This window comes from Eriocheir sinensis, chromosome 7, assembly GCF_024679095.1.
Source record: "Eriocheir sinensis breed Jianghai 21 chromosome 7, ASM2467909v1, whole genome shotgun sequence".
Taxonomy (NCBI): domain Eukaryota; kingdom Metazoa; phylum Arthropoda; class Malacostraca; order Decapoda; family Varunidae; genus Eriocheir; species Eriocheir sinensis.
This window is the reverse complement of record NC_066515.1, coordinates 12,754,725-12,826,813: the sequence shown is the minus strand read 5'-3', so window position 1 is coordinate 12,826,813 and position 72,089 is coordinate 12,754,725. Positions and strand designations below refer to the sequence as shown.

Below are 72,089 nucleotides of genomic sequence, written 5' to 3'. Positions count from 1 at the left end.
TGAATGACTGCCGAATACCCGCTGTCGTCGGCAATTGTGCTCAGAGTGCGAGCCAATTCTTGATGGAGTCAGGCCATGCCACAATTTTTTATTGCATGTACTAAAAATTTAGGGAACCTCTCGACATGACAGAACCACATCAAGACTAGGCGAGGTGTTGGCAAATTTATTCACCGAACGAGCCGAATGGCCATTATGAATTGGATCGTAGCGCATTCGCTGCCCTTCTTTGAGTTGCTGTGACAGAAGTTAACCTTTTCACTACAGCCAGGCGAAAACAGTGCCCTGCCCCATATCCAGTCTGGCCACACATGCGAAATTTGAAATGTCGCTACTGAATATAACAAGTTTTAACACTCTCGCGCACCGTAATTTACCAATAAGTTTCTGTTCCACTCACCATGCATTTCTCAGGCCCAACCGGCCTTTTTTTGCTGCCGCAATACTCTACATTCCCGGACGTATTTTACCCTCACAGATATATCGTACCCCAATAAATTTGGTATCAATGGCTTCATAAAGACTTGTACTAGAACATGCACAAATAAAAATAGAGGAAAATAAACAATAAAATACTCATTTCAAGTCTCTGTATAGAGCAGTGGTTCTTACCCTTTTTACTACCACGCCCCCTCTAGGAATTGGTCCTTCCCTCCATGCCCCCCTTGCATCTATGAATCAAATTTCCTCCCAGATTTTAAAGAAAAATGGAAAAAAAAAGGTGTTTTTAGTCTTTTATTGAGTACAGGTAACTCTCGATTTACGCGAGTTTGGTTTACGCATTTTTTAAATAACGCGGGGTCCAAAATCAAAATAAATGTTTAATTTACACGTTTTTTCACTTATATGCGATATTTTATGGAGTGGCCACCAGATGTCTCACGCAACTGGACTCACACGGCGCCGCGGCCACACAGCTGAGCTCAGTTCTTCCCGTGCGCCACTTGAACAACACAGTACCCACACTGCCACGCTACTCAACAACAACAACACCCTCGCTGCAGTGCTACCACGAGGGGAAGGGCAGCCAGAGGAGGATCCATGAGAGGGAGAGGAGTCAGAGTGATACAGTAAGCAATAAAGGTACAAACCTACCTCTTGTTTGATTTACATTGTTTTTGATTTATGCGACCTCTTCAAGGACACAATATTCGCGTAAATCGAGAGTTACCTGTATAAATTAGCTAGTCATTAGTGAGATACTTGACACTGCTTCTTAGCTGCTTGATCTTGAATGCGTGGTTGAATGCCAGAGAGTGCACAGCGTAAGTCCCCTTCAACGTTCAGTTTGTTTCTGTACTTGGTCTTGACAACGAGTGTGGAAGATGCAGATTCACAAAGATGCGTGGATCCGAGCATAGTTAGCATCCGAAGAGCCTGATGTGAGATCAGAGAAAACAGGAAGGTACTTGACCCAGAACATCTCAAGATCCAGTTCTTTGAAGCCCACCTTAGCTGTAGAGTTGAACTTTAACTCAAAAAATTCCTCCTGCACTTCATCCGAAACATCAGTTACTAAGCATTGAAATGGGTTCCTGATGAATTTCCAGGCGTCACGTTCCTCATCTATATCTGGGAAGTATCTGATGAATTCTCTTACCCACCCCCTGGGCCTTTCCATTGGTCGCGAGAGCATGATGAGTGGGATACGGGCAGCCAGGCGCATGTGTGCGAGCAGCTCCGACCGCGTGCAGGGTTTGAGCAGCTGACGGGCGGCTGATGATGGCGATGGTGATGATGAGCGTCGGCGGCATGGCCTTTGCATCGGCGCCACCTAAACTTTTTTTCTTTTCTTCCATGTGGAAAATAAGAATTGGCAAATTGAGAAGCCCAAACCCATAATAAACACAGCCACACACACATGAACGCCGATGCAAAGGCCACGCCGCCGACACTCATCACCACCATCACCATCATCAGCCGCCCGTCAGCTGTTCGGGCCCAGCACGCAGTCGGGGCTGTCTGCACACATGCACTTGGCCACCCATCTGGGTGGCCAAGTGCAAGATGTCGACAGTTTTCAATTTTCGCCATAAGAATAATGGTTCAAAGTTTGCGATTTCAACGTTTGCGACTCGCAACGTCGACCTATTTATCGCAAACTTGGAGACAGTGCTGTATATGTACATGATATACCGGAGGGAGTAAACAGTTACATGAGCCTGTTTGCAGACGATGCAAAACTGCTAAGACATATTAGAAACAGTAAAGACAATGAAATTCTGCAAGATGACATGAACAAGATTTGGAAATGGAGTATTAACCCCTATGGAACGGTGAGCGGTGATCGCCGCTCGGTTGACAGAGGACGGGTAGCGGTGATCGCCGCTCTGCTTGTAATATATACATTAGCGTGTATATATGAATGTATGACTGTATGTGTCAAAACACACAAGCTCAGTGTCACCACAGGATGTTATGGGACACGTCAGAGCTGATGGCCGTGAGAACAGATGTTTGGCTGACACTAAATCAGCAAATGATGACAAATCATCTCAAGTCATCAGCCGGAAGATCAACACTTCCGGGAAAAGAGCAATGCACATAAATACCATTTCGCCCGAGCTACCAGAGAGAGCAGACGGGTGACGGGTGGGAGCGTAGAACTCCTCCGTCCGCGTGCTGGGTGTGGCTTGCTCTCGTTTCGTGTGACCGCTCACATAAACTTTGTAACTATTGTGTAAAAATGTTAATACAGTACCCTCTCGAGTTTCGCGATCCTCGAGTTAAGCGCTTGGTCCTAAATTCTTACCATCACGACTTTCGCGCATTACCGCCACGAGTTTCGCGTTGCTTTGACATGTACGGGTCACGTCTACCTACCGTCGGCGTCATGCATGCTGTTTTAAAAGGCGGTGTCTAACCATTGGGGCTATGGGCAACCGCGGTTGCCCATAAGCCCAACCGGGAGCGAGATGTTGGTTGTCGGTATGAATGGCAAACGGTTTTGAGTACGACCATGGGTACGTGGGTACCGAACGGCTGCATGTAAACAAACAGACAACGGCAGTGGCTGAGGAGTGAGGAGCAGTGGAAGATGGTCCACCAATGGACTTGTAAATTGGACTGACAGAGCTGCTTTGCTTACTACTTGATTAACAAGATAAGAGAACACCCCATGCTGTGGAACCACAGTCCAAAAACCTTTTTCTCAAGTCTGAAAATTGTAGATCTCCCGGTGTTGTTTTCCTCTTCTTCTTCTTTTGACCTGTAATGCATGGCAGCGACGGTGAAAAGTAATAGTGAAAAATAGCAAAAGGGCATAGAAAAGCAAAATCAGGGAAAGAAAAGGACAGAAAAACACCTAAGTTCAGGGTGAAGAGTATAAGTGCGCACTGTTAAGTAACTATAAGGGCCGCTTTCACAGTCACTTTGTTTGTTTTGATCATTACCAATGGCGGCGATCGCCGCTCACCGTTGCCAGATTGTCGTACTCGGAGCATAGTATTTACCGGTTTCTGACGCCTAAAGCCCGAGTCACACATTCACGACTATGACTCCCGGCGCTCTCCCGACTCAGACCACACCTCCCACCGTCGGGCCGCACGCCGACAGTTTTGGACATTTTCAAAACAATCGGGGCCCTCCCCGATATCTTTCACCCGTCGCGAATAAGCTACGGCTGTCGGATGTTATCTCAACGACGTCGTAACAACGTCGTTTCGACATCGGCTATGGTCGGCACTCAAGGGGATGGACTTACGATGGTCGTTACGTACGTTTGGCAGCGCGACATTCCAAAACTGGCAGCGCGTGGTCTGATGTCTGGAGGGCGCCGGGAGTCATTGTCGTGAATGTGTGACTGGGGCTTAACTATTGCCAAGAAACATCAGGATCTAACTCATTTAACCCTTGGAGTACGGGTGGCGATATATTTCTCTGGATGGTGTGCACGGGGAAAATTTAGACATTTAAAAGAGGTGGAAATGGTGTCTTTCTTCTTTGCAATAATTGTATATTTATGTAGTATATACGGTGGTGTAATAAAACTTCTCTCCTAATAATAATAAAATAGTTATGACAGTCAAAAATATTGCGCATTTTCTCGTGGCCGTGACGCGTCGCGTTGAAGTACCCTACTCTCTCTCTCTCTCTCTCTCTCTCTCTCTCTCTCTCTCTCTCTCTCTCTACCTACTTGCTCCTCCCTCCTCTGTCAATGTCACTACCATAGCAGTCACCAGTCACTGTCACTTTGATTTGCCCGCGCTCTACTTCCGCCCGGAGCAGACAAACTGCTTGACGCGTCACAAGACATGACAGATGTTTTCCGAACAAAAGTGGAAAATGATCTGTGGCCTTCGGTAGGCCACGCGCTGAGACGAATGAGAGTGTGTACAGATGCCAGATGCCTCCACCATTCTCCTGAGTCGAGAACTGGCGGTATATTTGAAACGTAGGGAGCGTAGAGTGTGATGATTATATATATGATCCCTGTACGGGTGGGGCGTGTTATATATACGATCGCTGTAATCTAAGGGCTAACGATAACTATAAATGAGTTTTGTTATTGGAGCCCAGAAGACAGTCTTGGGATAAGATGTCGGGAAATATAATCGGCTGAGTACGACAATCTGGCAACGTTGTTGCTGCTTAGTATTTCACGTGAAACTGGCCGATGGGGTAGTGGCGGCTGCAGACGAAGCGAGAGATGTTGAGGTTGTGTGGTACGTGCGGGGCTAGGCTAACACCGCAGCCGCCACTACCCTATCGGCCAGTTTCACGTGGAAATGCTATAGCGGCGATCGCCGCCATTGGTAACGATCAAAGCAAACAAAATGACTGTGAAAGCGGCCCTAAGTGCATGTTGTGAAGTATAAAAGTGTGGAGAAGGAGGATCTAAGAAGCGATACAAAGCGTTACAGGTCAAAAGAAGAAGAAGAAGGTCCACACTGGCCGGTGTTGTGAGAAATGTCTCCCTGATGAAATTAGTCATTCTGCTGTCCAGCACGAATGCGCGCTGTGGATTGTAAGGCAGCTGCCTTCAACTGCGGCTTAAATACGACCTGTTCTCACTTCCAATTTTCTGCCTATTACCAAGGTACGTATTTTGATATAACAAGGGAGTAAAGTCGAAAAAATTGTGATAAGGAAGTAAAAAAAAAAAAAAAAGTCATTATTTTCCACTGGTCGGAACCAATAAGCGCTTTTACATGGATTTCAATACCTCGAGTTTCGCAATCCTCGAGTTTAGCGCCATACCTTCGGAATGAAGCAAGCGCGAAACTCGAAAGGGTATTGTATAGTTAAAACTCATCACACTTTTAATATACCAGTGAGAGAGTGAATTAAGTGAACTAAAGTGAACTTGTAACAGCTTCTGCTCGGCCGCAGATCAATTACCTCACTTAACTAAAAGGCTATTGTGTTATCTCACCTACTACAATGAATTTATGTTATCGTTTTTAAATGTTATTTTTAAAGGTGGCAAGTGTTAAGTGTTAATTTAAGGCACGTACTCTTATCTCACTCGTCACAGGGACGGCGTTACCGTTGTCCTGCTTCACAAGTTGATTGTAGTAGGTGAGATAACACAATAGCCTTTAGTTAAGTAAGGTAGTTGATGTGTGGCCGAGCGAAAGCCGTTATAAGTTCACTTTAGTTCACGTAATTCACTCTCTCACAGGTATATTAAAACTGCTACCAGCACGCGCAGGGGACGGTTTGGGGTGGAGCAGCGGGGTGACGTCACTTGAATCCAAATACCTGCCAGTTCACGGGTGACTAAAGCTGCAGCGGTGTGTGCACTTTGGATGTGGTCTCTCGTCTTCTTTCACCGCACGTTCAGGCAAGCCATTGACGAAAAATATATGCCTTTTTATTGAGCTATGCGTGACTATAATTCCAATGTCTACAAACGGCAGTGTGGGGTGTGACGGGGGGCATGTTGAAGTGATTGATTTAAATTAGTCCGCCTTTCTCCGTTTTCTATAAATCCCAGTTTCTACATTCTCTAGTTTGGCTCCAAGCAACGTCCTCCCACAAAGCTGTGTATGACTTGAGTTGGTATATATTTATACATATATATATATATATATATATATATATATATATATATATATATATATATATATATATATATATATATATATATATATATATATATATATATATATATATATATATATATATATATATATATATATATATATATATATATATATATATATATATATATATATATATATATATATATATATATATATATATATATATATATATATATATATATATATATATATATATATATATATATATATATATATATAGACTATGGAAAAGGCAGCCTTCTGCTCCCCTTACATCTTCACTACGTTTTTCTCCACCTGTATCTCCTCCAAGTTCCAGGAGGAGGATTGAGTTTGCATTATCCTCTTCCTATGGTGAATCTTTTCCTCCCAGAAGTGATGCAAGAGGCCATACACGAGGAAGAGCAGGCAGAAGAGGAATAAGAGGGAGGAGAGTGAGACAAACACAAGTTGGGAGGGGAAGGAGAGTGCGGGGTGATAACGTTATCACAGCTCTCGGTCACCAAATATTTGCAGTAATTACTCCTATTCAACACACTGTATCTCAATAACTACAGAATCTAGACACTTTGGGAAGATTCCGTTTGAAAGAGAAAGTTAATGATAGTCAGAATGCATATTTCATTCACCTCTTTCTCTAGTTAAAGAGTACTGATAAAGTGAATGTTGATGAAAATAAGAGATTGACGTGTGTTTGCCCGTATGGTGAGACAGGAAATTACAACCCATCCCGTCCCGTAGGGGTTAAATGGCAGATGGAATTCAGTGTGAAGAAAAGTCATGTAATGGAAATGGGAAAGAGTGAAGGGAGACCAAAATGGACATATAAAATGGGAGATGGAGAAATATTATAGAAAGTTTAAGAAGAGGGAGATCTGGGAGTGACAATACAAGATAATCTACAGCCTGAGTCATGTAAATAGGATATTCGGTGATACGTATAAAATGGTGAGAAATATAGGAGTAGCATTCCACTACATGGATAAGGATATGATGAAAAAGTAAAAAACCACAATGATCAGACCAAAATTGGAATATGCGGAGGCGGTGTGGTCTCCCCGTAAGAAGAAGCACATAAAAAAAATTAGAAAGAATACAAAGAATGGCAACAAAAATGGTTCCAGAACTGGAGGAATTGACATATGAAGAAAGATTAAAGGAAATGGACCCACCAACACTGGAACAAAGAAGAGAAAGGGGAGACCTTATACAAATTTATAAATTATTGAGCAAAATGGAAGAAGTAGATAATGAGGAGTTACTACTAAAAGAAGAAATAAAAACCAGGAACACAAGAGGACACAGTAAAAAAAATTGAGGAAAGGAAGATGCTTGAGAGACAAGGAAATATAGCTTCCTGCAACGAAATATAGAGGTTTGGAAAAGACTAAGTGAGGATGTAGTATCGGTAAAGAGTGTGCAAAGCTTTAAGGAAAAGTTGGACAAATACAGATACGGAGACGGGACCACACGAGCGTAAGCACAGGCCCTGTAAAATTACAACTTGGTAAATACACACATATAAACACACACACTGCTGTCAAGGCAACTCGTACACAAACACACACACACACACTGGCGTCAAGACAACTCATACACACACACACACACACACACACACACACACACACACAGACACACACACACACACACACACACACACACTACCATCAGGACAACTCGTACACACACACACACACACACACACTGCCATCAAGACAACTCGTACACACACACACACACACACACACACACACACACACACACTACCATCAGGACAACTCTTACACACACACACACACACACTGCCATCAAGACAACTCGTACACACACACACACACACACACACACACACACACACACACACACACTGCCATCAAGACAACTCGTACACACACACACACACACACACACACACACTGCCATCAAGACAACTCGTACACACACACACACACACACACACACACACACACACACACACACTGTCATCAAGACAACTCGTACACACACACACACACACACACACACACACACACACACTTATACTTGCACTTATCTACAATATTTTTCGCAAAATTCCTTTTTTCTTCTCTTCTTACTTTGACATAAGCATTCCTCTTCCTTTTGTACTCATTCCATAGATCTATCATCCTATTTTTTCCCCATTTGTTCCATGCCTTCTTATCCTGCTTGGTGTCTACACACTTCTATTATACCACTCTTCTCTTGATTTCTGGCCTTCTTTCATCCGTGGTACCCACTTTTCCACTCCTTTGTTGTAAATCCGTAGAAAGATAGCCCATTTTTCCTCCACATTTTCAGCCTCAAAAGAAGTATCCCATTGTGCTTCCTCAAAATGTTTCCCAAGTTGTTCAAAATTTGCCTTATTAAAGTTAAACCATTCTTTCCTGTAGTCCTCATTCCTGATTATTTTACCTCCTTCTCGTAATATGTACTCGATGAGTACGTGATCGCTCTTCCCTATAGGGCTCTTATAGTTCATCTCCTCTATGATATCTGGCTCCCTGGTGATTATCAAGTCCAATCTAGATGGCTCGTCTTCTCCTCTGAATCTTGTATTTTCCTTCACCCACCGTGTGAGGACGTTATCTATAACCAATTCCAAAATCTTGTTCCCCCATGAAGCTTCACTTCCTGCCATTGACCAGTTTTCCCATGACACTTCCTTACAGTTAAAATCCCCCATTATCAGAATCTTATCCTTCTCCAGCAATCTCCTTAGGCAATCCAATGTGTCATCCAGCTTCTTCTTGTACAATTCTTCTGTCCATGAATTGGTTTTTGGAGGGACATACACCACTACGATATTTCTGCAACCTCCCCTTTGCAGTCTTATTCCCACACTCAAGACCTCCACTTCCCCTTTGCCATAGGTGACCCCCCTCCACTGTCCATTCTTTTTTCAACAATAGCATCACTCCTCCTCCTTGTTTATTTTCTCTATTTCTCATCCATACATTATATTTACCATCCCCTATGTTAAATGCATCTATACTACCAGTCAATTTGGTTTCTGTAATCCCCATAACGTGTGTGTGTGTGTGTATTTACCTAGTTGTATGTACCTAGTTGTGACACAGGAAAAGAGCTACGCTCGCGCTGTCCTGTATCCATATCCACTCTTGTCCAACTTTTCCTTAAAATCATGAATGTTTCTTGCACAAAGCACCTCCTCCTCCAGCCTATTCCATAGCTCAATGCTTCTGTTTGGGAAGCTAAACTTTTTCACATCTCACCTACACGTGGTCGCCCTCAACTTCTTTCCATGTCCTCTCGTTTCTCTCTCGTTCCACACACACAGGTCCTCTCTGTCCAGATTCTCCACCCCACTCGCCACCCTGTACACCGCTATCAGGTCTCCTCTTTCTCTTCTTTTCTCCAGGGTTGTGAGCCCCATGCTATTGAGTCTCTCCTCATAAGTCTGATCTCTAAGTTCCGGTACTATCTTAGTTGCCACTCTCTGCACTCTTTCCAGCTTTCTTATGTTCTTCTTTTCTTGAGGAGACCAGACCACTGCTGCATACTCCAACCTTGGCCTTATCATTGTAACTATTATTTTCTTCATCATATCCTCGTCCAAATACACAAATGCCGTCCTTATGTTTCTCAGTAAATTCATAGTTTGTCCCGTTATCCTGTTGATGTGTTTGTCCAGTGACATGTTCTCCGAGACAGTCACTCCCAAATCTTTTTCTTCCACTCCTCGGTATATTATCTCACTTCCCATCTTATAATCATATTCACATCTTCTTCCACTCCTACCAAACTCTATTTTTTTACATTTCCTAAGGTTGAACTCCATCTGCCATGTACCACTCCACTCCCATATTTTATCCAGGTCCCTCTGCAATCCCTCACAGTCCTTCATATCATTCACTCGTCTCAATAGCTTTGCATCATCTGCAAACAAACTCACATAGCTGGTCACTCCGTCCACCATATCATTTATATAAACAGCAAACATTATTGGCACCAACACCAAACCTTGTGCGACCCCACTCATTACAGGGCACCAGTTGGAAACCTTGTCCCTGATTATCGTCCTCATTTCCCTGTTAGTTAGAAAGTCCTCCAGCCATTTAATCAATCCATCACCCACTCCACCCCTATTTTTAATTTTCCAAATTAGTCTTTTGTGCGGTACTTTGTCGAATGCCTTTTTCAAATCCAGGTACACTCCATCCCTCCAACCTTCTCTCTCTTGTATTAAATCTGTCACCCTTGAGTAATAACACAACAAGTTGGTGACACAAGATCTCCCTCTCCTGAATCCAAACTGGCAATCCGAGATAATTTTCTCACTTTCTAAGAAATCAGACCACCGGTTTTTGACCAGCCTCTCGCATATCTTCGCAACCACACTAGTGAGTGATACCGGTCTGTAATTTAATGGGTCCTCTCTCTTTCCTCCCTTAAAAATTAGTACTATGTTCACTCTCTTCCAATCTTGTGGTACCCTTCCTTCACTCAGGGAGGCGCTCATTATGGAGTGCAGTTTCTCTGCAAGTTGCTCACTACATTCTTTCACGATCCACCCTGATATTCCATCCGGCTCCGTTGCCTTTCTTACATCCAGCTTGTTCAAGCTTTCCTTAACCTCCTGCACCATTAACTGTATCTCCTACATAACCCTTCCTCTTTCCTGGTCCGGTGGTTATACAAATTCGTCTTCTTTTGTGAAAACTTTATGGAAGCTGTTGTTCATCACTTCTGCCATCTCTGCTGGGTCCTCATATGTAGTTCCATCCATTTTCAGTTTATCGATTGTTTCTCTATTCTTTAATTTGCCATTCACATGTCTATAGAATAGTTTGGGTTGGTCTTTGCACTTGTCGATTATATCTTTTACATATTTCCGTTTTTCTTCTTTTCTAATCTTTGTATATTCATCCGTTGCTTATTTGTAATCGTTCCATGAGTTGATTCTTCTTCGTCTCCTCCATCTCTTCCAAGCTTCCTCCTTTCTCTTTCTAGCTGCCTCGCATCTTTTGTTAAACCACTCCTTTTTACCAACATCCTTTTTGGTTACCTTAGGGACATATCTATTTTCGGCTTCCTTGTATAGTTTTAAAAACTCTTCCCACTTATCCTGTGTACTCTTGGCTTTGTACAGCCCACTCCAATTTGCATTTTCAAAAAAAGTTCTCATGCTAAGAAAGTCTGCCTTACAGTAGTTACTTCTCCCAATTTTGTGATCCTCTTTTCGGTCAATCATTCTCTTTTCTTTTACTTCAAATTCCACAACCGCATGGTAGCTCTTTGCTATTGGACAATCTACTTTAAGATTTTCCATTACTTTCAGCTCCTTGCTAAATACCAGGTCTAGTCTTGATGCCTCACCTTCTTTCCCAAATCTAGTATGTTCCTTAATCCATTGAGTCAGTACATGTTCTATTGCCAGTTGAAGGAGTCTTCCTCCCCATGACCCTTCTGTTCCCTGCATCTGCCAATCCTCCCATTCTACCTCCTTGCAATTAAAATCACCCATTATAATTATTCTCTCACACTCTCTCAACATTCCATCCAGGCAACTCACCATGTCTTGTATCATTTGTTTATATTCTCGGGCCTTCCATGCATTGGTTCTTGGTGGCACATACCCTACTATATACTGCCTTCTTCTTCCTTCAGCACCCACAATTTTCACTTTCAGTACCTCTGCCAAGCCTTCACCCTCAATCACCTCCTCCACCCTAATGCCTTTCCTTACCATCAACATCACACCTCCTCCCTGTTTTCTCTTTCTGTCTCTCCTCCATATATTGTATGCACCTTCTCCAATCCCCACCACCTCAATTGGGTCACAACTTAGTTTCCGTCAGCCCCACAATATCAGGTTCTCTGTCTCAAATAGTTGTTAAACTCTATCCACGATGACACTATTCCATTGATATTCGTATATGACACTTTCCATCCTTCCTCCTTTTCTGTTAGATTTTTTCTCTCCTTTCTCTCGTCACCATGAACCACTTCCTCACTTGCATATCCATTACTCTCCAAAAAACTCCTTCTCTTCTTCCGATCTCTTCTCATTTAAATCACGAACCTCACCTCTAAGTTCATTCAACTTGCCTCTCTCTCTTGTTTATTCAGATCCTTTCTCAGCCACATCATTTTGGTGTCTTCTTCTCCCGCCAGCTTCCAAGCTCCTGCCAGGGCCTCTTCTGCTTTGCTCTGTGCCTTAAATCGTATCCTAATTGGTCTATCTCTTTCTCCATTGTATTTTCCAATCCTATGACAGTTATCTATTTCTTTCACCAGGTCTCTTTCCTCTTCTTGTACCCTCTGTGTGTGTGTGTGTGTGTGTGTGTGTGTGTGTGTGTGTGTGTGTATATTTACCTAGTTGCAGTTTTACAGGGCCTGGGCTTTATGCTCATGTGGTCCCATCTCCATATCTACATTTATCCAACTTTTCCTTAAAGCTTTGCACACTCCTCGCCAATACTACATCCTCACTTAGTCTATTCCAAACCTTTATATTTCTTTGCGGGAAGCTACATTTCTTTATGTCTCTCAAGCATCTTCCCTTCCTCAGTTTTTTACTATGTCCTCTTGTGTTCCTGTTGGTAATTTCTTCTATTAGTAGTAACTCCTTGTTGTCTACTTCTTCCATTTTGCTCAATAATTTGTAGATTTGTATTAGGTCTTCCCTTTCTCTTCTTTGTTCTAGTGTTGGTAATTCCATTTCCTTTAGTCTTTCCTCTTATGTCAATCCCTCCAGCTCTGGAACCATTTTTGTTGCCATCCTTTGTATTCTTTCTAGTTTCTTTATGTGTTTCTTCGTATGGGAAGACCACACTGCCTCCGCATATTCCAACTTTGGTCTGATCATAGTGATAATTAATCTTTTCATTAAATCCTTATCCATGTAATGGAATGCTATTCCTATATTTCTCACCCTGTTATACGTATCACCGAATATCCGATTAACATGACTCTCTGGCTGTTTGTTATCTTGCATTATTACTCCCAGATCTTTCTCTTCGTGTACTTTCTTTAATGTTTCACCATCTCCCATTTTACATGTCCATTTTGGTCTTCCTTCACTTTTTCCCATTTCCATAACATGACATTTCTTCACATTGAATTTCATCTTCTATTCCATACTCCACTTCCAAATCTTGTTTAGGTCTTCTTGCAGAATTTCGCAGTCTTTACTGTTTCTTATATGTCTCAGCAACTTTGCATCATCTGCAAAAAGGCTCATATAACTATTTACTTCCTCTGGCATGTCTTTAATATATACTAGGAAAAGTATTGGTGCCAATACCGATCCCTGAGGCACTCCACTCTCTACAGTTCTCCATTCCGATTTTATGTTCTTAACCACTGTTCTCATCTCTCTTCCCCTTAGGTAGCTTTCCATCCAGTTCTTCATTTTTCCTTTCAATCCTCCTTTATTTTTTAGTTTCCATAGCAGTCTTGTATGTGGAACTTTGTCAAATGCCTTCTTCAGGTCTAGGTAGACGCAACACACGTGTGTGTGTGTGTGTGTGTGTGTGTGTGTGTGTGCTCTGTAGTATGTATGTGGAAGAGGCACCATTTTAAAACTTATAGTACTGGTGTGTGGGTGGCTGCCCCAAGTTTCCTAAATATCGTGATGCATTATTCTAAACACTCTACTGAGACTCACAAACACTTTGCTATTTTCCATTACACTTAATTCCTGGAATGATAGATGAGACTTTCTTGTGGTGTAAGTATGTCCTTCACCTGAATGGGAACTACAGGTATGAAAATATTTCAACAAGTGGCCTAAAAACGACATACAGTCACCTCTCGATTAACGCGAGGGTTACATTCCTGGAGATGTTTAAAATTACGCTATTTAAACATAATTTCCCCATAGGAAACAATGGTAATAGGGGGGTTTACATTCCTGAACACTGGGAAAGCCTGCCTATTTTGGGGACTTTGTTACTCTAACCTTAAAAAAAAAAATTATTAATACATTAGTAGATCACAGAAACAACAAAAAACATGCTGGTCGTCGTCGTCTGCCGAATCCTCACCCCGCTCTCCTTCCACCTCCTGTGAGGAGGTGGAATGACGCTTGGGTGCCATAGTAGAGGTCAAAATGCAGTGTACATGTTCCAGGGGTGCGTTTGAGAGAGCGACTCGGGGCACCTGGGACGTCCTGGGTGCTCTAAAACGCGTGACGCCGCAGCACGGGTTGGCAACCTGGGACGTCCACGGGCTGGGATGACGTCATCAGCAAATATGGCCGCCCAAACAAACACACATAAGTGCTTTCATTGCATTTCACCTCTCTGTGCCACCATAAACACTGCAGCTTCTTTTTCATCCTCTATTGCAAGGAGATCGTCGGCCAAAACAGCTTGTGATGCATGTTTAAACGTTGTCAGGAAGATCAGTGGACGCCATTTCGGTGGCAGAACAGCTAGAGAGAGAGCAGCGAATGCCATTCTGTTGCCAGTGAGACGCCGTTACCATAGCAATGACGAGGCTTAACTGAGAGGCGCACAAAAGCGTTTGATAGAGGGTCCCGAGTGGTCTGGGCACCCGGTACGTCCTGAGTCGCTCTTTCAAACGCACCCCAGAGAAACGTTCCACTCACAGTGCCATCTAGCTTCAGACTGAGGAGAAAGACAGCGTCTCCGCACGGTGACGTCATTGAGCGTGACGTCATCGATGAAACTCGTGTTAAATCGAACATATCACGTTTGTTAACCCTTACATTACGGCGATTGTGTATATAAATGCGCTACCAAACGCCCCATCCGTATGGGGATCATATATATAATCATCACACTACGCTCCCTACGTTTCAAATATACCACCAATTCATGACTCAAAAGAATGGTGGAGGCATCTGGCATCCATACACACTCTCATTCGTCTCCAGCGCGCGGCCTACTGAAAGCCACAGATCATTTTCCACTTTTGTTCGGAATACATCAGTCATGTCTCGTGACACGTCAAGCAGTTCCTCTGCTCTGGGCAGAAGTAGAGCACAGGCGAATCAAAGTGACAGTGACTCTGATGATTGCTATGGTAGTGACATTGACAGAGGGGGGAAGAGCAAGTAGGGGGGAAAAGAGAGAGAGAGAGAGAGAGAGAGAGAGAGAGAGAGAGAGAGAGAGAGAGAGAGAGAGAGAGAGATTTACATAGATTTACATAGAAAATCAGACCACACAGACCCCATGGTCCAGACTTGGTGGTCTGTCCTTAACCCTAGATAGGAGGACCTATGTTTTCGCAACGTTAAAGGAGGACCTGTATCCATTTGGCATCACTGAGGGAAAATAATAAAATAAATTATGCAAACATTTTTTATTCTCACTAAACGTTGTTGAGGTACAAATATAAGGTATCTGGAAACCTTAGGGGTATAAATGAATAGGAGTAAATGAAAATAAATACAGTTCGTAATTAATTGAAAAAAACTTTGAGAAAAAATTAAAGACTGACTCCTTCTGGCCCTGAGGCATAGAAATATTAAATTGAACAAAAAAATCCTACTAAACTATAAAGTTAAAGGTTTATACGACCACTCAGTCCATCTTTCAACTCTGGAGTGTAGATAAATCAGGCCACCTGGAATGAATGAAAACCGGCGAATTAGTACGCTGCTTTTGGCTCACTTTGGTAGATATGCGGTTTTATACATTTGTGCAAACTATTTTTTCTGTATACTATAAAAGACTAAGTCTGTGTGTGCAATATAAAAAAACTATTATTCCTATATTCTACAGAACACTGTAAATGCGTGTGTGCAATATAAAAACTTTTGTTTCTATATATCACAAAAGAATGTAAATGTGTGAGCAATATAAAAACTATTGTTTATGTATATCATAAAAGACTGTAAATGTGTGGAAGCATTATATAAAATATGTAGTTACCTGCTAGTTTACTCGTTGCACTCAAGGCAGACAATATTTGAGTGGTGTGGGCAGACAGGTTTCTGACACATGGAGCAGACGGTCCTTGTCTGGCTGGCTGTTTTCCATGGGCACAAACTGCACCTCTTCTTGGTCCGTGGTCCTGCTGGAGGATTTACATCCCTGGGTCTCACATCCTCCACTATGTTGAAGCACAATCGTATCAGTGAGGCTGCTGATACTCTCATGCCTGGCTGGTGTAACCTGTGCTCAGCCCAGGGTCTCACCAGTTCCATGGCTAGTGTGTGCATAAACTGGCGTCGCACTGTGGTTGCACAGTTTTCTTTCAGTTTACTCAGAATGAATGTATTTACTACGGCTATATTTATCATTCCATAGAATAAACAAAGTGGCCATCGTCGAGTCTTCCTACTACACGAGTATCTTCCACACATGTTGTCCAGCACATCCACTCCTCCCTTTGTTTTATTGTAGGCATGAATGATCTTGGGTTTTTTGTCTTCCGCCAGGGCAGGAGTGTTGTGCTTTGAAGATAGAAGCAGGACAATCTTGTCTTTCTTTGGTTTGTATGACACCATTGCTGCATTTTCCTTGAACAAAAAAATGCTAGTGTCTGTGGGGTGTTGTATCTTCTTGTCCACCATCACTGGGGGAACATACCCTTTGCGTCGTGATGTCCCTATGAGCGTGGTTCTCCTCGTGTATAGTTCCGTCACCAGGGACAATGAGGTGAACCAATTGTCCACTGTTACATTCCTGTAACTGTCCAGATATGGCTCCATCAACGTCATTGTGTAGTATTGCCCGAGTTTTCCTGGGGCTACAAGGGGCCGTCTGTGCTTGGCTAAGTCCACGATACCATTGAGCATGTAACTGTTGCGGGCATCACATGCCATTACAATCTTTAAACCGTATTTTGTTGGTTTATTTTTCATATAGTATCTGAATGGACATCGCCCTCTAAAGCCCAACATCTGTTCATCAACGGTGATGTCCGAACCAGGAACATAATTTACTATGCAGTTCCGGACAAACCTGTCCCACACGTCTCTAAATGGGGCCAACTTATCCTCCTTCTTTCTCTCCTCCCGTGTTGTCATATCATCAAAACGGAGGGCCCACAAGAGGAAGCTGAATCTTTTTTGGTTCATGGCGGAACGGTACAATGGGGTCCCAAGCTGTGCACTGAACATTTCCATCACTGTTGCCCTATTGTCCTGCTTTGCGCCAGACTGTACAAGTACACCAATGAGGGCCATTATCTCCGCTTGTGAGGTATGCGATACAGTTGCTTTGGCTTGGTTACTATAGTTTGGGGCAAGACAATCAATCCTCTGATTGGTGTACTTCACTATGTCAGCCACAATCTCATTATCAATAAAAAGTGAAAACAGTTCCCTGGCTGAGTCAGCAGTATCTGATGTAGCTGTCAGCCCTTGGGTATATGGGACAGCTGGGGTAGTGGCTGTGCATCTCCTTCGAAGAGGTTTCCTAGACCACACAGTCTTGTCGGAAGTGCGACACTGAGATGCTGAAATGTTGAAATAAAATTTGTCATCATCAGCATTAGTAGTAGCTGATATATCAGGGGTGGACGTGGCAGTGGCTGATGTACCCTGGGTGGGCGTGGCAGTGGCCAGTGTACCCTGGGTGGGCGTGGCAGTGGCTGATGTACCCTGGGTGGGCGTGGCATTGGCTGATGTACCCTGGGTGGGTGTGGCAGCGGCTGATGTATCCTGGGTGAGCATGGCAGTGGCTGATGTACCCTGGGTGGGCGTGGCAGTGGCTGATGTACTCTGGGTGGGCGTGGCAGTGCCTGATGTACCCTGGGTGGGCGTGGCAGTGGCTGATGTACCCTGGGTGGGCGTGGCAGTGCCTGATGTACCCTGGGTGGGCGTGTGCCTGATGTACCCTGGTGGGCGTGGCGTGCCTGATGTACCCTGGGTGGGCGTGGCAGTGCCTGATGTACCCTGGGTGGGCGTGGCAGTGCCTGATGTACCCTGGGTGGGCGTGGCAGTGGCTGATGTACCCTGGGTGGGCGTGGCAGTGCCTGATGTACCCTGGGTGGGCGTGGCAGTGGCTGATGTATCCTGGGTGGGCGTGGCAGTGGCTGATGTACACTGGGTGAGCGTTGAAGTGGATGCTGATCTGTCATGAATGATTGTACGGTTCACAGGACTACCATTAGATACTGGTGACAACTGGTAATCATCCCACCCATCAGGTATGTAGTCTGGATCAGAATCATCAGAAACCTCTGTGGCCACATTTCGACGTTTCTTGAGTTGTGGTGTTGAGGCATATAATCGGCGTTTGGTGCGTAGTCGTGACGTTGTGGGTATCTCCTTACGTACCGTAACACAAGCTTGTAGGTCAGACACATCTCCACTTTGAGAGCACTCAATCACTGTGTCAGGATCATCACACCCGTCGTCCTTTTGTTTGTCCTTGTGCGGTGTAATCACTGCTTTCACACCACCACTAGGATCACTGGTACACTCTATGACTGTCTCTGATAACTGGGGAGACGCACGTGAGGTAGAGGGTACAGGGTGGTCTGGGGGTGGGGATGATAAATCACCACACACACTCTCATCAGCACCCCCATCGTCACTTATGCCCTCTGTTGTAATGTCAACTGTTTTATTGAAGTCCTCAGAGTTCACATAACGTTCTAGATCCTCCTTGGATAGGTATCTCTCTCGTTTTGGAGGCATTCCAACAACTCTAAAAGAAAAAAAGAAAAAAAAAATATATATTTTTTTATGCTACATATGGCGGGTCATGTTTCCATAAGTACATGAATATATTTAGCTAAAACACCTGCTGTTGTTGTGTTGGTGTTACAAACATTTGCCACAATGACATCTGACGTAGCACTTCTTCTTTACAAAACTATAATGGGAAAGGAGGACCTGAGCCATTTGGATACACTAATACTTACAAATGACGACGAGAGCACACACTCTCATCAGCACTCCCATCGTCACTTATGCCCTCTGTTGTAATGTCAACTGTTTTATTGAAGTCCTCAGAGTTCACATAACGTTCTAGATCCTCCTTGGATAGGTATCTCTCTCGTTTTGGAGGCATTCCAACAACTCTAAAAGAAAAAAAGAAAAAAAAAAATTTTATGCTACATATGGCGGGTCATGTTTCCATAAGTACATGAATATATTTAGCTAAAACACCTGCTGTTGTTGTGTTGGTGTTACAAACATTTGCCACAATGACATCTGACGTAGCACTTCTTCTTTACAAAACTATAATGGGAAAGGAGGACCTGTTCCATTTGGATACACTAATACTTACAAATGACGACGAGAGCGCAGGAGCGTAAACCAACGTGTTCTCACAACGAGCCCCGGCTCTGTACTGCGTGGGGAAACCACAAAAGTTGCCAATGCGCCAATATTGTGGAAACCATAGCCCGCGAAAACCAAAATTACTGAAGCTATGACTCCATGTGGCGCAGGTCCTCCTATCTAGGGTTAAACCTAAGTGATTTTACATTAATCAGAAGACTCCAAAACGTTGCACTTCTACTCTAGTTGATATTAAGTTGAAGGAAGTGACGGTCGAGCTTATTTTTGAAGGAGTCAATCGTGTTACACTGGACCACTGATGGTGGAAGCTTATTCCATTCTCGCACTACAACGTTGGTGAAGAAAAATTTTGTGCAGTCTGAATTTACTTGTCTACATCTGAGTTTTACGCCATTGTTCCTCGTGCGCAGACTGTCATCGATCATAAACAATGTTGATCTGTCTACATTCGTGAAACCATTAAGTATTTTAAAACATTCGATCAGTTTTCCTCGGAGGCGACGTTTCTCATGAGAGAACATGTTAAGGGTAGAAAGCCTTTCTTCGTAGGATTTGTTGCGCAAGGAAGGGATCATTTTCGTTGCCCGACGCTGAACACCTTCTAATTTAGTAATATCCTTTGCATGGTGGGGGGACCAAAACTGTACCGCATATTCCAAGTGGGGTCTGACTAAACTGTTGTAGAGCGGGAGTATTACATCTTTATTCTTGAATACAAAGTTTCTTTTAATGAAGCCCAACATTCTGTTCGCTTTATTTGCTGCATCGATGCATTGCTGTGAGAATTTGAGGTTTGACGCGATTTTGACCCCCAAGTCTTTGACGCATTGAACGCTTTTGAGTTTAACGCCGCGCATTTCGTATTCGAACTTCTTATTCCTCGTTCCAACTTGAAGGACCTGGCACTTGTCTACGTTAAAGGGCATCTCCCATCTATCCGACCAAGCTGAAATTTTGTGCAAATCCTCTTGGAGGCTTTGCCTGTCTTCGTCAGTGAGAACCGAGTTACCAATCTTTGTGTCGTCTGCAAATTTACTAATGCGGTTATTGAGTCCAACATCCACGTCGTTGATGTAAATAATGAAGAGCACTGGGCCAAGGACCGAGCCCTGAGGGACGCCACTAGTGACAGGCGCCCACTCTGAGTTAAATCCGTCAATCACTACTCTTTGTTGTCTGTTGCTCAACCAATTCGCGATCCATTGGTTTACTTGACCGTCAATACCTATTTGCTTTAATTTGTAAAGTAATTTATGATGCGGGACTTTATCAAACGCTTTCTGGAAATCAAGATAGACTATGTCCAGTGATTTGGATACGTCATAAACAGTGAAGAGGTCGTTATAAAAGGTTAATAGGTTTGATAGGCAGGATCTTTTGTTTCGGAAGCCATGTTGTGAGTCCCCAATCAATGAGTGGCTTTCAAGGTAACTCACAATTTTGTCTCTAATTATGCCCTCAAGTAGCTTACCTACAACCGAAATTAGACTAATGGGCCTGTAATTACCTGGTACTTTTTTGTCTCCTTTCTTGAAAATCGGTGTCACGTTAGCCTTTTTCCAATCTGAAGGGACGATGCCTTGTCGCAAGGACATATTGAATACGGTTGTGAGGGAGGAGAGTATTTCGCTCTTCGTTTCTTTCAGCAGAGTTGGATATACTTTGTCAGGTCCAGGACTTTTATTTGTTTTAAGTGAATGGAGAGCTTTAAGGACTTCATCGGTTGTTATTTCAAAATTAGGCAATGCATGCTCGAGATTTACAATAGTACTGATGTTGGTGGTAGCGAGAGGAAGAGAGAGAGAGAGAGAGAGAGAGAGAGAGAGAGAGAGAGGCCCAGATTGTCAAATCTAACCTTCCGCGACGGCTCCCAACGAAGGGAGAACTCAGTGCTTTGATGGCCCTCGGCAGCGTTAAATCGTCCCTCCTCTTCCCCCTACCAGTGCGTGGAACACGGAGGGGTTGGTACGTCGGAGGGTTTATTTACATGCGCATCGCTAACTTCATTCTGTTGTTTGTCTGCTGGCGGCAAGGAGCTATCACCACCTCTCCAAGTTTCCCTGCATTTATTTACAAGGTAGGACATTTTGGCCTATTGTATGATGTTTTTTGTGTGTTTATTGACGGGGTTAACCATTGTGGGTAGGCAAATAGCTTGCTTTGGGTCTAGTTAGCCTAATTGAGGGAGAGCTGACTACAGCCTGTTGGGCTCTCGTCAGCCCCACATGTATGACTGAATTTACTCATCATATGACATATTGTATGATGTTTTTTGTACGTTTTCTGACGGGGTTAGCCCTTGTGGGTAACCAAATGTATTCCTTTGGGTCTGGCTAGCCCTAGGGAGGGAGTACTGACGAGACCACGTTGCCCTAGCCATGGCCACAATTATCACTGCCTTGACTGACCACTTTAGGGGCATGTGCCGGACTTTAGGGTGTTTTTTGTTTGTTTATTGACGTAGCTAGCTAGTGGATACCTAAGTAGCTTATGAGGCGTCTTGTTCTCCGTAATTATGGTGTGCACAAAACAGGCTGGACCTTGACCATAACCACATTTATTACCACATATACTTCCTGTAGTATTGTAATTTGTAGACTCCCCTAATTTAACTTATGTAATTTCAGCACCCCTCTTTCTTTACAGCAAGTAATATGGAGGTGACAATTGATGAAAGTTTTACGAGAACCAGCCCCATTTCCTCTGCGGAGAAGCAGATGTTGATTGGGTTGATAACCCAAGAACCCATCTTGAAAAACAGAAAAACAGATGGGAAACTACTAGAGCAAAAGAGACGAGCGTGGGCACGCATTACCCAACATTTCAATGCCCATAACATGGGTCCCAAGAGGACGGAGGGACAGCTCAGAAAAATTTGGGAAAAAATAAGAGTAAAGTAAGTTTAAAGAATATTTTATAAAGTCTCCAGCAAAAATGACGCGACAAATGTGAGAGTAGCTTTTACCAGTATATGTGGCACTGCCGCACCACAGGTTCAACCCTCCCTCTCTCGTTTCCATTACATTAACTAATCCGCTCTCCCTTTTAAATATTATGGGGTGCGGCTATGCCACATATACAAGTACTAGTAAATGACCCTACCCTTTACAATTCTAAATTTGCATATTTCATTCCTCAGTAGCTTTGACACACACACACACACACACACACACACACACGCAAACTAGGTATTTTCTGTACGTGAAGGAACCCCTGTAGTAATGTAATTTGGCTGAAGTTTTACATTAGAAATCCATTCCTGGGCAGGATGTTGGTAATAACATACTAATGCACTTCACCCAGGACTTTGATTCTTTTCTTTGAGACTAAACTGTTGTATGTGGAAGGGAGAAAAGTAATCTACACTGAGTTCAGGACTCAAAACTTGCCCATCCCCTTCATATCTATACCTTGTCATAGTGTAGAGATGAATTATAGAATAGGAGAGATGCTGACACTACTCTTACACTACACCACAGTGTGATGAATAATGTCATACTAGCTTATACACAAAAAAGTATAGTCTGTACTGATGTTTAATTGTTGTACCTTTATTTTAGGGCAAATCAAGAGGACGCACGCCAAAAGCGTGAGATATTCAGGACAAGTGGTGGCACCCCTCCCAAGGTACTCACACCTGAGACGGAGCAGGTCCTCTCCATTCTTGGGACCGATATCCAGGATATTGGCAACCCCTATGATCATGATGCCATGTCATCTCAGGGTAAGTGACCATTGTCAGTTTTGATTACCATGTTTGTTAATTATATTTGTCAGTAAAAATGCAGGAACTTGTGAAATCTTAAATTCTTCAGTCATGTAATAACAGAAAGTACCCAAGAATAATCAACAAGTTTACAGTAGTATTAAACATAATTCTATTACATTGTACGTCTGCTTTTCTCAATTCTTGATGGGGTTGAATATGCCATGGCTCTTCTACAATCTCCCACTCATTAACCTTTCTCACTTATTCATTTCCAATCACCATAAACTCTTGTCTTTTCAAAATTTCTATTAAAACCTCAGGCATCAACTGATTAAACATGTTCTTGAAGTACATTAAGCTGCACAAGACAGTACTATGCTTGTGTACTAAAATATCTTTATTCTCAGCAACGTCGCACCGACATGGTCGACTCATCCGATTTACCAAGTCTCTCTTTGTGAGAGGTAAGATGTTTTAAGTGGTAATCATAAGCAGTATAGCTTGTAACACTTGAGACAGAAGCCTTTTTGGCTGGTGACTGGGACCCAGAAGCCATATAATCATAATTATAAGCAGTATAGTTGTAAGAGTTAAGCCACAAGCCTCTGACCTGTGACTGGGGCCCTGAAGCCATATAATCATAAGCAGTATAGCTTGTAGTACTTAAGACAGAAGCCTTTACAGTCTGTGACAGTGGCCCAGAAGCCATATAAGCATAATCATAAGCAGTATAGTTTGTAAGAGTTAAGCCACAAGCCTCTTTGACCTGTGACTGGGGCCCTGAAGCCATATAATCATAAGCAGTATAGCTTGTAGTACTTAAGACAGAAGCCTTTACGGTCTGTGACAGTGGCCCAGAAGCCATATAAGCATAATCATAAGCAGTATAGTTTGTAAGAGTTAAGCCACAAGCCTCTTTGACCTGTGACTGGGGCCCTGAAGCCATATAAGCATAATCATAAGCAGTACAGCTTGTAGCAGTTATGGCAGAAGCTTTTACAGACAGTGATTGGGGCCCAGAAGCCACCTCACATATATTAACACATTACAGACATGCACTGTCTAATATACGGGAAACAATGGCTTACTATATGCAATTTTAATGTGTATCATACGTATTGTGACCTTTTTACGGTGTTCATGTGCAGTAATGAATTTGTATTTTGTAACCATAATGTAGTAAATTTAAAACAGTATCAGTGTCAAGTTAGTAATCTGACAAAAACAAACCTGATTAGGCATAATATTTCAGTAAATGCACTTTAAAAATGGAAAAAAGTTACATTCTGACACTTCTGTGAGCCACAGAAATAAAGACCTGTATTCTAGAGGTTAATATACACACATATACTTTTATAATCTTTTCTCACAAACTAACTTCTTTTATCTAATGCCAGAAAATTCTTACTCAACCGCCCTCTACGAAGTGGTTCATCTGAAAGAGCCCGCTGCGCCACCTCTACCTACACCAGCAGAAGAGCCGACACTCGAGGAAAGAAACAGTGTGGCTGAACCCGAAGTGTCCTCCTGTCCATCCTCAAGTGGAAAGAGGAGGCAGCGTAGTGCCAGGAGGGCACTTCAGGACCATGAACTATATGGCACACCAGGAGGAGAAAGTGCTAGCAATAAGAAAGAAGAAATGCAGCGGAGATTTCTGGAGAAGAGGGACGCACTGATGGACCTACAGATGCAGCAAATGCAGGTTCGTCTTGAAGAAGCCAAGCAGAGGCGGGAAGAAGCCAAGGAGAGTTGGGAAGAAGCCAAGGAGAGGCGGGAAGAAGCCAAGGAGAGGCGGGAAGAGGCCAGACTTTACAAGGAAATTGCATGGCAAAAATTACTAGAATTAAGGAATAAACAATAAAAACAAATTAAAAATGAGTATAATTTTAATGTAAATTTAAGTTTAGCTTAGATGTAGATATAAATATAAATTTTAGAATGTAAGAATAAGTTTAAGTTTATGTAAATATAATTCTAGATTAAATATACATATTAATCTTAGATTGTAGGAATAGGTTTTTGTAAATATAATCTTAGAATGTAGGAATAGGTTTAAGTTTATGTAAATATGTTTAAGTAAAAATATTGTATGCCAACTGACATCAGCGCTTGCCTTGCTAACATCATCCAATTTCTTGCATGTTTAAGATAATTTAAGAATTTTCATGTTCTGACGTTTGTGTGATAAAAAAAAAAAGGTAAAAACTATATGGTAGCACCTGAGCTTTATTTAACAATTGGTCAAAAAGAAATATATACTACACCATTCACATAGAACTACTACTTACTCTCAAGAACTATCTGAAGGGTATGCCCATGGTAAGGCTCAAGTGGATGCCATCTGACCACCTTTACAAAGAAATAGTTTGGAGACAGAGGAGACATCTGTTTATACCTACAATAAGGTTCCCATCTTGTTTAAAAGTAGTCAGTAATGATTTGCTGCCGTTTCAGTCTACCTAGTACGTTCGCCTGTCTCTGTATTGGCACTTCATTATGGAGAGCATTGATATCGATGTTTATCATGTCCCTTCCATCTTGTGGCAAAACCAGTCTAGTTTGGACTGCAATATTGTGCAGTACCATTGCAGCAACTATGATGGCTTTAGTGGTGTCTAAATTTGTCCTAACTTTCTTCCCTAAATACCCAAATCTCCTTTTTAGAACACCAAATGCCCTTTCAACTGTATTCCTCGTATGGGTATGACTGTTGTTATAAGCCCTCTCGTGCTCATTAGTTGGAACTGACACTGGCGTCAACAGATACCTCTTCAAGGCATAGCCAGCATCTCCAAGCAAGTGATACCTAGGGTTTAAATTTTTCTCTATATCAGCACAGAGCCTACTGTTATAGAAAATCCTACTGTCGTGGACACTCCCTGGCCAACGGGTAACAACATTATAAAACCGCAGGTCAGGTCCACATACAGCTTGGACGTTCAATGAAAAGAAACCTTTCCTGCACTGAAACACCTCTGAATTTTCAACAGAGGGTCTCAGTATGGCAATGTGTGTACAGTCAATTGCCCCGATAACTCCAGGCATTCCATGAATGGCATGAAAATCCTGGATTGTACGCTGCAGATCATTGCCCGAAGGTGGCTGTATATAATGCCTGCTCAAGCTAGCAATTGCTCTTGACACCACCTTCAGGCACTGGCTGACTGTTGTTTGTGATAATCATGGCAGTCACCTAAAGTCATTTGGTGGTCTCCGGTTGCCATGCAGCGTATCGCGATCAGGGTTTGGAGATGTGGCGGAACAGGACAGCCTGTCAAGAGAGGAAGCTCGTGTAAAAGGTAACGGCAAAGTTGGGAGCATACATAGTGGCTGTGTGTGGCATCTGCACTCATGCCAAATTAACCCTTGAGGCTGTGATGGATAGGAACTATAAATGACACTTGATACGTGCAATATAACTAGTACATATGACAGTTTGACAGAGAAACACTGTATAATTGTAATGTACGGTGAAAATAAATTACCTCTTGAGTCATTTGGGGCAGGAAGGTGATCTCTAATTTCTTCAATTAGGTCATACATTGACGTTTTCCTGACCCTGAAGCGGTCCATGAATTCATCATCACTCATTGCTGCGAAGGGATTCATCCGATCTGTAAGAGTAGTGATTAATAATTATATACTTAATATATCATAGCCATTCCTTATGTGGCATTCTTATGGGGGAAGTCAGCTTGATAGGCTTTGAGATGGTACGGGGAGATTCAGATTGTCGGTAAAACATGACTGTAGCATTGCAACATCTAAAGAAAGCGCAGTCATGGAAGGAAGTAATGAAAGGGCTGATGATGTATGTGACAAGTGCTTATGTGTGGGCAGAGGGGTGGATTTGCTGTCTGGTGAAAGATGCGTGTTACGAAGGTGTATACATAATCCTTTAAGTCTGTTGGGGTTTACCTGTAACAATTCTGCGACGTCTACGTCCGACAACTCCTTCGGCATCTATCTCACCATCTAGCTCCTCCAATTGATCCAAGAGGTCCAGATCATCCCAAAGCTGCTCATAAGCGGCCATGCTCTCAGTAACCTGCAAAATCAATTACAAGTTTTAACCCAGGAGTGCCACCATGTAGGTTCTTCTTTCATACCTAACTAGAGACCAAAGCAATGAAATAAGAAAGCACAACTTATCCACGAAAAAGAAGTATTTATCTAATAGGAGTCTTCTAATTCACTCATGAACACATTATTATAATATTTTGTGCCCCCTGCCCCAGCCACCTTTGACCCACTCTGTCCTACGTGATGACGGCTACTTTCGACCCTTTCACGTGTTCACATAGCCTAAATGCATCCTTAAACATGTAAAAACTATTGATACATGTGGGGAATGTGCTCACCTGGTCAAATATTGTAATGAAAATGAGTAGTGTGCCCCCTGCCCCAGCCACCTTTGACCCACTCTGTCCTACGTGATGACGGCTACTTTCGACCCTTTCACGTGTTCACATAGGCTTAATGCATCCTTAAACAGGTAAAAACTATTGATACATGTGGGGAATGTGCTCACCTGGTCAAATATTGGGGTAATATAACAGCAGCGGCAGCGAAGGGTAGGGGGAAGAGGCGGTGTTTGTTGTCCCTTCGTCTCGTCCCTTCCCCTTTGGCGCGGCGGGACTCCTCACGACCCAAAACAGTTTAACGGTAGAGATTTCTGGGCGTAGGGTCCTGTCGCCCGAAGGTAAGATTTGACAATCCGGCCCAGAGAGAGAGAGAGAGAGAGAGAGAGAGAGAGAGAGAGAGAGTGGGGTGCTTCCACACGACGCGTCACGGCCACGAGAAAATGTGAAATATTTTCGTCTGTCATAACTTTTTTATTATTATTAGGAGAAAAGTTTTATTACACCACCATATATACTAGGTGAATATACAATTGCTGCAAAGAAGAAAAACACCATTTCCACCTCTTTTAAATGTCTAAATTTTCCCCGTGCACAGCATCCAAAGAAATATATCGCCACCCATACTCTAGGGGTTAAATGTATCTCCTTAACCCCTTCGCGCCGGATGTTCAAAGAGCCCGCCTGGCTGATATACGGCGTGCACGGCCGCGCGCGGGAAACCTGAGCCGGCATGTATCTGCTTGTCGCCTCCGTATATTATGCTGCTGAAAGCCCTCATTACATGTATCCCGTATTTGCAAAGCAGCATACACGACGAGTCAACATATACCTGCTATGCATAATATAAATTGCGTCAACGCGAAATAAAAAAAAAGCGAAATAAAGAAAGGGGAGAATGGGGCAAGGGGGAAAGAAATAGAGATAGCAGATGATTGTGTAGAGGAGGAAGAATGTCGAGAAATTATCAGCAAATACAACTCTGTTATCATCAGTCAGAGAGCTGCCAGATACTCCTTTGTCATCACAGACAATGTATGTGTGTACGTGTGTGTGTGTGTGTGTGTGTGTGTGTGTGTGTGAGAGAGAAAGAGAGAGAGATAGGCAAGGAGTGGTGGTGTTGGCACCTTGGTGTCTGAGAGAGAGAGAGAGAGAGAGAGAGAGAGAGAGAGAGAGAGAGAGAGAGAGAGAGGTGGGCGAGACGCACCGTTGCCAGATTATCGTACTCAGAGCCTCGTATTTACTTATTTCTGGGCCATAGCAATTGCCAAAAGACACCAATAATTAATTATTTTGCCGATATCTATTTATATAGGCAGTTATTGGGGTCGAGGAGGCAGTTTTTGGGTCGGAAATCAGCAAAAATAGGAGGTTGAATACGGCAATCTGGCAACGTTGGCGAGACGTGATGGTGTCAGCGCCTTGGTGTTTGAGAGAGAGAGAGAGAGAGAGAGAGAGAGAGAGAGAGAGAGAGAGAGAGAGCCAATGAGACTTCCTAATTTTAGACACAAGGCGGGAAGAAGGCGGTGCATACTATAGCTCATTTTTTGTGATTGGTGGGAACAAGGATGGTGGGAGGAGCAATAGGATTTCAAGGACAGCATACGGCGTCTTTACTTAGTAACCAACACAAAGTACGGGACAACTCAATAGAAAAAGAAACAGAATAGAAATATGACACCTACGTAGGCGTCATCGTATATGCTACTGGGGCTTCATGACGCCTACGTAGGCGTCATCGTATTGAAAGGGTTAAATATCAACTCGTGTTAAATCAAAAACGCATTATTTAAACTTGTGTTAATCAAGAGGTGACTGTTCCAAATGTAGTTGAGACAGAAAGTACAGACTTAACAAAATTGGCAACCATTGTTTGAACTAATGTAACTGGGGGATGGGGGATCATATAAAGAGAGGAGAGCAAGATGGCTAGCTAATGCAGTGACCGGGTGCGGTCGGTTCAAAAACTATTCTCTGGCTGGGACCGTCCAAGAGGACCTCAAGGGAGTCTACTGGTGCTACAGGCAGCACCATAAAAAAAAAGGAAGTTGAGGGGGAGGGAAGAGGGGGCCAGAGTCGGAGTCGCAACTTTAAAATTTCTCGGAGTCGGAGTCGGAAACTTTTAACTCCGACTTCAAAACCGTTACAAACTGGTCAATACAGGAGACAAGCCCAATACAATACACACTCCCCACGCCTGTAAACACTACAAACCCAGGTAGTGATGAACAGCTGATCCTAGCACCGGGACGGTCGCACCATACGTCTGTCTTCCGAGGTGTCTGGTCTGTGTGGGTGCATGTGTGTGTGTGTGTGTACACACACACACACAGAGAGAGAGAGAGAGAGAGAGAGAGAGATATCCTTTGAAAATAACCTAGTTACCACGGAATTGAGAGAGAGAGAGATATATCCCTTGAAAATAACCTAGTTACCACTGAATTGAGAGAGAGAGAGAGAGAGAGAGAGAGAGAGAGAGAGAGAGAGAGAGAGAGAGATCCTATGAAAATAACCTAGTTACAGCTGAATTGTGAAAGAGAATGGGAGAGGAACCGTGCGTGAGAGAGAATGCTAGTTCCCTCCTTGTGTCGTCATTGACGGGATGTGCATAGGTCGACCTTACCTACTTAGATCTTGTAACCGACATGTTGGTGATTGAGTTTGACTAGAATTTTGATGAGTTTCCCGTGAAATGTAGCCGACTTTGAATCTCTCGAGAAACTAGTGGTTGGGTGACTGTGTTCACACGGGGTGAGGCGAGATTCACAGAGATGCGTGCTTATATAAATAATATACATAAAATATAATATATAAAATATATAAATAATAAAATAAATATAAGGTCGCTACTACGTGAATTTTTGCCTTTCGCAGGGGGTACTGGAACAACACATCCGGGATAAACGAGGGATCACTGTATTTCAAATGGTAGTACTATAGTAATGCTCGGTACACAGGAGTTTAGGTCTTTTTAGCATAGTTTCAGTCTCATGCTCACTCAGTTGACCACCATCAAGAACCGTGGATGGTGATAACTGTGTGTGAGGCGGGCAAGGCTGACTATAGTAGGAAGGCAACTTGATTACTCACCTCTTGCTTCTTGGCTTGGACTTCAGTGCAGGGGCAAAGGTGGTACAGCCAGTGACTGCGTCCAAGTCTTCAATGGGCTCATCCTTGATGCAAACATCCTCCTTCTTCTCCTCCTTAATGCCAATCTCATCACACTTAGAGAGAGCATCCTCGGAGTGGTTGCTGTGGGTGAATGAGAACAGGTTAGTAAACATGTGGTGCAGTGGTTCATGTCCCTGACTACAAGTGTGCAGCCCTGGGTTCGAATCCTGGCCTGGGCAGTAGTAGGAAGGTATCTTCATTACTCACCTGGTGCTACTTGGCTTAGGTTTCAACGCACGGACAAAGACAGCATAGCCAGCGACTGGGTCAAAGTCTTCAATGGGCTCATCCTCCTCCTTCTCCTCCTCCTTAATATCCATCTCGTCACACTGGGAGAGAGCATCCTCGGAGGGATCGCTGTGGGTGAAAGAGAACAGATAAATGAAGTACCCAAGGAAACTAATGACAACAGCATGGCATTGACAAACACTACTGGCTTCACTGCTGCATCCCTAAGTACCATTCTCCCAGCCTCCTGCATCATAGTTCCTTATCCCTTCCCTCCAGTGGCCATTTCCTGCAAAGCTTGGTGAACAAGACTGCTCACCTCACTCTGTCCACCCCTGAGGGGTGCTGGGAGGTGGATGAAGCCTGGCCGCCTATTGGCTCCTCACTCACCTCCACCTTCACAGCCTCACACAGGGGCTCCATCTTGTCCTTCCCTGCAAGGAAGGAGATGAGATAATGACTGTAAATCAAAGGCCTCAACAGAAAAAAGTTCAAACAATGAACTGTCCAACCTTGATATAAAAAGTTTACACATGACAAAAACATCCATGTGCAGCAGGATGTTGAGGTAACTCAACCCCTAAAGGGCGGGCGCTTGTGACCATGGGCATTTGCTCAGGGTTTGAGGCACAAACAGCTGTTCTTCAAGCATTCATAATCCATAAAGTATGTACACTCAACCCTCGATTTGCCGGACTAAAAGGGGGGAAGGCTTGTCCGGGAATGGCAAATGTCCGGCAATGGAAAATGTCCGGGGGTCTACCCCCTTGCCGGACTTTACCCTATATATGTCCGGGAAACACAACCCACCCCCGGACTACACCTCGCATAGCTGTCCTATACTGTCCTGTAATATAATATATTACCTTCTACAACATGCACATATACAACATACATATACTATATACAGGTACTGTACTGTTTTTTTTATTAGCATTTACCTCTATTTTACGTAAAAGTTCCAGTTTTTGCGACACAGAAAGGTGCACAGGTTTAGCTGTACGCTTGGTTACTTTCTTTGGTGGGTTTTTGGGTGGCATCGTTGTGAAGAAGAGGTGTATCCACGACAAGCACGTAAGCACAACACTCGTGTGACGCGGCAGACTTGTGTACAGTCCAGTACTAGACGTGTATGTCCGCCCGCGCTGCCATCTAGTGCCCAATTTGCGAACTTTGTCTGGCGCGGTAGTTTGAAATCGACTTGTCCCGGACTTTTTTTTTTTTTTACCCCACGGACTCTTGTCCGGCAAATCCGAAATCCGGCAAATGGAGGTCCGGCAAATCGAGGGTTGAGTGTATACATGTTACAGTCAGTGTTGCAAAAAAAATTAATATTAACAGCAAGTGTTTTAAAGATCTGGTGCGGCTCAGTAAGGCAGCCCAAAGCAGTGGCTCACCACCGTTACACCAGCCTAGGGAGTGATCACACTGTTAACGAGGGCCCTTCGCCCCCTCGACCTCCCTCTGATGGGCAAGTAACTTGTGCAGGATACATAAACATGTGCTCTGTGCAAGCATTTCCCACCACTCGGTGATGACACAGACAGCAACTGTTGGTCTCAGCCAATAGAAGCATCTTTTGCCATACTCTCCAGCCAATCACAGCTCTTTAGCACACCCAGGAGCTAGGATGGAAGGGAGATGCAAAATGGGTGAGAGAGAACAGATGGGATGCTTAGGGGTGCTCACAATTACCTGCAAATCGGGCAATTTCTTTGATGCAACTTTGCAATGATGAGTTCTCAAGTGTTTTTTTATTACAGGGAGAACTTGGGTTACAACATCCTTGACCTACAACATTTTGAGGTTACAACGCAACCCCCATAAATTATTAAAAATAACACTTGTTTCAACTTATGACATTTGTGTTGTTGTTACGAACTTCATGTGTGGACTAGTTCGCGAACGTGACATAAGAATACGTCATCACGCTGCGCTTGCTCGGGGAAGAAGGCAAGCTCATTTCCTGCTGTACGCCAACATTTGCATAGGTGAGTGATTTAGGTGCTGATCACACTTTGATTTGAGGGTTCAGGCTCGCAGTTCCTTTTAATAAAGAATGTGTTTTGACTTCCACACAAAACAGGGTTATAACATATGTATTGTAGGAACAGAATTCCGTTGCAAGTTTGTAATGCCCCGACGAGCTTACTTTCCATCCTTCCTATTTCTCAACACGGCCTCTGCGTGTATCGAAATAACACGAGAAATTAATCAAGAGTGAGGGTATTCCCCGGCTGCCTGGGATTGAACCCGCGACCAGCGTGACGGGAGAGCCACTCCTTACCGAGTCGGCCAAAGAGGTACCCCACTGGCTAAGTGGGTTATGGGAGGCTCGTTCATCAGGCCGTCGCCGCACTACATGGCTTTCCCCCCTATGTAGATTAATTTCTGTGTGTTGACAATGTCCCTTTGAGACATAACTCCACAATGTCCTTTTTTTTTAGACATACCTCCAACATTCCCATTTTCTATCAACCTCGGAGCATGGGCCATCCTACCTGTTACCCCTTTGGGAAAGCTCAACAGAACTGCAGGAGAGGATGCCCACTGCTATGCCACCACTGTAATGCCCCGACGAGCTTACTTTCCATCCTTCCTATTTCTCAACACGGCCTCTGCGTGTATCGAAATAACACGAGAAATTAATCAAGAGTGAGGGTATTCCCCGGCTGCCTGGGATTGAACCCGCGACCAGTGTGACGGGAGAGCCACTCCTTACCGAGTCGGCCAAAGAGGTACCCCACTGGCTAAGTGGGTTATGGGAGGCTCGTTCATCAGGCCGTCGCCGCACTACAAGTTGAGGACCCCTTGTAATGTGCTTCCCCTACTCTCGAGTACCACTACTTCAGATGGGGATTTTGGACTCAGGATGTGAGTGATTTGCAGTCGGGGAGGCGGTGGCCAAGTCTCAGGACCGAGCGTGGACTAGGTTCAAGTCCCACTGAAAACCACCGATTTTTCAAATCATCGCTGAAAGAAAAAGATTACCCACATGCTGTCCGGATCTTTGACCAACCTTATCTTCAGCGACTTTGGCCATGAGAAGCACCGGGGAGCAGCATGGGCCAAGCAAAATTTATACATCACGGCAGCCACTAAATAGAATTAGCCTGCGCCACTAGTGGGCTGGGGCTGCCCAAAAGGCCCCTCAAGAATGCCTACCAGCCCTACAGGCAGCACAAAAGAAAAAAACAACAATGGTTAGCAGATCAATAAAAGGCACAAAAACATACCAGCAATAAAATTTTATCCATATTAGTGAAGTTGGTAGACGAGAGGAGTTTTACCACAACTAAGCTAACCTAAGCAGAGCCACCTTGACTAAACCTGACCGCTGCACTCTGGACACTGGCGCCATCACCACCAAGACCCCAACAGTCTCCTAGGCACCAGTGATGTGGACATGGTGAGATTAGTAGCTTGTTAAGGTTTGCTGTCTGTCCTTTAAAAATAACAGAGATAGTTGAAGAAAGGGTAACCTACTAATTTCAAGACCTGGACTTTATTGCTGGACAAAATATGATACTTTTTCATTATGCAGATAATTTAATTGTCCAGAAGCCAGTAAATGCTCCATTTCTCAATGCCTGAGGTGACCCCGCCGCTGCCCCGTGGTGGACCAGCCCCGTCCCACTGTCACGGGAAAAATTGAGCCTCGGGCAAAATTGAGCCTGGGCATAAACATGCCTCTGTTATCTTAGCTTAAGCTCGTGTATGTGGGGTTCTTTTCGACTGATATGGCGTCTAGAACTAGCATGATCATCATTCTTTATTATGATGACAAAGACCATGTCAAAATTTGCCTCATTAAATAAGAAAGTACATAAAGTTCGGCAGCTTTTCCTCGTCGCCAAGCCATCCTCCAGAGCAGCGCTCCGACACCCATGACCGCACATGCATTTTTCTCAGAAAATAGGATACCAATCACATATACATCAATATATTTCCACAGGTGAATACTTAGGGCATGTTCACACCAAGTTGCGACACCTGAGATTCATTGATAATGACAGGGGAAGGAAAAATATAGGCCCCTGTCATCGACAAAATTGAGCCTCAGGCAGAATTGAGCCTGGGCATCTATATGCCTCAGATTTCTTCGCTATTATATATTGTAAGATCGTTCTGTTGACATGTATGGGTAAATTAACACTTTCTGTATCTACATATAGAAGGAAAACGCAAAATTCTCCCTAGTAAATCAGAAATTACATAAAGTTCGGCAACTTTTCCTCGTCGCCAAGCCATCCTCCAGCAGCAGGCAGAGGTGGGAGGTCTGGCAATCCCCCGGCTGGGTGTTGCCATACCGCCCACACTTATCATATACCTCTCAAGGGGTGCATATCTCATCATTTTATTAAAAAATGGGCCTCCTCTACTTGCAAAGTTATATTTCAAGTTGAAAAACACGATTTATATGCATTTATATGTAAATCTGATAATACTGTTAGCGTTACCGTCAGCTCCGAGGCAGTAGTTATTTAACAACAAATTTAGCGTCACACAGAGCGCGATAAACGTTTGTAGATCCGCGTGCTAACCCGTGACGTCATCGATTAGTTGGTAGTTATTGACGCGCGAGCTTTGTGAATCTCGATGTTCTCAAAACTACGAACTAAGGGCCTAAAACTACGCACTAAGCCTTTGTGGATCCGGGCCCAGGGTATCTCCAGTACATAGTCAGGGCCCGAATTTACAAACAGACTCAATAACTACGAACTAACATAACTACGCACTATTGATTTAGCTACCGACGTTAGCGTCAGATTCACGAAGCAAACCTTAGATTGTAGTTAGAGGCGCGCTAAGTCAGCGAGGCCGCTGATTGGTTGATGACGTCATTGGCCTTGCAGCGAGTCGCAAGCACGTTTACAGAACCGTCAGGCAATCCTAGGGAGCCCCCTCCAGCTGCTGGTTCAAGAAACCCATTCTCTTTTCCCATTTTTCTTCCTTTCAAGGCAAACTGTACTAAATCGTAATCTACGAATTCAATTATTTCGTTGTTTGCTGCACATTTACGTCAAGGTAACTCTGCTGTTCGATGTCTTGTTACCTACGAACATGCTTAAGATGAAGAAAAAGAAGATACGGAGGAGATTGAGTCAGGAAGAAAGCAAATAGAAATATAGGACAGATATCGAAGCAGACAGAACGAAGGACGGCAGGAAGGAATAGGGAAAATTAAGACTGTCTTGCCATAACTGCGGCCCAACTCATGGGATAACTGTCACCCGACAAAGGTCCATGGTCCCTCCACGGATGGGGGCGGTGTCACGGGCAAAATTGAGCCTCTGGCAAAATTAAGCCCGGGCATCCACATGCCTCTGTTATCTTAGCTTAAGCTCGTGTATGTGGGGTTCTTTTCGACTGATATGGCGTCTAGAACTAGCACGATCATCATTTTTTATTATGATGACAAAGACCATGTCAAAATTTGCCTCATTAAATAAGAAAGTACATAAAGTTCGGCAGCTTTTCCTCGCCGCCAAGCCATCCCCCAGAGCAGCGCTCCGACACCCATGATCGCACATGCATTTTTCTCAGAAAATAGGATACCAATCACATATACATCAATATATTTCCACAGGTGAATACTTGGGGCATGTTCACACCAAGTTGCGACACCTGAGATTCATTAATAATGACAGGGGAAGGAAAAATATAGGCCCCTGTCATCGACAAAATTGAGCCTCGGGCAGAATTGAGCCTGGGCATCTATATGCCTCAGATTTCTTTGCTATTATATATTGTTAGATCGTTCTGTTGACATGTATGGGTAAATTAACGCTTTCTGTATCTACATAAAGAAGGAAAACGCAAAATTCTCCCTAGTAAATCAGAAATTACATAAAGTTCGGCAACTTTTCCTCGTCACCAAGCCATCCTCCAGCAGCAGGCAGAGGTGGGAGGTCTGGCAATCCCCCGGCCGGGTGTTGCCATACCGCCCACACTTATCATATACCTCTCAAAGGGTGCATATATCTCATCATTTTATTAAGAAATGGGCCTCCTCTACTCGCAAAGTTATATTTCAAGTTGAAAAACGCGATTTATAAGCATTTATACGTAAATCTGATAATATTGTTAGCGTTACCGTCAGCTCCGAGGCAGTAGTTATTTAACAACAAATTTAGTGTCACACAGAGCGCGGTAAACGTTTGTAGATCCGCGCGCAAACCCGTGACGTCATCGATTAGTTGATAGTTATTGGCGCGCGAGCTTTGTGAATCTCGATGTTCTCAAAACTACGAACTAAGGGCCCAAAACTACGCACTAAGCCTTTGTGGATCCGGGCCCAGTCTCGTCTACACGGCCGCGCTGTATAGACGTGCGTTGTCTTGCTGCTCCATCCGTGGATGCCCTTCCTTCCACGGAATAAACAGTGTCTAGGGGACATGGCAGACGAGCACTCTTACTCAGTGGCTTCCAGGAAGTGTGCTGCCCCTGAGGAACGGCGCCTGTGGTCTGAGGAGACTGAAGGTTTGGAGGAAACTGCAGGGGTTGACCCTCGCCTTTGTTTGGCTGACCACGTGGCCAGTGCTAGCAAGCGGCTCAGGCCAAATCCCCCTGGTCGCCTATCCCACCCTGTCTCTCCTATTGCCTAAGGCCCCTCACCCACGGAGGGTGTGCAATCTGGTAGCTCCGAGACTGTACTGGTCGAAGGTGAGGTGATCCTGGAGGACACGAACCCAGCCGCGGACCCTGCTGCCGCAGCCTGCACCACTCCTGACCCGCGCCGCCCCACCCGCCGCCATCTTGACTTTCCCGTCGAGGCCAGGCTGACACTAGCCCAGCCATACGAATGGTTTGCCTCTCTTCTGAAGCAGCATGGTGAGTTGAAGCTGCTCTTCAAGGAAGGTAGGCTATGACCTTATATCATGGTGAGGGACGACATTGCCTTCTACAAGCAGCTAATCACTGACGGTTTCCTCAACGTAGTTATGGTTAAGAATGCAGCGGAGCGGCAGCACACCATCATCATCCACAATGTGCCACTCTACATGAATGCCAACCTGATTGCGACCCCGGACCTGTGGATAAAGCGCAGGTAAGCAGGCAAGGCCCCTTGCCCGCAGCTTCTTGGAGCGGTGGTTGGCCACGTCCCGGCAGAGGTGCACCTCCTCGGGGTGGGCCATAAATCTGTGGAGCCCTACACGGCGGAGCCCAACATCTGCCGACACTGTTGCCATCAGGAGTGACGCTGCAGATCGGCCCCTCGGTGCAGGTATTGTGCAGGCATGCACAAATCAGCTCTGTGCCTTCAGAAAATCCAGGCGGGCACCACCGTCCCCCCAAAGTGCTGCAACTGTGGTGGTGAGCACAACGCCGATTCCCACTCCTGCCCGGTGAAGCCTAAACCGTCTAGGGATGCAGCGCCTGACCTCCACCCTCAGCAGGGCCGCCCTAGGCTTGTGTACCACCCTACTCCTCTCCCTCAGTACTCGGCTTGGGCCCGGGGGGCTCCCTCGACATCCAAGTCTCCACCCCTGCCGGGCTCGTCCACCCCTGCTGCCCCAGCCTCGTCCACTGCCACCCCTGTGCCTCGCCAGACTCCTACTCCTGCTCCGTATTGTACATCATGTAATTGTCGATTGTTGGATCCCACCTCTCAATGAGTATTGCATGATTATTTTTGTCCATTATAAATGAAACTTGACATTTCCTTAGAGTTGCTCTACTTCTAGGGCCTTTTTCCCAAGGTTATAATGTGGGGGGGTCCAGGGGGGCACAGCCCCCCTTGGTTAGGAGGAGGGTCGAGGGGGGCAAAGCCCCCCCCCCCTGTAAGAGGTTAGGTTAGTATAAAGAGTTCGGTTGGGGTAGTTTAACTATATTTGACATGCAGTGTGGGCTGTCAAAAAATTACGCAGTACGGGACGGATTGGGGCAGTGGTGGTGGGGGGGGTCCACTATAATAACCGTCCAATTACACGCCTGACACTCGTCAACAGACCGGCTGCTAGGTTATGTTGGAATACATTACAAGAGTATATGTAGGGACTTTTCCTACTTTCAAGACCAGGGAATTTTCCCTGGTTAATCTTAGGAAGCACCACTCCAAACCAATATTCATAGTAATGTAGAATGTGAAAGAATTATTATTATAATGCCTTTTCGTATACAGTAATCCCTCGTCTATCGCGGGGGTCAGGTTCCAGAACTCCCCGCGATAGGCAAATATCCGCGAAGTAGCGACCTTATATTTTTTTTATTATTTATATATATTTTAAGGCTTTATAAACCCTCCCCACACTCTTATAAACCTTTCCCACACTTCTATTGACCTTTCCCACACTCTTATAAACACTTCCTATGACGTTTCGTCGTTATGACGCGGTCCCAATAAATTATTCTATTATTCTTGTTTCAACTTTCGACATTTGTTTCGTAAATACGAACTTTGCGCAAGAATTAGTTTGTTGAGCGGGGCGGAAGAATACTCAAGAGACAGGACAATATGAGCGTAGCTCACTTCCTTTAAATCACGGTTAGGTAAATACAGAAGGGAAAGGGAGGAGAGGGACAGAGTGAGTCATGAAACAAATACTGATAGAGGATGTAAGAAGGGAGAACAAGGAAAATGAGTGGAGGAAACAGGGAGAGATAAAGAGAATGAAAACAAGAATAAAGGAGAAGGGTGTGGGGAGGGAGGGACAGTGGGGAGTCAGGTGAGGTCCTGAGGGCATCAGGTGAGATCCTGAGGGAAAGTCAGGTGAGGTCCTGAGGGAGTCAGGTGAGGTCCTGAGGGAGAGTCAGGTGAGGTCCTGAGGGAGTCAGGTGAGGTCCTGAGGGAGAGTCAGGTGAGATCCTGAGGGAGAGTCAGGTGAAGTCCTGAGGGAGTCAGGTGAGGTCCTGAGGGAGAGTCAGGTGAGGTCCTGAGGGAGTCAGGTGAGGTCCTGAGGGAGAGTCAGGTGAGGTCCTGAGGGAGTCAGGTGAGGTCCTGAGGGAGTCAGATGAGATCCTGAGGGAGAGTCAGGTGAGGTCCTGAGGGAGTCTGGTAAGGTCCTGAGGGAGTCAGGTGAGGTCCTGAGGGAGTCAGGTGAGGTCCTGAGGGAGTCAGGTGAGGTCCTGAGGGAGAGTCAGGTGAGGTCCTGAGGGAGTCAGGTGAGGTCCTGAGGGAGAGTCAGGTGAGGTCCTGAGGGAGAGTCAGGTGAGGTCCTGAGGGAGAGTCAGGTGAGGTCCTGAGGGAGAGTCAGATGAGGTCCTGAGGGAGAGTCAGGTGAGGTCCTGAGGGAGTCAGGTGAGGTCCTGAGGGAGTCAGGTGAGGTCCTGAGGGAGAGTCAGGTGAGATCCTGAGGGAGTCAGGTGAGGTCCTGAGGGAGTCAGGTGAGGTCCTGAGGGAGTCAGGTGAGGTCCTGAGGGAGTCAGGTGAGGTCCTGAGGGAGTCAGGTGAGATCCTGAGGGAGTCAGGTGAGGTCCTGAGGGAGTCAGGTGAGATCCTGAGGGAGAGTCAGGTGAGGTCCTGAGGGAGTCAGGTGAGGTCCTGAGGGAGTCAGGTGAGGTCCTGAGGGAGAGTCAGGTGAGGTCCAGAGGGAGTCAGGTGAGGTCCTGAGGGAGAGTCAGGTGAGGTCCTGAGGGAGTCAGGTGAGGTCCTGAGGGAGAGTCAGGTGAGGTCCTGAGGGAGTCAGGTGAGGTCCTGAGGGAGTCAGGTGAGGTCCTGAGGGAGAGTCAGGTGAGGTCCTGAGGGAGAGTCAGGTGAGATCCTGAGGGAGTCAGGTGAGGTCCTGAGGGAGAGTCAGGTGAGGTCCTGAGGGAGTCAGGTGAGGTCCTGAGGGAGTCAGGTGAGATCCTGAGGGAGAGTCAGGTGAGGTCCTGAGGGAGAGTCAGGTGAGGTCCTGAGGGAGTCAGGTGAGGTCCTGAGGGAGTCAGGTGAGGTCCTGAGGGAGAGTCAGGTGAGGTCCTGAGGGAGTCAGGTGAGGTCCTGAGGGAGAGTCAGGTGAGGTCCTGAGGGAGTCAGGTGAGGTCCTGAGGGAGTCAGGTGAGGTCCTGAGGGAGTCAGGTGAGGTCCTGAGGGAGAGTCAGGTGAGGTCCTGAGGGAGTCAGGTGAGGTCCTAAGGGAGAGTCAGGTGAGGTCCTGAGGGAGAGTCAGGAGAGGTCCTGAGGGAGTCAGGTGAGGTCCTGAGGGAGTCAGGTGAGGTCCTGAGGGAGTCAGGTGAGATCCTGAGGGAGAGTCAGGTGAGGTCCTGAGGGAGAGTCAGGTGAGGACCTGAGTGAGTCAGGTGAGGTCCTGAGGAGTCAGGTGAGGTCCTGAGGAGTCAGGTGAGGTCCTGAGGAGAGTCAGGTGAGGTCCTGAGGGAGTCAGGTGAGGTCCTGAGGGAGAGTCAGGTGAGGTCCTGAGGGAGAGTCAGGTGAGGTCCTGAGGGAGTCAGGTGAGGTCCTGAGGGAGTCAGGTGAGGCCCTGAGGGAGTCAGGTGAGATCCTGAGGGAGAGTCAGGTGAGGTCCTGAGGGAGAGTCAGGTGAGGTCCTGAGGGAGTCAGGTGAGGTCCTGAGGGAGTCAGGTGAGATCCTGAAGGAGAGTCAGGTGAGGTCCTGAGGGAGTCAGGTGAGGTCCTGAGGGAGTCAGGTGAGGTCCTGAGGGAGTCAGGTGAGATCCTGAGGGAGAGTCAGGTGAGGTCCTGAGGGAGTCAGGTGAGGGCCTGAGGGCAGGGATGGCCCGAGCGGGGGGGGGTGGGGGGGGTCACCCCCCCCCAATGTTTGGTCGGAGTTGGTCAAAAAGTCCTAGTGAGTTGGTCAAAATTTTTTTTTTTTTTTTTTTTTTTTTTTTTTTTTTTTTTTTTTTTAGGCAGGAATGGCCACAGGCGGGGAGGGATCAGGGAGCATGGATGGCCCGACTGCGTTATTCGGAACTGTATACTGGCTCAGTATCATCACTCTTGAACCTGCCTCCTGCAGGGGTTAGCGCTGGCTATGTTTGGGTGATCCTCCAAATCCTTCCATGCACATTATGTGCTCCAGGTGGAGTAGATGGTGACATGTGGATAGCTTTAAGACACTCGGCAGTGAATAAGGGTTTGCCTGTAGACTGTAGTAGGGCTGGAACTCGGCACCCCGAGAACGTAACCACAACACGCTCACCACTCACCCACCTCACTGCTTTTATTTGACCATCTGAGGTCACCTCAGATGGTCAAATAAAAGTTTAAGGAGAATAAAAATATAGTCATCATCATGATATATATATATATATATATATATATATATATATATATATATATATATATATATATATATATATATATATATATATATATATATATATATATATATATATATATATATATATATATATATATATATATATATATATATATATATATATATATATATATATATATATATATATATATATATATATATATATATATATATATATATATATATATATATATATATATATATATAGAGAGAGAGAGAGAGAGAGAGAGAGAGAGAGAGAGAGAGAGAGGAGATTTGGCTATGCTGAATTAAAATTATTCTTTATCCACATCACTTTCACAATCAAGTTGTTTAATTGTTTTCCCAAGTTTTGACTGGAATGATTACTTTAATTTTTCATAGGATCTTGTGTTCTAAACCTAATGTATGTCACTCATATGTCTTTCTTATTATGCCCTAAGAGGCTAAAATGAAGATATTTATTATTTCAAGTTGCAGCTTAGTTGCTACTTAGTTGTATCTGCCGGCACTTTTAATTCATTATTCAGCATTGAGATTTGTTATTATGGTAATAACAAATGAGTTATAAGAACAAATATTTATGCCTGCCAATATCAGGGAATACCCCACTATGTGTGACCCACAGATATTTCACTCTCAAACCAATATGGTGTTCTGGTTTGGTGTGGAGGTGTGGACTGGATTTATTTGTTTGAAGCCAGTTGAAGGATACACTTATTTTGTTAGTTCTAGTATTATATAATGCCTATTCAATCATGTTTAATGCCACTGACATCTAGTCTTATTTTTATACTACAACATTACAATATAAATATTAGAATCTCCTTTGATTCTGATTTTTTATTTTTTTTTCAAGTTTGGTATATAATCGAATTTTGCCATTATTTTCTGTTTCGTGAGCTGATGCTTACTTGCTTTCCTAAGTTTTATTGAAAATATTAGTTTCTTTTCCCATAGGATCATTTGCTTTAAAACTATGGCTAATGTATGTCACTCATATGTCTTTCTTATTATGTCCTAAGATTCTAGGAATGGAGTCTTATGGAGATATTTATTAATTCAAGAATTTCAAGTTTCTACTTAGTTTTATCTGCTGGCACATGAAATTCAGCATTTAGATTTATTATTATGTTAATAACAAATAGCAAATATTTATGAATTATACCTGCCAATATCAGGGAACCACTGTGATGAGTCTGTGACCCATAGACAGTCTATTTTACTCCCAAAATGGTGGTAGTCTAGAGGTACCTATGGACAGTAGACTAGATTTATTTATTTCAAGGATACACTAATTATTTTGTTTCTGATACACTTATTTTGTTTCTAGTCTTGTTTTATGCCATTGACAGCTAGTCTTGTTTTATACCAAAGTATTACACTAGTATATTAATATTATATTATATATGTTCAAATCTCTTTTGATACCGATTTTTTTCAACTTAGGTAATTAATTTATGCCATTATTTTATTTATTTCCTTGCTTGTACAGTTTCTACAAGCATTATAATTCTTAAATGAAGTCTTAGTCTTGCATGGGGTGGGGTCTGACTGGCAAGACCAGTCCTCTGCCATTTGTTGAGTACATGTACATCTTAAATTATTTACTTGTATTCCCAGAAATACTGTAACAATGAAAATATTTGCAGCTTGCCATAAAGTTCACATGTTCATACGTGTAGTTTCTTTGTACCTGCTTAGTTGATCAAACATAACACTTACCAGCAAAGACAAAGTTCAGACAAAACTGGCCTTACAAAGTTACTTCACAAGTTCACCTGCTCCACTAACGACAAACCCCTTGAGCCATAAGCCATTGCTGGCAGTGGCAGCAACACAACAGTAACAATATCAACAAATGACACTTTAGACAAGGGTACGCAGAATGACTTAATGACCCTGGGAGAGCAGCCGCCCCCATGACCAAAATTATTATACTCTTAAATGCAAATGAAAAGCATCTGAGACTCATAAATGTCCCTACTTAGGCCTTAAAAATGCCCCTAAAAAAGGTGAGTTTTAAAAACCCCCCCGCTGAATGGCTCGCTTCGCTCGCCAGTTTGGAGTTGGTCATAGTTTACCTTACTCCCCCCCAACTGCATTCCCTTCGGGCCATCCCTGCCTGAGGGAGTCAGGTGAGGTCCTGAGGGAGTCAGGTGAGGTCCTGAGGGAGTCAGGTGAGGTCCTGAGGGTGAGTCAGGTGAGGTCCTGAGGGAGAGTCAGATCAGGGCTTCAGTCAGGACATGACCTGACTCTCACTTCCGCCCCTCCCTCCCCACACCCTTCTCATTTCCCCTTCTGTGTGTGTGTGTGTGTGTGTGTGTGTTTACCTAGTTGTAAATACACACACACACACACACACACACACATACAGAAGGGGAAAGGAGAAGGCTGTGGCGAGGGAGTGGCAAAATACAGAGGAATACAAAGGAAAAACAGACACAAGAAGATCTGGCGGTCTAAGACGAGTTTTTTTTTTTTTTTTTTTACAACAAAGGAGGCAGCTCAAGGGCACACAAAAAAAGAAAACAATAATAAAAAAAAAGCCCGCTACTCGCTGCTCCTAAAAAAGAAACAAAAGAGGTGGCCGAAAGGAAGATCAAATACGGGAGGAGAGGTGTCCTGATACACTCCTCTTGAAAGAGTTCAAGTCGTAGGCAGGAGGAAATACAGATGAAGGAAGATTGTTCCAGAGTTTACCAGCGTGAGGGATGAAAGAGTGAAGATGCTGGTTAACTCTTGCATAAGGGGTTTGGACAGTATAGGGATGAGCATGAGTAGAAAGTCGAGTGCAGTAGGGCCGCGGGAGGGGGGGAGGCATGCAGTTAGCAAGTTCAGAAGAGCAGTCAGCGTGGAAATATCGATAGAAGATAGAAAGAGAGGCAACATTGTGGCGGAATTTAAGAGGTAGAAGACTATCAGTATGAGGAGGAGAGCTGATGAGACGAAGAGCCTTAGCCTCCACTCTGTCCAGAAGAGCTGTGTGAGTGGAGCCCCCCCACACGAGATGCATACTCCATACGAGGGCGGACAAGGCCCCTGTATATGGACAGCAACTGTGCAGGGGAGAAGAACTGGCGGAGACGGTACAGAACGCCCAGCCTCGAGGAAGCTGATTTAGTAAGAGATGAGATATGAAGTTTCCAGTTGAGATTTTGAGTTAAGGATAGACCGAGGATGTTTAGTGTTGAGGAAGGTGATAGCTGGGTGTTGTCAAAGAATAGGGGATAGTTGTTTGGAAGATTGTGTCGAGTGTATAGGTGGAGAAACTGTGTTTTTGAGGCGCTGAAGGACACCAGGTTCTTCTTGCCCCAATCGGAAATAATAGTAAGGTCTGAGGCTAAGCGTTCTGCAGCCTCCAGCCTTGAGTCGTTAAGTTCCTGAAGGGTGGGTTTTCTATTAAAAGAAGTTGAATAATGCAGAGTGGAATCATCGGCATAGGAATGGATAGGACAGTTCGTTTTGGAAAGAAGATCATCAATGAACAACAGAAAAAGAGTGGGAGATAGGACAGAACCCTGTGGGACACCACTGTTAATAGATTTAGGGGAAGAACAGTGATCGTCTACCACGGCAGAAATAGAACGGTCAGAAAGGAAACTGGAGATAAAGGTACAGAGAGAAGGATAGAAACCGTAGGAGGGTAGTTTAGAAAGCAAAGATTTGTGCCAGACCCTATCAAAAGCTTTTGATATGTCCAGCGCAATAGCAAAAGTTTCACCGAAACGGCTAAAAGACGATGACCAAGAGTCAGTTAAGAAGGCTAGGAGATCACCAGTAGAACGCCCCTTGCGGAACCCATACTGGCGATCAGATAGAAGGTCAGAAGTGGAAAGGTGCTTTTGAATCTTCCGGTTAAGGATTGATTCAAAAGCTTCAGATAGACAAGAAAGTAAAGCAATAGGATGGTAGTTTGAGGGATTGGAGCAGTCACCCTTCTTAGGTACAGGCTGTATGAAGGCATACTTCCAGCAAGAAGGAAAGGTAGATGTTGACAGGCAGAGGCGAAAGAGTTTGACCAGCCAGGGTGACAGCACGGAGGCACAGTTTTTAAGGACAATAGGAGGCACTCCATCAGGTCCATAAGCCTTCTGAGGATTGAGGCCAGAGAGGGCATAGAAAACATCATTTTGAAGAATCTTTGTAACAGGCATAAAGGAGTCAGAGGGGGGATGAGTAGGAGGAATATGCCCAGAATCGTCCAGAGTGGAGTTTTTAGAAAAAGTTTGAGAGAAGAGTTCAGCCTTAGAGATAGATGAGACGGCAGTGTTGCCGTCAGGACTGAGGACTACCGCTACTACTAGTAATCTACGTGTGGTAGGACAGGATATAAAAGATGAAGGGAGAATCAGGTCAGGGTTCTGGTCAGGACATGACCTGACTCACTTCTGCCCCTCCCTCCACACACCCTTCCCATTTCCCCTTCTGTGTGTGTGTGTGTGTGTGTGTGTGTGTGTGTGTGTGAGCGTGCGTGCGTGCTTGTGAGTGGGTGGGTGAGTGAGTGAGTGTGTGTGTCTTCATATAATCTAATGGGGAGGGAGAAAGGGAGGAAGAGAGTGACAGAGTGAGAGATAAGGCTAAAGATAAGAGGGTGTGAGAAAGGAGGAAACAAGGGAAATGAGTGGAGGAAATGGGATGGGAAAAGAAGAGAGAGGAGGGAGGGGCAGGTAAAGGTGAGGTAAAAGAAAGAGAGAACATAACACAGGGAGACTGCAAGAGGCCGAGTGGCCTACACCGGGCAGCTCCAAAATCCCCCCCCACTACTCACGATGGGCGAGGTGTAGTTTCAGGGGTTACAGGTAGAGGCTTGGTCCTCGTTTACCTTCGGTACTGGCGTTCGCTCCAGTACCCTGTCTCCTTACTGCACCCACACCTCACTACCACCTGTCATCCTCGTCCATGTAGCCATTCAGTCTACTCTAAAACAAGCTATCGTCCCTGCACTAACTATATGATTGCTGAGTCTATTCCATTCCCCACCACCCTATTACTAAACCAATGCTTGCCTAATTCCCTCCTAAATCTATACTTTTCTAATTTAAATCCATTACTGTGTATTCTATCCTGCTGGCTAATTCTCAGTACTTTACTTATATCGCCTTTGTTGTAACCCTTGACCCATTTGAATACTTCTATCTGATCTCCCCGCACTTTTCGTCTTTCTAGTGAATGTAAGTTGAGATGTTTCAGCCTATCTTGATATGGGAGGTTCCTCAGCCCCCGAATCATCTTGGTCCTCCTCCTCCGAACTGATTCTAGCAAGTTTATGTCCATTCTGTAGTGTGGGCACCAAAACTGGACAGCATAATCCAAGTGTGGCCTAATTAATGCTAAATAGATTCTGAAGATGACCTCTGCACTTTTGTTGGTTACTGTTAGTAAAGCCTAATACCCTGATTAGCCCTGTTCCTCGCACTAATACATTGCTTCCTTAGTTCTAGGTCAGAGTTCACTAACACTCTCAAATCCCTTTCACACTCTGATTTGCCTATTGCTGTGGAGTCTAAACTATACCCGTGTAATGGGTTGCGTGTTCCTACACTAAGTACGCTACACTTGATGTTAAAATTCATCTGCCATTTCTCTGACCAAGCTGACAGTTTGTTGAAATCCCCCTGCAGTGCTCTAGCATCCTCCCTTGTCCTAATAGTGCGTCCTATTTTGATGTCATCTGCAAATTTACCCATGTCACTAGTTATCCTTTTTTTTTTTTTTTTTTTTTTTACGTCGTGGCCTACTGCGCCGGTAGGCTTCTTCCCGGTGGATCCTGATGGTCGGCCCAAGGCTTCTTCCCGGTGGGGCCTGATGGCCGGCTCAGCCCATTCTGGCGCAGGCGAATGTTTATAGTGGCGCCATCTTGCATTAGCTCATGCTGCCCTCCCGGAGCTCATCTTTAATCCTAGAATCTAGAGTCCGGGCTGATAGGTGGTCTTCTGCACAGCATGTGGGTAGTTTTAAGCCACTTGGCGGCGGCTGAAAAATCCCAGTTTGGTGGCACCGGACGGGGATTGAACTCGCGTCGTCCTGAACGCGGCGCCGTCACGCTATCCATTTAGCCACCACCTCAGTGATGTAGATAATGAATAAAAGCGGGCCTAAAACTGAACCTTGAGGAACCGCACTGGTAACATTACCCCATTCAGATTTTTTAACGTTAATGTTAACCCTCAGTTTCTTGTCGCTAATCCACGCCTTAATCCAATCAAATACCTTCCCTCTTATTCCATGAGCCCTGACTTTATTTAACAGTCTCTGGTGAGGTACCTTATCGAAGGCCTTACTAAAATCAAGATAAACTACATCATAGCTCTCATCATTGTCAGCTGCCGCGTATACTCTATTGTAAAAGGATAAAAGATTAGTGAGGCATGACTTTCCTTTAATAAACCCATACTGTGAGTCGTGAATTATGTTTGTCAATATGGTCGCTAATATTATCAGCTATTATTGACTCAAGCATTTTACCTATAACTGACGTCAAACTAATCGGCCTATAGTTTTGCATAGAAGATTTGTCTCCCTTCTTAAATATTGAAATAACGTGTGCCTGCCTCCATGAAACTGGCACCACCCCAGTGTCTAGTGACTTCCTAAAAACTTCTGTTAACTGCCCACTGATTTCAGTTTTACATTCCTTTAATACCCTGGGGAAAATTTCATCTGGCCCTGGTGCTTTAGTGACTTTAAGTCTATCTATCTGCCTAATCACGAGCTCCCTACTTATGTTGATGTCGGTTAATCCTTCTACCTCTTCTCCCCTGTAGATCTGTTCTCCCTGAGGTATATCATCTAATCTTTCTTTGGTAAATACAGTAAAGAAATATCTATTTAACGCCTCGCTCATTTCCTCATCTGTATCTATTAGTGATTCTCCTGACTTAAGTGGCCCTATCTTAGCCCTAACCTTGGTCTTATAAAGCTGAAAGAAACCATTTGGATTGGTCTTTGCTTCCCTCGCAATTCTAATCTCATAATTACATTTTGCTATATGCATGTTCTTTACTGTTCTAGCCAAATCGTAGTAACTGTCCCTTAGGTGAGTTTCCCCCCTTTTGATTCCAACATAGAGTCCTCTTTTCCTTCCTATTTCAGTTTTCAGCATGTCTGTCATCCATCATGGGTAATTACCTGTTGACCTGACTTCCCTGTGAGGTGTAAACTGTTGCTGCCCTAGTTTAATCTCCCTGACTAGACTATTGTACTCACCCTCCAAGCTACTGACCTGACTAGTGACCTCACCAGAGATTAACGCCCCTCCCTGCTCTGGGTCCTGACTACTTCTGATCTTACTCCCCTAATACTTTGCAGCTGCTTTCTTAACCCCTCGTAGTCCACCTTCCTGAAGTCAGGTATTAATGTGTTGTTACTGCTGACTCTGTCCTTCCATTTAATATTAAATCTAACTTCCTTATGATCGCTCTTACCTAATGAATCCCCAGCCTCAATGTTGCTTATTATGTCCTCTCTATTAGTTAACAACAAATCCAAAATATTTTCTTCCCTCGTTGGTGTTCTAATTAACTACTTAAGGAAACTATCCTGTATCACATTTAACAAAACATGTGCCTTTTGGTCTCCAGATAAAGTATCCCACTCTATGTTCCTATAATTGAAATCCCCAATTACACACACATTTCTATATCTTGACGCCCTACTAATTTCCTGTAAAAGGGGTTGGCTACTGTCCCTGGTTAGGTTGGGCAGTCTGTAAAGTATTCAAATGACAAGCTTCTCCTTCTACCTATTGTTTCTACCCAGAGGGATTCTGTATTGCTATCTACCTTGATTGAGTTGTTAATGACACACTTAACCCTTTCATTGCTAAACGCTCGCAGCGAGTGTTAGGCGTATTTGCTGGTGGTGCTAAACGCTCGCTGCGAGCTCCACCCGCACTCAAATCTCCCGTGTATGAAAATGTTCCAACACCAATTCTCACAACACAGGATTGCCAATTGAGTGGGTTCTTCACTAAATTTGGTGGAAAATCATATCAGCCCAGCATGGCAAATCTACGGACGAGTAACTAGTTGATGTTCTTGCCCAATATAGCGGCATTTTTGCATAGCTTCACCTATCACCTGACTGATTCTTTGACCAAATAGTTGTAAATATTGCAGTTGGCAATACTCCCTTGCCAGAATCTGAAGGAGAGGTGTCCGCAGTTCTCTCAATATGGCTGTTAACATTCAACACTCCCTGAACATGCTTGTACGTTTGCAAGAGAGGCATACATAACCGACTCCTATAGATCTGGACCTCCTTTTCCAATGGTGGTTTTGGTTTTTAGCTGTGATGAATAGTTTTTGAGATACAGAGGTTAAAATAGACCCCACATTGGGCTGCCTGACTGCACCTGAGGCGGAACCCCACACACCATAAGAACCCCGCCCTTGGATGTAACTCTTCAGAGAGCCTCCCTATAGCGACGCAGAAGCTGCTCGCTATCTAACCTGCCTATGTTGTTCCCTCCCACGCTCAGGCAGACGATGGGTTTGACTCCCTTGCCTGACATGCACGTCTCTACCCTATCGCTGACATCCCTAATACCCGCCCCTGGAAAACAAATCCGGGTCCGACGCTTCCTATCTTTAGCACAGAAGGGCGGCCCATAGCTGGGCGTTATAGCGATAAGTTATCGCGATACTTTATCGCTGATAACAAAATCGGGTCATCGGCCATCCGCTACTTATTTAAATATATATCGGTATCTTCGTTACTTTTGTAACCAAACTAGCAATAATCGCCCGGTATTGTATGAAAAAACTTCGGGGTATAAAATATCGTCTGTGAAGAGATTTCATACTTAGATCATCAACATTAAAACACTAGGTTATTTTTTTATGTTTGACTCAAAAATCAATATACAGATAACTCTATTTACGTGAGTATTGTGTCCTTGAAGAGGTCGCATAAATCAAAAACGATGTAAATCATACAAGAGGTAGGTTTCGATCGAAACATAAATATTCACTTCATTCAGTGGAGAGAGAGAGAGAGAGAGAGAGAGAGAGAGAGAGAGAGAGAGAGAGAGAGAGAGAGAGCAGTCTAGTACCGGTACCGTACCGTATAGCTGGTACCGTTAGTACCAGTGCTGGTACCAGTACCTGCCCACCACTATTGTTGAGTAGTGTGGCAGCGTGGGTACTGTATTTTTGTTCAAGTGGCGCGTGGGAAGAACTGAGCTCAGCTGTGTGGCCCCGGCGCCGTGTGAGTCCAGTTGCGTGAAACATCTGGTGGCCACTCCATAAATATCGCGTATAAGTGAAAAAACGTGTAAATTAAACATTTATTTGGATTTTGGACCCCGCGTTATTTAAAAAACGCGTAAACCAAACTCGCATAAATCGTGTTACCTGTATTAAGGAGAAAAATCATTTAAATTTGCCCAAAAAATGATTATTCACTGCCTCAAATTTGATATTCCATATTCATTTGTGAGCATGCCATGGTATTGAAGGCACCCGATGTTGTGTTATTTGGTGTCCCATCTTCAACAGCTGGCGCTTTTGTATACAAACACTGGTCTCTCATGAACTGCGCATGTTCAGACCGGTATGTGTAGCCATGTACAGTCTCACAAAGCTTTTTATCACATTGAGTTGCTGGAAGGCTGAATCAGACATACAGTACCACCATCCTCGCTGTTTCTAGAACGACACTGTGTACATGTAAATACAACTCGTACAGTGTCGGTCTATAAACAGCAGGGATGGTGGTAGTGGTACTGTATGTCTGATTCAGCCTTCCAGTAACTCTTAATTACGGTTAAAAAGCTTTGTGAGACTGTACAGTGGCGAGCAAGAGTGATGCCACACCTCTTAAAATGTTTCATCCACTGGCCTCTATATTATTTTGATGCCCTATCCTTATCCGGAGTTGACGCCACCGAAGCTGCCGCGCTGCCACCTTGAATCCCAGAACTCGCTCCACAAACCTCTTCCCCTGAATCACAAGGAGTTGCATTACATTTCAACACCCCCCCCACCACCATCACCACCCCCACCACCATCACCACCCCACCACCATCACCACCACCACCACCATGACCACCACCACCACCACCATCACCACCCCAACCAGCATCATCATTACCACCACCACCACCAACAACAACAACAACAACAACAACACCACCACCACCACCACCAAAATGTTTTGTTTGGTATCAACAGCTGCATTCGCAAACTATTAATAATTGATTTTATAACACACTTCTCAGAGTAATAAATAACATGGTGCCATAGTTAACCCTAGTCTTATTACTTCTTTATCATAGTACAACAGAAAAAGTCAAAACATTTATTTCTGTTAACGTGAAGTAAATAAGGTAATTTCCCCTCGCCCAACAACTAGGAATAGGCTAGATTCTGTAATTATTGTCTTACAAATTGCCCGCGTTCAAATCCTTTCTCTCTCTCTCTCTCTCTCTCTCTCTCTCTCTCTCTCTCTCTCACACACACACAAAAACACACACTGACATGTGCGCACACACCCACACACACACATACACAGCCACGCTGACACACACACACATATCATAGAGGAGATGAACTATAAGAGCCCTATAGGAAAGAGCGATCACGTACTTATCGAGTACATATTATGAAAAGGAGGTAAAATAATCAAGAATGAGGACTACAGGAAAGAATGGTTTAACTTTAATAAGGCAAATTTTAAACAACTTGGGAAACATTTTGAGGAAGCACAATGGGATACTTCTTTTGAGGCTGAAAATGTGGAGGAAATATGGGCTATCTTTCTACGGATTTACAACGAAGGAGTGGAAAAGTGGGTACCACGAATGAAAGAAGGCCAGAAATCAAGAGAAGAGTGGTATAATAGAAAGTGTGTAGATGCCAAGCAGGATAAGGAGAAGGCATGGAACAAATGGAGAAAAAATAGGAGGATAGATCTATGGAATGAGTACAAAAGGAAGGGGAATGCTTATGTCAAAGTAAGAAGAGAAGAAAAAAGGAATTTTGCGAAAAATATTGTAGATAAGTGCAAAGACCAGCCAAAACTGTTTTATAAGTTCATAAATAGAAAGTTGAATAAGAGAGATGAGATTCACAAAGTTAAAGTTAATGGTGAAACTTTTGATAGTATAAGTGAAATAGTAGAAGTGATGAATAATTGTTTCCAAACAGTGTTCACAAGGGAGAGTGAGTCTGAAGGTGTAGATGTAGTGCCGGAGGATAGAGTTGGACTGGAAAGGATACAAACATCAACAGATGAAGTTAGAAATTTTTTGGAAAAACTGGATGCGAGGAAATCGGCAGGACCGGATGGTATATCAAATTGGGTGCTAAAAGAGTGTAACCAGCAAATAGCTGGAAAGTTGAGCAACTTGATTAATGTCTTACTAGCACAAGGGAAGGTACCAAGAGACTGGAAGAGGGCTAACATCGTCCCAATACATAAAGGAAGAAGCAAGGAAGACCCGTTGAACTATAGGCCAGTGTCATTAACAAGTGTAGTAGCAAAGATGTGTGAGAAGGTTATACAAAAACAGATGGGTGGAGTATTTAGAAGAAAACAGTATATTAACAAATAGCCAATTCGGATTCAGAGGAGGACGGTCTTGTGTAACTAATCTGATCAGTTTCTATTCAAGAGTAATTGATATAATGCAGGAAAGAGACGGTTGGGCAGATTGTGCGTATCTGGACTTAAAGAAGGCGTTTGGTAAGTACCACACAAGCGATTAATATGGAAACTTAATGATGTTGGAGGTCTGGGTGGTTCAATATTGGATTGGATTATGGACTTTTTGACGAAGAGAGAAATGAGAACAGTAATCAGGACTAATAAATCAAGCTGGATGGAAGTGACGAGTGGAGTCCCCCAAGGATCAGTGCTGGCTCCAATTATGTTTGCAATCTATATTAATGACATGACAGAAGGGGTGACAAGCAATATGAATATATTTGCTGATGATGCTAAAATAAAGAGGAGGGTGGCTAATGAAGATGACTCTGTAGCCCTGAGCCAAGATCTCGATAGAATAGGCAAATGGTCACGCAAATGGGAAATGACATTCAATACAGAGCAGTGTAGCGTGATGGAGTTTGGTAAGAGCAGGAGACGAATATCGGGGAACTACTCTCTGAGTAATGAAAGAATCATGAAAAAAACTGAAGAAAAAGATCTGGGAGTGATCATAACAGACAAGTTATCCTTTGGAAAACATATAAACCAGATAACTGGGGAAACATACAACCTTCTTAGAAACATAAAAACAGTATTTACATATTTAGATGAAGAAATGGTGAAGAAACTAATAACATCGATGATACGTCCAAGACTGGAATATGCAGCATTAGTGTGGTCACCTAGATTGAAGAAAGAAATTAGAAAGTTGGAAAGAATACAAAGAGCAGCGACTAAATTACCGGAAACTCTGAGAGAACATTATGTTGCCTTGTGTGTGAAAGACTGGAGAAATTGGGACTAACAACACTGGAGAGCAGAAGAAAGGGGACCTAATAGCATTGTGCAGGATTTTTTTATTTTTTTATTATGATCCCTTTATACAATTATGTTTTTACAATAATTTTGTAGTGCAGGGAGCCCATTTAAAGCTGGGAGCTTTTTGGGCAGTACTGGAAACTTAGGTGCTGGATTTAATCAACAGTGCAAAAAAAAAAAAAATATATATATATATATATATATATATATATATATATATATAATATATATATATATATATATATATATATATATATATATATATATATATATATATATATATATATATATATATATATATATATATATATATATATATATATATATATATATATATATATATATATATATATATATATATATACACATAGATATACACATACAAACATATAATATATGGCAAAAGTAAAATGATGATAATAATAATAATAATAATAATAATAATAATAATAATAATAATAATAATAATAATAATAATAATAGTTATAGTAATAATAATAATAATAATAATAATAATAATAGTTATAGTAATAATAATAATAATTAACATTGTGATAATTTTAAAGTAATAGTAGTGTAAATAATAATTAAAGTGATAATATTAACACAATATCATTAGTACAAAAAATTGTAATTGATTTATAAAAATAATATGGTAGTACTGTAAATGATAATGTAAGTAATAGTATTAATACAATAATAACAGTATAAGGTAATAAATGATTAAGCTGAGGACACACTCTGACAGATGATACATGGACTTAATAAATATAATTGAGAAGAATATGTTTTTTAAAGGAGTGTATTGAATTTAGAGCCTTAATATTATTAGGAATAGAATTCCAGGTTTTAGGTTCTGAATAAGAAAGTGAGTGTTGAAAAAGTGTTAAATTATGGGCAGGTGTACGTAAATTTTCATGAGTACGGGTGAAATAAGTATGTTGTGGCTGTAAGGACGTGGAGATTTCACTTTTGATCTTTTTATACATGTAAATACCAATTTGTAGCTTATTTATGTCAAAAAGTTTTAAGGAATTTGTTTCTTTAAAGAGAGGTTGTGCGTGGGCAAAGTAGTCACTGTTTGTAATAATTCTTATTATTTTCTTTTGAAGTCTAAACAGAGGTAACAGGTGTGTGGGGTAGGTGTTGCACCAGATAGGTGTACAGTAATACAGGTGTGGAAAGACATGTGCGTTATATAACATTTTCAAAACATCAATGGGCATTAATTCTTTAATTTGATATAACAGAGATACTAGCCTGGATAATTTAAGGATTTGGTTTGTTACGTGATGCTTAAAGGTCATGGTATCATCATACGTTACTCCTAATAATGTATGTTTATTAGTTCTGCTTATAATGTCATGGGAAAAAAAATAGGGACGGAAGCATTGATGGTGACTTATTAGTACATGGCATATAAAATGTTTTGTTTAAGTTTACTGTTAATCTATTACTCAGACACCATTTATGAAAGATTTGTAGGTCAGTGTTTGCTGTATGTATCATGTCAGTAGGATTTTCACCAGTAATATTTAAGGTTGAGTCACCTGCAAAAAGGATTGTTTTAAGGTTTGTAAATATGTAAATAATATCATTTATATATAAGAGAAGCAGGATTGGACCTAAGACACTGCCCTGTGGAACACCATATTGAATAGGTAGATATGCAGATAGACAAGTGTGGAATTTGGTTGATTGAGTTCTGTGGGATAAGTAATCCTGAAACCAGTCATGAATAATACCTCTAATTCCATAGTAATACAACTTACATAATAATATATCGTGTCTGACTGTATCAAAAGCTTTGGTGAAGTCAACAAAGATGCTTAATAATGACTGTTTATTATCTAAAGTGTTACAGCTTTCTTCTGAATAAGTTCTCAAGGCATCGAAAGTGTTTAGACCACGACGAAAACCAAACTGACTTGGATTAAGTATGTTTTTAGTTTCAAGAAAATTTATGAGGAATTTTTTCATTACTTTTTCAAAGATCTCAGAAAAAACATTTACCTAGTAAGGATATTGGTCTATAATTACTTAATTCATCTTTGGGGCCTTTCTTATGGATGGGGACAACAGTTGCATGTTTTAGGAGTTGAGGAAATTTACCATTATTGATAGAATTATTAAAGAGTATGGATAAGGGTATTGCAAGTTGGTTTTTGCTGGCTTTTAATAGATACTGAAATTTCATGCACATTGCACTTTTTGTTTTTAAGGGAATTAATTACAGTACAAGAGGGATACAAGAGGGATTGGAGAAATTGGACAGGGAAGACCTAGAGGTATGTGACAGAAGTGTAACAAGAGGCAATGGTAAGAAATTGAAGAAAAGCGACTGTAGGAGAGACATCAAGAAACACAGTTCTCCACACAGAAGCATAACAACATGGAACGGACTTGATGAGGAGACTGTGTGTGCAAAAACAATTCATGAATTTAAAGCCAAACTGGATAATAAGCGTTATGGAGACGGGACAGCACGAGCCTAGAACGGCTCTTTTCCTGCATTTCACAACTAGGTAAACTAGGTATATACACACACACAAGCAATACAATCGATGAAGTATATTTATGAATGCTCGGCATGTTATTATATATTTAAATAAAAGCTTAATATAGTGGTCTTCAGACAAAACAAGAGGGATTGCGATGCCACTGAGGAGCCAAACTTTCCTCTGCCGGCTGAAATTAGGCATTTGTCACTTACCATAATATTGGTTGGTGGTTGAATATTAGTAGTTTAGGATAACAGACCGCATAGTATTACCCTCCCCACTATTGCGGTGATCAAATCCCGACTCAGGTCCATCAAAACTACAAGCTACAACTCACACAACTGTTTTCCAACATATGCACAAATACACATGAAAAAAGAAATTGTAAGAGAGAAGCACCACTCTTTCCCAGGGAAAATTAATGCACCACAGCACTCTCTCATCTCTATACAGTGACTGAAAAAATTACAGTAAACGTAACCGTCTTGAGCGCCAGAAGTTTGAGGTGCTATACAGGAATATATTGCAAGATTTATTAGCCTATGATTTCATTCTGAGGTTCTTGTTATCAACTCAGCAACAAAATAAGTTTGTGTGTTAATAAAACAGCTTCGGTTTAACTATAAGAAATGTTTACTCTCTCTTTCTCTCTCTCTCTCACACATACACACACACACACACAGCTACACACACACACACACACACACACATTGACGCTTGCCCACACACACACACACACACTCTGACGCATCACACACACACACACACACACACACACACACGCACACACATATACTCACACATTGGGACTAATACTTTGTTGAGAAGCCCCCTCTCTGTATTAACTCTAACTCTGTTAATCTATTTGGTATTGACCTAATAAGTCTGTTGCAGAGGTCATCTGCTCTTAGTTCTTCCCACATACGTTGGGCATGAGCAACAAGATTGTCTTTATTTCTGGGCACATTGTCATCACAATGCCTTGTTATTCTTGCCCAAAGATTTTCAATGGGCATCAGGTCAGGGGACTTGGCTGGCCAGGGAATCCTAATTACATCAGGATGGTCGATGAACCATTGTTTCACCGCCAGGGAGTTGTGCACTGGAGCATTGTCCATGGCAATATAAACTGGTTGCGGTGGAGATATCAGCATTGCCCGGACCGATGGCAGCATTACTGTGTCCAGTATCTCCACATACTGGTGTGAAGTGAGGCACTCCTGTATCACAGTCAGCTTCCCTGGTCCGCTGGCTGCCATCCACCCCCACAGGCCAACGGTTATCCTGCCACTCCTCCGAGATGGGTGGATGTTTTGGGGCTCATACCTATACAGGTAACTCTCGATTTACGCGGGTATTGCGTCCTTGAAGAGGTCGCGTAAATCAAAAACAATGTAAATCAAACAAGAGGTAGGTTTCTGTCGAAAAATAAATACCGTATTTTGCGGCGTATAACGCGTACCTCAAACTTTAAGACAACAATTTTGAAAAAAAAGTTCTTAAAATGCTCAGAAATATGTACGGGTTAAAGAACATTGACAATGTACAGTTTCCCGAAATTTTTCTATTTTTGGTGTAATCTTTACTGCTTGAATTGACAAGTGTCCTTGAGTAAAGCAATGAAAATGGCGGCCGGGCTGGTGTTGTGAGAAATACATCCCCGTAAACTTACTGATGATGCACAGCTTCTGATATCATAATAAGCATATTATTCTCACCATCACTCGTAGGTTATGACAGACAACTAGGCAAGACACAATTCACACGGTTCTGGTGACACGCGGCATGCAGCTGTTTGTTGTATGGTTGTGGTTGTGTGGTTTTCAAACAATGCAAATGGCGGCGGGCTGGTGTTGCGAGAAATATCTCCTCGTACATACTGATTATGTACAGCTTCTGAGATCATAATTAGCTTATTATTCCCACCATCACTTGTAGGTTATGACAGACAACTAGGCAAGACACAATTCACACGGTTCTGGTGGCACGCGGCATGCAGCTGTTTGTTGTATGGGTGTGGTTGTATGGTTTGTAAACAATGCAAATGGCGGCCGGGCTGGTATTGCGCGAAATAACTCCTCGTACAAGACTCGTGATGTACAGTTTCTGATATCATATTTACCCCATTATTCTCACTAATATTAATAATTAATAATGAACACATGGATATTTTTTTCCAATATGATTTTTTAATGTAGCTTGTACTGCTCCTTAGTTATACAATCATAAGCCACCTGTGACATCAAGATCATACAAATGGCGCCCGACGGAAAAACGGGATAACAGCAAGGCATGGGCGATCCTCCACCGATTTAATTTTAGTATAGTAGTTATTTGATCGCCCTGTATTCTATGGTAACATATTATAAGACAACCATGGACTATGAAGGATCATTAACAATAATAAAGGTAAGTCTGCAGTTGTTATTGGATAAGACGAAAAACAGACCCGTAAAAACACACAGCTCAGCTGTGTGGCCGCGGCTCTGTGTGAGTCCAGTTGCATGAGACATATGGTGGCCACTCCATAAAATATCGCGTATAAGTGGAAAAAACGTGTATGTTAAACATTTATTTGGATTTTGGACCCCGCGTTATTTAAAAAATGCGTAAAACAAACTCGTGTAAATCGAGAGTTACCTGTAATTATAAATTTAAATTATTAGCATTGTTTTCAGTTTAATTTATGTATTTTATTGACTTTAATTATGTCTGGTACTGATATAATCCAATTAGATTGTTTTAATCAACTGATATATATTTTTTTTGTTTTTATTTGTAAATTCAATTATTTAGTGTGTGTGTGTGTGTGTGTGTGTGTGTGTGTGAGAGAGAGAGAGAGAGAGAGAGAGAGAGAGAGAGAGAGAGAGAGAGAGAGAGAGAGTGAAAAGTTTTAGGGAACCAATATTAACAAATTATTTCCATCTTGACCCAGTGGATCGCAGAAAAATAACATGATAATGATCAAAGTGATAACAACATTTATTATAGAATGAACTTGGGTAAGCATTAACTAATGTTTCATTGTATGTAGAATTTATTTATTACTCTCACCTGGTATTGTTGTGACGCCAGCAATGTAGTTGCCCATGATCATCAGAGGCAAAGTTTTTTTCGTCGCAGAAGACGACCTTCTCCCAAAACGATGGCTCTGCTGGTAAATATTCTAGCGCGAAGCCAAGGAGCTCCTCCCTGTTTCTCTGCGTGAGGAAAGGCTTGGTGGTGGGCGTCTGGTGATGCAGGCCAGCTTCATGAAGCCTCCTCATCACAGTGTGCACTCCAACGTTGACTTTGGTGTTTTTTTTTTATTTTGAATGCCATCGTGAGAGGGTTCTGGGTGGCTGACTGAATGATGGAGTCGTCTTCTTGCCGGGTGGGGTGACGAGGGCCTCCACATATTCTTGTATTTTCTAAACTTTCAGTCTCTTCATACCTCCTTTTCCATCGTTGGACTTCTTTTACTGATCTTCATCATCCCGGCTATTTTCTTTGTTGACATGTCAGCATTGGCCAAATCAACAATGGTTTGTCGTTGATCGACAGTCGTCTCCTTCCTGCGAGGAAGCACCATGGTGCTGTGTGCAAAATGGCGTCGTGTGCATTCAGCCACCAGTCACGGTCAAGCGAGCGTTTGTGAAGGCATGTTATTTTATTATTATTTAGGATTATGAAAATGACGCAAATAAGTGATTTTATTTCATTTACAATGTTCTCATGATTTGAGTATAACCTTGGAAAGTATTTATTATTTACTTTTAATCTCTGTATAACTAAGAACTTCTGTTGTCTAATTTCCAAGTGAACGATATTCTACTTGTCAAAAAGTTTCATCCGTTACTTGTAAAACGACGTGATTTGATGGTTGTTTCTCTTTTTAAAGTGTATACAAGTTGATTTGGAATAATAATGAGCATTAACAGTGATAGGAAGTTCCTCCTCAACATAAGATTTGAAACGAATTTGAAAGCTTGCCATAATCTAGTTCGTGAACGAAAATCAACGTAAGGTGCAACATCACTCCTGCTTGCGACTGTACAGGTCTACGCTTACTGGTCTGAGCATGCACAGTTCACCAGAGACCAGAGTTTGTAAACAAAAGCGCCTGCTTTTGACGGTGGGGACACCAAATGACACAACACCGGTTCAGGCGTTTCTAGTATTACCGTCCATAGGTACGTATCAACGTGTGGTTTTCAGGTTTCGTAAGTTTTCTAAAATACAGAAAATGAAAATTTTAATTCACTTATGTTTTTTATTTGAAATATCAATATAGTATCGTTTTCGCCTATCGGACTAATCGCTAGCAAGTATCGGATTTGTGGATTTATATCGGTATCGGTTATCGCCTATATTTGTGTCTCCAGTTAACGAATATTGGTTATCACTGATAAGGTTTTCCATTATCAGTTATCGGTTATCGGGAATAAGATTTTCTGTTGTCGTGCCCAGCTATGCAGAAGGCCCTATCTAAAAACCTGACCTGGCTATCCCTAAGGTGTGTGGGAGGGAAAGAGATTAAAAGAGAAAACTGGGAAAGGAAAGGAATAGAAGAAAGAAATGAGATGGAAGGAGAAAAATACATAGACAAAGAGGGAGAAGAAAGAAGGAAGTGGGGGAGGAGTGAACCAGGGAAAAGCCTAACAGCGCAATAGGCTGTGACGGAAAAATAAAAAATAGGTAGGTGACGTAGGTGCTTATTTAGGTGTGTTCCGATTTACGTTGATTTATATCGTTTTCATTTTTAAGGCTAGAAAATGCTTATTTTACCGCAAAAATATTCGAAATAATAAATATATAAAAATACCTATAAACTGCAAAGTCCCGCGATATAGCGAAAAATCCGTGATACGATACAATTTAAAAATCCGCGATACAGAGAGACCACGATAAGTGAGCTGCGATATAGCGAGGGATTACTGTATGTACCTTTTCCCTATTTTAGGGATTTTTTAGGGAAATTTTGGAAGTCCATTTTTCAGTGATTTTGCTTCCCCTTCCAAAAAAAAACAGGGGCTGGAGTGCTGGAAGGGGAATAGTAGTTGTTCTGTAGTTTTACCGAGTAATCAAAACCGAATTACTCGGTTTTCATAAAGTACTGCGTTCCCTCATCCTTACTTACTTGTGTGTGGTGGTAGCAGAGCCCCGCGCGTCACTGGTGTCTGCATGCTCCAGGGGCAAGGCAGGGTCAGGGCAAGGCCAGAGGAGGGGCAGGGCAGGGCAGGTGCAGGGCAGGGCAAAGGCAGGGGCAGACCATGGCAGGGGCAGGGCAGGATAGGGGCACGGCTAGGGGCCCGGAGGTGCGGGCTGCCGCGGAGGGCAGGGCTGTCCTCGAGGGACACGTTGGCCACGCGGGCCACACGCAAGACAGGTGGCTGAAGCTACAAGGCTGTCCTCCCGGGATGCGTTGACCACGCGAGGCAGGTGGAGAAGAGTGGCGAGTCGCCGCGCCTACAGGCCCTTACCGCTCTTCCAACGAGGCGCGCTTTTCCTCACCCAGCTGACTTAGGGGTGGGCAGGTACCGGTACTAACGGTACCAGCTCAACGGTACGGTACCGGTACCAGATTGCTCGGTACCGGTACCAGTTGCTCGGATTTATTTATTGGATTTATTGATAATTCTTCATGTCCGATTTTTTTTTAGGTTGCTAATAAATATTGTTATTGTTATTAGACTATGATCGAGTACATCCATAATAACTATACATGCTATTTTTTTATCGAAAAAATAAATATTCACTTCATTCAGAGAGAGAGAGAGAGAGATAGATCACCACTCAGTGAGTGGATATCTCGGTGATATGGGTACTCGACTACTCGATCATAGTCTAATAACAATAAAAATATTTATTAGCAACCTAAAAAAGAAAAAGAATCGGACATGAAGAATTATCCAGTAACTCCAATAAATAAATAAAATAATAAAATAATGGAAACGGGAGCTGTGATGGAAACGGAAAGCAGGACAAAATGGTGGGAACTTGGGGAGACGGTATGGAGGCGTATTTCCAGCAGGAAGGAAAGATAGATGTTGAGAGGCGGATACGAAAGTTTTACCATTTACATAACATTTTTTAGTTATTAGTATTTTTTAGCATTCCGAACAGTATTTGTCCAAAGCATACACACACACACACACACACACACACACACACACACACACACACTATAATGCTGCATGAACAAGCCTTCTAAAGTTGTATTGAATTGGATTGATTTAAATTAGGCGCCGCAACAGCCAGGGTCATATAGCGCCGCATTCAATGGGTTAAAAACTTTTAAAAAAAACTAAACTAAAAAGGCTAAAAAAGGAAACTAAAAAAAATAAACGAAGAGCAAAGCCAAACAAAACGAGACAAAACAAATCACACATAAAAACGTCACAACTCATGGAGAAGGGTAGCATTCTCCATAAAGAGAAGTACCTCATGTCCCGGGGAAAGGCATCTCCCTCCCAGCATCAGCGAGAGACGGAATGATCCGCCTTCTCCCTGACACTGCGACAGGTATCGCACTCGCAGGTTCCCCAAACTGGGGCACTCGACCAGCAAGTGCCGCAAAGTCAGGGGAACCAAGCAGTCAGCACAATAAGGCTGCACCCCCCGGGACATGAGGTAACCGTGTGTCAGACGCGTATGACCCGTCCGAAGACGGGTCAAGGCTGTCTGCGAGCGACGGTCACGGACACCTTCGTACGACCAAGGACGAGACACAGTCCTGGTAATCGCTCCCATTTTGGAAGTCGCACCCCGAGCATTCCACCTCTCCTGCTCCCATTTTGGAAGTCGCACCCCGAGCATTCCACCTCTCCTGCCAACTGGCAAGAATTGCCTCGCAAATCTCTGGAAACATATCTGTATATGGGACAGCACTAGGGGGGCAGCTCTAGCTGCTGCCTCCCTTGCAAGTCCATCAGCTCGTTCGTTCCCGTGTACGCCAACGTGTCCTACGTGGAACCCAACAAAACCCAACGCGATATCCCCTGTTGCTGAGCAAATACAGCCACTCGAGAGCAGATAAAACTAGGGGATTAACAGAGGGAGTAAAGGAGCCCAGCGCAGAAAGAGCGCTACGAGAATCACTAAAGATCATAAAAGAGTCCACAGGAAGCGTAAAAATAATCTGTAAAGAGAGGACTATTGCAGACAGCTCTGCAGTCAATACAGAAGCAACAGAAGAAAGACTACCTCCCCGACAGAAGGAGGGGAACACAACACCAAAGCCAACACCAGCATCCAATTTAGAGCCATCAGTAAGGACAGAGATGGAGTCCGAGTGTTCAGTGAAATGCTCTAAAAATAAGGCTCGGGACGCATATGGCGGTAAATCCCTCTTACTATCTATAGTGGGAGAACACACGGATACACCGCTCATCATATGCAGGCGAACGGGAATCCCGCAAAATTGACACACAAGGAACTGATTCTGGAAGGCGTTGGACGCGGAACCAACAACGGAATAGAGAGGACTGGCGTCTCAAATCCAGAGGTAGGACGCCAGCATCCACGAGGAGGCTAGGTATAGGTGAAGACCGGAATGCACCAGTAGCCAAGTGGACCCCGGCATGATGCACTGAGTCCAACACACGTAGGCGAGCCTCCTTGGCGGAGGAGTAAACCTCGTAGCCATATTCCAACTTGGAAAGGATGAGCGTTCGGTGGAGGAGAAGTAGCGTGTCCCTGTCTGCACCCCAAGAGGTATGAGCTAAAACACGAAGGAGGGACAGGGCTTTCTGACAAGCCGCCTAAACGTAACGTAAATGAGGCACCCAGGTTAGGTGGCTATCAAATAAAAGACCGAGGTAACGAGTCGTCTCTACACAGGACAGTCGCCTATTACCAAGATATAAGTCAGGGTCCGGATGAAAGCCTCGAAGACGACAGAAATGCATAGCCACTGTCTTTGAGGACGAAAGTCGCGCGTATTTGCCCAATTGGCGACTCTATTAAATGTCAATTGTTTTGGACCCTCTTTTTCTTGCATTTAGTCTTTATATTTTATTTTATTTGCATCAACTGGTATTAAATCAACTCTTTTAACACTCATTAATTACTCCATAAATTATGTCACCGTCTCGTATCCCTGGTAGCGTGATCCGGCTTTAAGTTGTTATTGGAGACTAGTGTTCGGGGATAAACAAGGGAAAAAGAAAATATACATTTATTTAAAATTAAATGAAAGTAATTGCTTTACGCAATATTCTATGTTCAGACGATTATAACACTCTGGCATATTCAGCAATGGATACAACATATGACAAACGACATGTCTTAAACATAATACTACAATATGTGCTCAGTTGTTGCAAATAATAATAACACTCGTCATTCCACAAGCAGTGGTTTGTATCTCTCTGCTTACATCACAATAATTATGTACTCTCCTCACCAATCCTAATAACACACCTATAGTATAATCTACTACAATTCACGGAAGCACCAAATTATACCACACCCAGTGGTTCTACCTTTGCCTTACATCGCAATAAAATAATCACAATATTGTCCCACTCACAATCCTACTACACATCTCCTACATTATAATCTCCAGGACAATACAGTCGGTTTCCATTAGATTCTCGGATTTCTACTTACAATTAAAGTCACAACAATCATTCTCAGCTGAGTGAGTAGAGCAGGTCTGCTTGAAGCGAGAGCAAGGCTCGGTCTGCTCATACCACCGACTTCTAGGTCACAATTTTCTTTGCTTGAGGCGGAACTACATCCTTGACACGCCTTAATTTTCTACATAACCAGTAGCCAATACTTACTGTCAACAACCATTGGCTCGTTCATAATGTTCTATTGTTTACTTCTCCTGCCATTCGTGATTCACTCTTAAGACACTCCCACAGTGACTTCTCTGTTCAGTTTTTCGCTTATAGCATGTCGTCACACCGCACGTCAAATGTTTAGAGTTTTCTGAAGGGTCATCCACACTTTCTGACCCCACCTACTGGGTATCTGTTTTCTGTATCTGGGTCTGGGTATCTGTTTTCGTTACTCTCCTTATTACCCTCTCCCCACTCTAACCCGTAAAAGACGATGAGATAAAAACTCCTAAATAAAAATTGGGAGACGGCCACGAAGACCAAACTCAAGCAGGCTAAGTAAAATACCATGGCACCAAGCGGTGTCATAGGCCTTCTCCAGATAAAAAAACACTGTCACCTGGTGGTGATTATTGGGAAACGCCTCACAAGCTGAGGACTCCAAGGATAAAAGAGCATCCGAAGTAGACCGCATCTTTCGGAAACCATATTGCACCGGGGTCAATAAATTCCGGCTCTCCAAGTACCAATTCACCATCTTCTCCATCACTTTACAAATGCAGGATGTTAAAGAAATAGGACGATAGTTAGTTGCTTGGAGATGATCTTTCCCAGGCTTCAGAATGGGAAGAATTACAGCCACACTCCACAAAGGGAGGCGGTGGCTGAGTCGTCAGAGTAACGGCCTCGTGTTAAGGAGGACGCGAGTTCAATCCCCGCCCAGTGCCACCAAGCTGGGATTTTTCAGCCGCCGCCGAGTGGCTTAAAACTACCCACATGCTGTCCAGAAGACCACCTATCAACCCGGACTCTAGATTCTAGGATCAAAAATGAGCTCTGGGAGGGCAGCATGAGCCAATGCAAGATGGCGCCACTATAAAATCTCGCCTGCGCCAGAACGGGCTGGGCCGACCATCAGGACCCACCGGAAAGAAGCCTTGGACCGACCATCAGGTTCCATCGGGAAGAAGCCTACCGGCGCAATAGGCAGCAATGTAAAAAAAAAAAAAAAAAAAAAAACGGAAAATCACCGGTACGCCAAATTAAATTGTAAAGATCCAATAAAAATGTAAAACCACAGTCAGACATGTGGCGCAAGAACGCATAAGGGATGTCGTCTGGACCTGGCGGGGAATCATGACACTGGGATAAAGCCGTCTTCAACTCGGAGAGAGAAAATGGGATATTATAAGATTCCCCTCCGGTGGAAGCGAAGTTAACGCCGAGTGATTTCAAATCCCGGCGATGACATGCCCCTGGTGTAGTAGGATCTCTCCTAGAGACACTGGCAAAGTGCTTGGCGAATAGGTCGGCAACAGTCTTAGGGTCCGCCATCGTCTCCCCTGCATGCGATAACACTGGAGGGGGAGGGGGGGGGAGGAACTTCCCAGAGATCTTACGAACTCTGTTAAAGACTTCTGTGAGTGTAGTTCTGGTAGTGATGGAAGAAAGATAAGCCTTCCAAGAAATTCGTTGAGCCTCCTTGAAAGTTCGTCGTGCTCGAGCACGCGTTTGCCGAAAAGCATCCAAACGGTGACGACGAAGTCGAGAGAATGCAGCACGCTTCTCTTGCACAGCAGTAGTGCAAGCGGCGTTCCACCAGGGAACAGGACGTTTAGAGAACTGGCCAGACGTCCTGGGGACGGACTGAAGGGCTGCAGAATGTAAGGCATCAGTGAAATAGGATAGAGCCTCGTCAGAAGTTCCAAAGTCAGCCAACGGACGAAGAGAGGAGCTAAGTTCCGTAAATCGCTGCCAGTCTGCTTTATCTAGACGCTATCGAGAAAGGCGTGACTGTGGTACGGAATCAATACGCTCCAATAAAATTGGAAAGTGGTCACTGCCATACAAGTCCGGTAAAACCCGCCAACTAAAATCAGGAAGAGAATTAGAAGTGCAAAGTGTAAGAGCTACGGTAAGTCGAGCTGAAGTGTTGAGCAGCGAGGAGTTGAGCAGCGAGGAGTTGAGCAGCGAGGAGTTGAGCAGCGAGGGGTTGAGCAGCGAGGAGTTGAGCAGCGAGGAGTTGAGCAGCGTGAGTTGATCTGCGTGAGTTGAGCTGCGTGAGTTGGGTTGCGTGAGTTGGGCTGCGTGAGGTGGGCTGCGTGAGGTGGGCTGCGTGAGTTGAGCTGCGGTGAGTTGAGTGGATGGCTGTTTAAATAGATCCTGGAAGGCTGGAATCCGCACTCCCGAATCGCGAACCACGTAGACGGGTCCTGAGCAGAAGAGTGGTGCTCTGAAGGACACCGCCGTAGTAGAGGAAGAGTTGCATGTCGTCGTCAGGCATGGTGAAGTCGAGCGGCGTGGAGATGGGCGAAAGGCACTGGCGTAAACGCGCCGGGGGCCACGGCAGTCAGAGTGCATCGAGGGAACTGCGTGTGAAGGCGCTAGCTGCCAGTGTGTCAGGGGCCTCGGCAGTCGGTGAGAGTAGAACGACTGCGTGTGTTAAAGGCGCCAGCTGCCAGCGTGCCAGGGGGCCTCGGCAGTCCGTGAGGGCGTCGAACGACTGCGTGGTAAGGCGCTAGATGCCAGCGAGCCGTGGGCCACAGCGGGTTGAAAAGTGAGGGGCACTGACATGTGCCAGGAGCCGTGGCAGTCGTGAGTGCGTCGAACGACTGCGTGTACTATAGGCGCTGGCACGTGCCAGGGGCCTCTGTGGCTCGGGGAGTGAACCAGTGTTCAAAAAGGCACTGTAACACAACACTGAACGCTTAGTATGTAACACTGTGACACTGTGGGGACGTGCTGCACTGAACTGTTGCTGGACACACTGCACTATATATGAGGATCCACAGGAGAGTAAGGTAATCCAAGTGGGCGGTGTTAGATCCAGGAGGCGGTGGTTAATCCAGGGGGCAGCTAGTAATCCCAGTGGGGTGTCACACTGTGTTTGCGTGTCTCTCTGAGTCTGTGTGGTGTGTGGCGGCGTATACGCTGAGTCTGTATGGCGTGCACACTGAGTCTGTGTGTGGCGTGTACACTGAGTCTGTGTGTGGCGTGTACACTGAGTCTGTGTGTGGCGTGTACACTGAGTCTGTGTGTGGCGTGTACACTGAGTCTGTGTGGCGTGTACAATGCGTGTGTGGCACTGTGTGTCTCAGTATTGTGTCACACTGTGTTTGAGTGTTCACTGAGTCTGTGTAGTGTGTCAGACGGTGTGCGTGTCTCAGTCGCCGGACCAGCGGGAAGGCAGGAAGGAAGAGGGGTGGGGGTGGGTGAGCGCCGGGAGAAGCACCATGGGGCATAAAAGATACCTGGAGAGGGGGCACAAAGGATGCCTGGAGGAGGCGCTGAAGATGTCTGGAGGAGGCGCTGAAGATGCCTGGAGGAGGCGCACAGAGGGTGCCTGGAAGAGGCGCACAGAGGGCGCCTGGAGGAGACGCAGAAGGCGTCTGGAGGAGGGCACAAAGGATGCCTGGAGGAGACGCAGAAGGCGTCTGGAGGAGGGCACAGAGGGTGCCTGGGGGAGACACAAAGGGTGCCTGGAGAAAGCGCAGAAGGCGCCTGGGGGAGGGCGGGGGAGAACCCTGAAGGTGGCAACTACGTCTACGACGTAATGCTTCTCCCGACCTGAGTGATCAGCCTCACGAGCCCTGAGCGGAGGTGAGGATTTTTGCCCCAGGAGAGGGCGGACGAATGGACAAGTTACCCTGCCCAGGTCCTCCACTCTGGGAGAGAGTGCCCTTGGTACGGTACCGTCTATAAGCCACCTTGAACCATAGCAACACTGCAGGGTCACCAATTGTTGGTGGTAGCGAGTGTTCTAAGTGCTAATCGATTCACGGATAGAGAAAGTCATATCCACCAGGGTTATTTTATTGGACAAAAATCACAAAGGTCATTAGAACAAGGACAGCACATAGAATAGGTGTTTGTTTGTGTAAACGTTTGTGTGAATTTTGTGAAGTGTGGGTGACATGGGTGTTAATGTGTATGTGTGGAACTATGTGTATAATTTGACAATAAAAGGACGAAGACAGACAGTGGAAGATAAACGAGGACAAGGAAAGTTAAACATTGAAGACGAAATACGACAGAGACAATACAAATACACTTAATGAGTCTGCTCTGCAGCGCCCATTTTCTCAAGTGTCACTGAGGGGAAGGAGCACGCAATTTGAGCGGTGACTGCTACAAGTTCGGCTAATGTAAGTTCGTTCTATATACAAAACAGTGTGGGTTCAGCTAATGTAAGCTCGTTCTTTATTGAAAACAGTGTGAGTTCAGCTAATGTAAGTTCATTCTATATACAAAACAGTGTGAGTTCAGCTAATGTAAGTTCATTCTATATACAAAACAGTGTGAGTTCAGCTAATGTAAGCTCGTTCTTTATTGAAAACAGTGTGAGTTCAGCTAATGTAAGTTCATTCTATATACAAAACAGTGTGAGTTCAGCTAATGTAAGTTCGTTCTATATTCGAAGCAGTGTGAGTTCTTTCAGCATGACTTCCTTCTATATATAAAACGTGCTCTTGTTGACATCAGGTCCCAGTAGGAGGTGGCGCGTGTGAGGGTACGCGGCGCGGTGACGTAGATAGCAAGCTTGAAGAGACATAGACAAAACAAATAAATAAACACATCGTAATAAGCTTGAAAAAGTAGACGAACAGAAAATAAGAAAAACAAACAAGTGGAAAAGGAAATAAAAAATGACATATACAGAAATAAATACAACGAAACGCACTGTAATAAAAAACGGAAAATTACAATGAATACAACCTTACCATGCTTGACAGAGACATAGACATCCGAGAAATAATAAGAAAAAAAAACCGAATAGGAAAATAATCAAGTACCTAATGTCATATAGCAAAAAACAATACAGTGAAACTCAACACAGCGAAGACGGAAAATTACACTAAATACAACCTTACCATGTTTGAAAGAGACAGACAACCGAGAAATAAGAAGACCCCCTTGGTCCTGTCCTTTATTTCCAGAGCTCACCGCAGATTTCTCAAGAATCAGAGGGGAATGGAACACACACACACACACACACACGCACCCACCCACCCACACCCACACACACACACACACACACACACACACATACATGCGCATGATCCTTTTTCACTTTATGCCTTTTCCCCTGTCTCTTCCGTACCACTTTCCCTCTCACATCGCTCTCTCTCCCTTCCCTTCGCTGACTCACTGAGGTATTTCTGGGTTGCCTTCGTTTTGAGCGCTATCTTGACCTAGGGAAAAAGGTAAACTCGATGCGGGAACGTCTAAGGTCATATGGCACCGAAGAGCAGGCAGAAAATATAAAGAAATGTAAGTTGAGAAAATAAATAAGAAGAAAGAAGTTAAGAAATGAGATATGAGATTAATTAATGCAAAATCAGAAAAAAAGACTTGGTGCTGCAGTGTTTAGGGTCAGATGGCACCAAATATCCTGAGTAAAAAAAAAAAAAAAAAAAAAAATATATATATATATATATATATATATATATATATATATATATATATATATATATATATATATATATATATATATATATATATATAAGCTGAGGAAAGAAGTAAGAAGAAACAAGTTAAGAAATGAGAAATAAGAAGATAATGATACAATACACCTAACAAAAACTTACATAATTTATCGAGTCTTACGTTCAATGGCGATTTTTTATTTTATTTTCGGTATCATAATAATTCTTCAGTGACTTTGTGTGTGCGCGTGTTTGTGTGTGTGTGTGTGTGTGTGTGTGTGTGTGTGTGTGTGTGTGTGTGTGTGTGTATGCGTGTGCGTGTGTGCGCATGCATGTGTGTTCCTCAGGTCAGTCCTTAATGACCTGAGGTTTATTGTAATGACTTGAATCATTAAGACTTCAATAGGCGTGGCCTCAGATACATGGAGATGTCATCGATCCATTTTTTTCCGCGATTTTATCTCGTATGGCCAGATGTGTGTGTGTGTGTGTGTGTGTGTGTGTGTGTGTGTGTGCGTGCGTGTGTGTGTATGCGTTTGCGTGTGTGTGTGTGCGTGTGTGTGTGTGTGTGTATGCGCGCCTATGGGAAGAGGGAGGGAAAGAAAGATAAGACGCCGGGAACAGGTGCGCCGCGATCTTATCTTACCCTTCAAGTATCCTCTCTTCCGTCACCCCCCCTCTCCGCTGGGCACCCTCACTCCCATCACCCTTCCCCCCCCCCCCGCTTCTGTACGCTAGCCCGAGAGAGGAGGGGGGGGAGGGGAAAGGCGAAAGATGTGTGTGTGTGTGGGGGGTGTCCAGCTACCCCCTCTTCCGTCACTCCCCCCGCTGACCCCCCCAACCCCCACCTCCGACACCCCCCCGAAAAAAATACCCCCACTTCCGTACATTTGTTACTACTTCGGTGCAGTATTTCTTACCATGACCATACCCGTAACATGAAAAACACTGTAGAGGGCGGTCAACAAAGGGTTTTACCCGAAGATGGAGGGGGCCAATACTGACACAGTCAGCGAGGGTAGAACCAAAAAAGGTGAGA

General features: G+C 43.8%; 2 protein-coding genes and 1 long non-coding RNA gene across 4 annotated transcripts; 1 reads left to right on the top strand and 2 right to left on the bottom strand.

The window, feature by feature from the left end:
* Positions 1 to 17,497: 17,497 nt before the first annotated feature.
* LOC126995296 (nuclear pore complex protein DDB_G0274915-like) lies at positions 17,498 to 62,366 on the bottom strand. The gene is made up of 6 exons (XM_050854785.1): positions 61,976 to 62,366; positions 31,028 to 31,142; positions 30,688 to 30,837; positions 30,400 to 30,561; positions 17,679 to 18,640; positions 17,498 to 17,589 (listed from the first exon to the last, which is right to left on the bottom strand). Exons 1-6 carry the CDS (start codon positions 62,019 to 62,021, stop codon positions 17,498 to 17,500), a joined length of 1,527 nt encoding a protein of 508 aa, XP_050710742.1. The 5' UTR covers positions 62,022 to 62,366.
* Positions 21,181 to 25,365, top strand: LOC126992606 (myb/SANT-like DNA-binding domain-containing protein 3). The gene is made up of 5 exons (XM_050851420.1): positions 21,181 to 21,316; positions 21,886 to 22,135; positions 22,800 to 22,963; positions 23,356 to 23,412; positions 24,346 to 25,365. Exons 2-5 carry the CDS (start codon positions 21,894 to 21,896, stop codon positions 24,807 to 24,809), a joined length of 927 nt encoding a protein of 308 aa, XP_050707377.1. The 5' UTR covers positions 21,181 to 21,316; positions 21,886 to 21,893; the 3' UTR covers positions 24,810 to 25,365.
* LOC126992610 (uncharacterized) lies at positions 25,998 to 29,663 on the bottom strand. 2 transcript variants are annotated; one of them, XR_007746739.1, is made up of 4 exons: positions 27,480 to 29,663; positions 26,867 to 26,996; positions 26,434 to 26,562; positions 25,998 to 26,219 (listed from the first exon to the last, which is right to left on the bottom strand). It is a non-coding gene; the product is annotated as an uncharacterized LOC126992610 (long non-coding RNA). The 2 variants fall into 2 exon arrangements; XR_007746741.1 differs by lacking the exon at positions 27,480 to 29,663 and having other exon boundaries at positions 26,867 to 27,180.
* Positions 62,367 to 72,089: the final 9,723 nt, after the last annotated feature.

Excerpts from the sequence above, each read along its gene's own strand:
- LOC126992606 (XM_050851420.1), top strand. The coding sequence starts at position 21,894 with ATGGAGGTGACAATTGATGAAAGTTTTACGAGAACCAGCCCCATTTCC. Across the intron at positions 22,136-22,799 it reads TGGGAAAAAATAAGAGTAAA|GGCAAATCAAGAGGACGCAC; the intron begins GTAAGTTTAAAG and ends CCTTTATTTTAG. Across the intron at positions 23,413-24,345 it reads CAAGTCTCTCTTTGTGAGAG|AAAATTCTTACTCAACCGCC; the intron begins GTAAGATGTTTT and ends ATCTAATGCCAG.
- LOC126995296 (XM_050854785.1), bottom strand. The coding sequence starts at position 62,021 with ATGCAGACACCAGTGACGCGCGGGGCTCTGCTACCACCACACACAA. Across the intron at positions 31,143-61,975 it reads TCTGCTACCACCACACACAA|GGAAGGACAAGATGGAGCCC; the intron begins GTAAGTAAGGAT and ends CCTTCCTTGCAG. Across the intron at positions 30,562-30,687 it reads CCTAAGCCAAGTAGCACCAG|CAACCACTCCGAGGATGCTC; the intron begins GTGAGTAATGAA and ends ATTCACCCACAG.